The sequence below is a fragment of the Phasianus colchicus genome, chromosome 26, assembly GCF_987193195.1.
Source record: "Phasianus colchicus chromosome 26, bPhaCol1.hap1.1, whole genome shotgun sequence".
Lineage (NCBI taxonomy): Eukaryota > Metazoa > Chordata > Aves > Galliformes > Phasianidae > Phasianus > Phasianus colchicus.
In genome coordinates this window covers 45,388-116,402 of record NC_143461.1, presented here as the reverse complement: position 1 = coordinate 116,402, position 71,015 = coordinate 45,388, and the positions used below count along the sequence as shown (strand labels likewise).

The window sequence follows — 71,015 nt, the reverse complement described above, 5'->3', positions numbered from 1 at the left end:
TCTCCAAAATACACCACATTTACTCCTACATAGACCAGGTTTCTCCCAAAGATGGCATACATTCACCCAGAAATTCCTGCCTATTCTTCAAAATACGGCCTTTTTCCCAAAAAAAAACAGCTTTCTGACAAACACCTGTCATTTTCCAACCAAGTCTGCTACTATCTCCCAGAAACAGCCGGTTTCCGAGAAATACCTGACGTTTGCTCTCCCAAATACTACTTGACACTCCTCCAGAGGACATTGTCTCCCCTATTTACCACGTTTTCTCCTCAAGAGACCACTTGGCACATCAAAAAGACCACCGTTGCTCTCCAATACAAGACATTCTTTCCAACCGGTTCCCACTTTTCTCCCTCAACGATGTCATTTCCTCCCAGAAATGCCACTTTTCCCTTGGAAATTTCACCTTCTCTTCCAAAAAGAGGAGATTTGCTCCCAGAAATACCCCTTCTCTTACAACTGCCACACGCTTTCTCCCCAAAAAGCCTCCATGACAATGCCAAATGGGACACTTACAGCCAAGAAGAGGACACCTTCTCTCAGAAAGACCACTTTTCTCCCCAAGAGAGGAGATTTTCTCCCAATTGGATGACATTTGCTGTAAGAAAGACCTGTTTTCTTCCCTCAAGAGGACATTGTCTTTCCCACTGAGGACATTTTCTCCCAGAAGTGCCGCTACTCTGTGAAACACCTCCATTTCCTCCCAAATCTACTCCATGACACGCCTCAGGATGACACTTACTCCCCGATTTGGGGCATTTTCTCCCAGAAATACCACTTCTCTCCCAAAGGGATGGCCTTTTCCCTCTCTAGCATCTGTTTCTTCACCAATACCTGGCATTTTCTCCCAGAAACACCAGCTTTCTCACACATACATGACCTTCTCCCCCCCACATCAGATGTTCTCTCCCAGAAATATGGCATTTGATCACAGATATACTCTTTCCAGGGAATACCAGGTTTCATAAAAATACCTCATAATTTCTCCATGAAGTTCGTTAGCAAGATGACATTTTCACCCTAAATAGGAGATTTTCTCTCAGAAATGCATGCTTCCCCCTCACAGAACGGCATCTTCTCCCCAAATTAGGACATTATCTCCCCGAAATACAACATTTCTCCAATCCAATGACATTATCTCTACAGAGAGTTTGCAGTTGCTGCCCGTTAAATCGCTTTTCTCCCCGAATACCACTTTCAGACTTCAACAGCGATCTCGTCTTTCTCTCTCGGATGCCGAGAAAGACAGACATCAGCCGGATGCTTTTCATCAAGAAGCGGCTTCTTCTGCGCACATCGCAAAGGAGCGGTTCTGACTTCTCCTTGTGTCCATGCATTCTGCACTACGCTTCTCTCTCATTCTTATGTCTTTCCTCTTATTCCTAGGGACATTTCGTTTTTGTGTGTTTATCCGATGCTACACTTCAGCATTCTGTGACGAAAAGAGTAGAATGGAAAAGCCCCTCTAAACAGGCAGCTAGAAGTTCCAGGAGAGACACACGTTGTGCTTTCAGGGAGGACGTTACAGAAGGAGGAGAGCTGTGAATTTTTTCCAGCGGAGATAAAACCCCCTGTTTTCAGGCAACGCAGTATGCTGAATTCGCACGTTCTCTGCATCGCAATTTCGCTATTTCGCTCTCGTCGGTCGACAGCAGCAGTATCGCTGAACCAGTACGGAGAGTTTGCAGTTGATGGCCGAGAAATCGCTGTTCTCCCCGAATGCCGCTTTCTGCCTTCAGCAGCGGTCTCGTCTCTCTCGGGTGCCGAGAAAGGTGCGACTTCAGCCTGATGCTTTTCTTCAAGAAGCGGCTTCTTCTGCGCACATCGCAAAGGAGCGGTTCTGACTTCTCCTTGTGTCCATGCATTCTGCACTACGCTTCTCTCTCATTCTTATGTCTTTCCTCTTATTCCTAGGGACATTTCGTTTTTGTGTGTTTATCCGATGCTACACTTCAGCATTCTGTGACGAAAAGAGTAGAATGGAAAAGCCCCTCTAAACAGGCAGCTAGAAGTTCCAGGAGAGACACACGTTGTGCTTTCAGGGAGGACGTTACAGAAGGAGGAGAGCTGTGAATTTTTTCCTGCGGAGATAAAACCGCCTGTTTTTAGGCAACGCAGTATGCTGAATTCGCACGTTCTCTGCATCGCAATTTCGCTATTTCGCTCTCGTCGGTCGACAGCAGCAGTATCGCTGAACCAGTACGGAGAGTTTGCAGTTGATGGCCGAGAAATCGCTGTTCTCCCCGAATGCCGCTTTCTGCCTTCAGCAGCGGTCTCGTCTCTCTCGGGTGCCGAGAAAGGTGCGACTTCAGCCGGATGCTTTTCATCAAGAAGCGGCTTCTTCTGCGCACATCGCAAAGGAGCGGTTCTGACTTCTCCTTGTGTCCATGCATTCTGCACTACGCTTCTCTCTCATTCTTATGTCTTTCCTCTTATTCCTAGGGACATTTCGTTTTTGTGTGTTTATCCGATGCTACACTTCAGCATTCTGTGACGAAAAGAGTAGAATGGAAAAGCCCCTCTAAACAGGCAGCTAGAAGTTCCAGGAGAGACACACGTTGTGCTTTCAGGGAGGACGTTACAGAAGGAGGAGAGCTGTGAATTTTTTCCTGCGGAGATAAAACCCCCTGTTTTCAGGCAACGCAGTATGCTGAATTCGCACGTTCTCTGCATCGCAATTTCGCTATTTCGCTCTCGTCGGTCGACAGCAGCAGTATCGCTGAACCAGTACGGAGAGTTTGCAGTTGATGGCCGAGAAATCGCTGTTCTCCCCGAATGCCGCTTTCTGCCTTCAGCAGCGGTCTCGTCTCTCTCGGGTGCCGAGAAAGGTGCGACTTCAGCCGGATGCTTTTCATCAAGAAGCGGCTTCTTCTGCGCACATCGCAAAGGAGCGGTTCTGACTTCTCCTTGTGTCCATGCATTCTGCACTACGCTTCTCTCTCATTCTTATATCTTTCCCTTGATTCCTAGCGACATTTCGTTTTCCTCTGTTTTTCCGAAGCTACACTTCAGCATTCTGTGACGAACAGAGTAGAAGGGAAAAGCCCCTCTAAACAGGCAGCTAGAAGTTCCAGGAGAGACACACGTTGTGCTTTCAGGGAGGACGTTACAGAAGGACGAGAGCTGTGAATTTTTTCCTGCGGAGATAAAACCCCCTGTTTTCAGGCAACGCAGTATGCTGAATTCGCACGTTCTCTGCATCGCAATTTCGCTATTTCGCTCTCGTCGGTCGACAGCAGCAGTATCGCTGAACCAGTACGGAGATTTTGCAGTGCTGGCAGGGAAATCGCTGTTCTCCCCGAATGCCGCTTTCTGCCTTCAGCAGCGGTCTCGTCTCTCTCGGGTGCCGAGAAAGGTGCGACTTCAGCCGGATGCTTTTCATCAAGAAGCGGCTTCTTCTGCGCACATCGCAAAGGAGCGGTTCTGACTTCTCCTTGTGTCCATGCATTCTGCACTACGCTTCTCTCTCATTCTTATATCTTTCCCTTGATTCCTAGCGACATTTCGTTTTCCTCTGTTTTTCCGATGCTACACTTCAGCATTCTGTGACGAACAGAGTAGAAGGGAAAAGCCCCTCTAACAAGGGAGCTAGAAGTTCCAGGAGAGACACACGTTGTGCTTTCAGAGAGGACGTTACAGAAAGTTTAGAGATGTGGATTCTTTCCTCCGGAGAAAAAACCCTCTGTTTTCAGGCAATGCAGTATGCTGAATTCGCACGTTGTCGGCATCGCAATATCGCAAATTCGCTCTCGTGGGTCGACAGCGCCACTCTCTGTTAACCGCTTCGGAGATTTTGCAGTTGCTGGCAGGGAAATCGCTGTTCTCCCCGAATGCCGCTTTCTGCCTTCAGCAGCGGTCTCGTCTCTCTCGGGTGCCGAGAAAGGTGCGACTTCAGCCGGATGCTTTTCATCAAGAAGCGGCTTCTTCTGCGCACATCGCAAAGGAGCGGTTCTGACTTCTCCTTGTGTCCATGCATTCTACACTACGCTTCTCTCTCATTCTTAACCCTTGATTCCTAGCGACATTTCGTTTTTGTGTGTTTTTCCGATGCTACACTTCAGCATTCTGTGACGAACAGAGTAGAAGGGAAAAGCCCCTCTCCAATAGGGAGCTAGAAGTTCCAGGAGAGACACACGTTGTGCTTTCAGAGAGGACGTTACAGAAAGAGGAGAGCTGTGGATTCTTTCCTCCGGAGAAAAAACCTTGTTTTCAGGCAATGCAGTATGGTGAATTCGCACGTTGTCGGCATCGCAATATCGCAAATTCGCTCTCGTGGGTCGACAGCGCCACTCTCTGTTAACCGCTTCGGAGATTTTGCAGTGCTGGCAGGGAAATCGCGGTTATCCCCGAATGCCGCTTTCTGCCTTCAGCAGCGGTCTCGTCTCTCTCGGGTGCCGAGAAAGGTGCGACTTCAGCCGGATGCTTTTCATCAAGAAGCGGCTTCTTCTGCGCACATCGCAAAGGATCGGTTCTGACTTCTCCTTGTGTCCATGCATTCTGCACTACGCTTCTCTCTCATTTTTAACCCTTGATTCCTAGCGACATTTCGTTTTTCTTTGTTTTTCCGATGCTACTCTTCAGCATTCTATGTCGAACAGAGTAGAAGGGAAAAGCCCCTCTAAACAGGCAGCTAGAAGTTCCAGGAGAGACACACACTGTGCTTTCAGGGAGGACGTTAAAGAAAGAGGAGAGATGTGGATTCTTTCCTGCGGAGAAAAAAACCCTGTTTTCAGGCAACGCAGTATGCTGAATTCGCACGTTGTCGGCATAGCAATTTCGATATTTCGCTCTCGTCGGTCGACAGCAGCACTATCGCTGAACCAGTACGGAGAGTTTGCAGTTGATGGCCGAGAAATCGCGGTTCTACCCGAATGCCGCTTTCTGCCTTCAGCAGTGGTCTCGTCTCTCTCGGGTTCCGAGAAAGGGCGACTTCAGCCGGATGCTTTTCATCAAGAAGCGGCTTCTTCTGCGCACATCGCATAGGAGCGGTTCTGACTTCTCCTTGTGTCCATGCATTCTACCCCACGCTTCTCTCTCATTCTTAACCCTTGATTCCTAGGGACATTTCGTTCTTGTGTGTTTATCCGATGCTACACTTCAGCATTCTGTGACGAACAGAGTAGAATGGAAAAGCCCCTCTAAACAGGCAGCTAGAAGTTCCAGGAGAGACACACGTTGTGCTTTCAGAGAGGACGTTACAGAAAGTGGAGAGCCGTGGATTCTTTCTTGTGGAGAAAAAAACCCCTGTTTTCAGGCAGTGCATACTGCTGAATTCGCACGTTCTCGGCAGCGCAATTTCACTAATTCTACTCTTTTCGTCACAGAATGCTGAAGTGTAGCATCGGATAAACAGAGAAAAACAAAATGTCGCTTGGAATCAAGGGAAAGACACAAGAATGAGAGAGAAGCATAGTGCAGAATGCATGGACACAAGGAGAAGTCAGAACCGCGGTATTCGGGGAGAATCGCGATTTCTCGGCCAGCAACTGGAAACTCTCCGTACAGGTTCAGCGAAAGTGCTGCTTTCGACCCACGAGAGCGAAATTGCGAAATTGCGATGCCGACAACGTGCGAATTCACCAGTATACATTGCCTGAAAACAGAGGGTTTTTTCTTCGCGGGAAACAATCCACAGCTCTGCTCTTTCTGTAACGTCCTCCCTTAAAGCACAACGTGTGTCTCTCCTGGAACTTCTAGCTGCCTTACTAGAGGGGCTTTTCCCTTCTACTCTGTTGGTCACAGAATGCTGAAGTGTAGCATCGGAAAAACAGAGAAAAACGAAATGTGGCTAGGAATCAAGGGTTAAGAATGAACCCCTCCTATGCGATGTGCACAGAAGAAGCCGCTTCTTGATGAAAAGCATCCGGATTAAGTAGCACCTTTCTCGGCATCCGAGACAGACGAGACCGCTGCTGAAGGCAGAAAGCGGCATTCAGGGTGAAAAGCGGTTTAACGGGCAGCAACTGCAAACTCTCCGTAGAGATAATGTCATTGGATTGGAGAAATGTGGTATTTCGGGGAGATAATGTCCTAATTTGGGGAGAAGATGCCGTTCTGTGAGGGGGAAGCATGCATTTCTGAGAGAAAATCTCCTATTTAGGGTGAAAATGTCATCTTGCTAACGAACTTCATGGAGAAATTATGAGGTATTTTTATGAAACCTGGTATTCCCTGGAAAGAGTATATCTGTGATCAAATGCCATATTTCTGGGAGAGAACATCTGATGTGGGGGGGAGAAGGTCATGTATGTGTGAGAAAGCTGGTGTTTCTGGGAGAAAATGCCAGGTATTGGTGAGGAAACAGGTGCTAGAGAGGGAAAAGGCCATCCCTTTGGGAGAGAAGTGGTATTTCTGGGAGAACGTGCCCCAAATCGGGGAGTAAGTGCCATCCTGAGGCGTGTCATGGAGTAGATTTGGGAGGAAATGGAGGTGCTTCTAAGAGTAGCGGTACTTCTGGGAGAAAATGTCCTGAGTGGGAAAGACAATGTCCTCTTGAGGGAAGAAAACGGGTCTTTCTTACAGCAAATGTCATCCAATTGGGAGAAAATCTCCTCTCTTGGGGAGAAAAGTGGTCTTTCTGAGAGAAGGTGTCCTCTTCTTGGTTGCAAGTGTCCCATTTGGCATTGTCATGGAGGCTTTTTGGGGAGAAAGCGTGTGGCAGTTGTAAGAGAAGGGGTATTTCTGGGAGCAAATCTCCTCTTTTTGGAAGAGAAGGTGAAATTTCCAAGGGAAAAGTGGCATTTCTGGGAGGAAATGACATCGTTGAGGGAGAAAAGTGGGAACCGGTGGGAAAGAATGTCTTGTATTGGAGAGCAACGGTGGTCTTTTTGATGTGCCAAGTGGTCTCTTGAGGAGAAAACGTGGTAAATAGGGGAGACAATGTCCTCTGGAGGAGTGTCAAGTAGTATTTGGGAGAGCAAACGTCAGGTATTTCTCGGAAACCGGCTGTTTCTGGGAGATAGTAGCAGACTTGGTTGGAAAATGACAGGTGTTTGTCAGAAAGCTGTTTTTTTTTGGGAAAAAGGCCGTATTTTGAAGAATAGGCAGGAATTTCTGGGTGAATGTATGCCATCTTTGGGAGAAACCTGGTCTATGTAGGAGTAAATGTGGTGTATTTTGGAGAAACCTGGTGTATGTGGGAGAAAAGGCCATTGTGATGGGAGTAAGTGTGATCTTGAGGAGTGTCAAGTAGTATTCCTGGGATGAAATGGGAGGTATTTCTAAGAGAAGTGGTATTTCTGGGAGAAAATGTCTTGTTTTGGGGAGAAAATGTCCTATTTTGGGGGGCAGAAGCTGGTAGTTCTGTGACACTGCCATCTTGATGGGGGTAAGTGTGATCTTGAGGAGAGTAAAGCAGCGTTTTTGTTAGAGAATGGGGGCTATTTCTTGGAGTAGTGGCGTTTGTGGGGGAAAATGAGTTCTATTGGGGATAAAAATGGTCTAGGTGTGATAAAATGCCACATTTCTGGAAGAAACTGTCCTCTTGAGGAGTGTAATGTTGTAAATTCGGGAGGAAATTGAAATATTCATACGAGTCCTGGTATTTCTGAGAGAAAATGTCCTCTGTTTGGAGAAAATGTCATCTTGAGGATTGTATAAGAAGAAAGCTTCATATATTTAAGAGACAACTGGTATTTCTGGCAGAAACACATTTGGGAGATGAAACGGCCGTAGGATTGTTAGGAGTGTGAAGTCGCGTAATAGGGAGGAAATATGAAGTATTTGTACGAAAGCTGGCATTTCTGGGAGAAAAGATGGTATTTCCGGGGGAAAATGTCCTCTGTTTCGGGGAATGCTGGTTTGTCTGGAAGGAAATGTAATTTGGGAGGAAACTGTGATATGAAGTCTAGAAGAGTATGATGGTAAGTCTCAACCTGTGGAGTGTGAAGTACTACTTGTGGTAGAAAATGTCATCTGTTTGGGAGAATGGTGATATTTGTGGGAGAAAAGATCGTATTTTTGTTGGAAAAAGTCACCTTTGGCATTGTCATATAGTATTTTGTGGATGAAGCGTGAAGCATATCTAAGAAAAGCTGTTTTTCTGGTAGAAAACTTCATCTGTTTGGGGAGAAGGCTGTTTTTTCAGGGAGCAAGTCTCCTTCTTTGGGGAGGAAATGTCCTCTTTTGCATGGCCGAGTAGTACTTGTGGGAGGAAATGCCACGTATTTGGGAGAAGGGTGGTATTTGTGGGGGGAAATGGCATAGGTCTGGTAGAAAATGTATTCTTGAGGATTAAAACATGATAGTTGTGGTGGAATAGATCATGTGTTTGGGCAAAAAGCAGTATTTCTGGGAGCTAATCTCATTGGATTGGAGAAAGCTGGTATTTCTGGGAGCTAATGTGTTCTTTTTGGAAGAAGATGCCATCCTCTGGGTGAAAAACGGGAATTTCTGGGAGAAAATGTCATCGAAGGAGGAGAAAGCTGGAACTTCAGGGAGCAAATGAGATAAATGAGGGAGAAAAGTGGGAAACGGTGGGAAAGACTGTCTTGTAGAGGAGAGCAACTGCGGTATTTTTGGTGTGCCAAGTGGTCTCGGGGAGAAAATATGGTAAACACGGGAGAAAATGTCCACTGGAGGAGTGTCAAGTAGTATTTTGGAGAGAAAATGTCAGGTATTTCTCAGAAAAGTGCTTTTTCGGGGAGACTTGATCTCTGTGCTCAAATGACATATTTATGGGAGAAAATGTCTGATGTGGGGGGGAGAAGGTCATGTATCTGTGAGAAAGCTGGTATTTCTGGGAGAAAATGCCAGGTATTGGTGAGAAAACAGATGCTTGAGAGGGAAAAGGCCATATTTTTATTTTTTCTATATATATATAAATGTAAGAAAAGGCCATTTCTTTGGGATCTGGTAAGAAGTGTATATATAAAAAAAATAAAAATAGGTATGTTGCTTCCAGACAGTGTTCTTCTACTTTTGAATTAGTTTTGGCTCAAAAACTTCCTGAGTCATGTGGTTCTACTGCATATTTATTGAACTTTAAATGGCTCTTACATATTATTTCCCAGTTTACATTCTTAACCCCACAAAAGCCTTCAGTATTGATAGCATTTTAGTAATAAGCTTAACAGATTGTCATCCCTTTTCCATGCATAATCTCTGTTTTTCTTTGAATCTATCATAATTTGAAGCATAATATATCTTTGCTGAGACTGTGAAAAGTTGATCTCTCCATACTCCATGTCACATGCTGCAAGAGGTCACCCCATAGCCTTCTTTTAACCAGGCTGAACAAGTCCATGTCCCTTAGCCTGTCTTTGTAGGGGAGGTGCTCCATCCCTCTATCATCTCCGTGGCTCTCCTCTGGACCTTAACAACTCCCTTTCCTTCTTGTATTGGGGGCCCCAGACCTGAACATAATACTCCAGATAACGCTTAATGCTTGAATCTTTCTACAAATCTGCTCATTTATGATTAGCTGCTATGATTAGCTGTGTCAATGCACACAATGCACACAATGGTAAAATATTCTTACATTCTAAGAAAACATGTCTATTTAAAATTCAGAGTTTAGATAGAAATATAGTGTCTAACTTGTAGATGTCTGAACTGATGAACATTCCTCTGATTATTAATGCAGTAATGCAGCATCTCATTTGAGCCTAAAGAGTTCTGGTCACTCACTCAAATATTTCAAGCACTCGGATGTTTGATGTAGCTGTCAATAGGAATTGCAAAGTCAGAGCTCCACACAACAGATGGCCAGGGTAGCCCTATGGATTTAATTCTGCTTTCTGCAATATAGCTTCACAAGGCTGTGATTAGAATCAACCACTTACCTATTCTTATCATTTACTGCATTACTGCATTAGCAAATATGCAAGTCAGCCTTCAGCTTTTCAGTTTACAGATGATGCGCAATGAAAGCAGAGCGGATTTATTGATTAACTTGTTGGAATAAAAGATACTACAACGTTGCTTCCTTTTACAAGCACTTCTCAGATGTGATCAACCAGCTCCTAAACACATGCAGTGACTTAAGATGTCTTAAGACATCTTAAAGATGATTTAAGACATGTGAGACACAAAAGGATTTTTTTTTTTTTTTTTGAAGTAGAGCCAAAGAAATTGAGCTACAGTTGCAAAATAGACTTTTAAGTTGTAAAATAAATATTCAAACAATTTATTTAATACTGGCTACTTTATAAATATCTTACACTGAAACCTGACTTAGGTATATTTTGATTTAGAAATCAAATTTAATGTATGAAAAGTTAGTATAAAAGCATTTTATTTAAAGCATAGGTTGTGCTAGCAACGATTAAATGAGGGACAATAAGAATATAATATGTGGTTGTTCTGGATTCCCTGAACACAGTACTCCAGTAGCAGTCATAACCATTTTTTCTTTAACAATCTTTCTTTATTATTTGCTTTCATTTTTTTTTCTTGTTTTTTTTTTTTTCTTCTATTTTTCTGTTTATTGTTCATATATCCAGATTAAGTCTTTAAAATAATGTCCTTTGTGCTAGATTTTGAAATTATTAGTGGAGTACTAAGTGTTTTGAGTTGTGTTATTTGACTTTGGTGATTGTTTGCTATTCTAGACCAAATGGGTGTAGTTTTTGGTATGTTTGTTCCCAAGAGCTAGTATTCTGTCATCAAAATTACTAATTGTTATAAATTATGAAGTGGATATGAATTTGTATATGCACCATCTACTCTTTATGACCCTATGGTCCATTATACCTGAATTCAAATATAAAAATAACCATTATCAGAACATTTGATTAGACTTTTATACAAACTTGTCTAATCTAAGTACATATTGCTAGAAGATAAATGGATAGCGTTAGGACAGTATACATCTCATACTGAAGTGTTTTAGGAACCTAGGACAAATTATGTTTCTGAATTTAGGTATCTTTCACCAGCTGAGGCACACTCAGGCATTTTGTCTGTCCAGCAGTTGTTGTCTCATCTCATACCTCCTTCACATCTACAGAGCTATAGGGATGTCTTTGTTACTTAAGCATCTCTGGCACTAAGTACCCTAATTCAGCTTTTCTAACTAAACATAGTTTTTACCTCAGCTCAGAAATGCATCTCATTTCTGAAATGAAATGCATGCCATTTGCATTTCAGTTATATCTAACTAAAATGTGTATTATGTTGAATATGTGTTCAGAAACATGTAATGAATTCAGACTTCTGTGTCTCCTTTTCTCTCTATCTACTGTGTTTAGGACTGAACCTCTAATGGTAGATGCAGTATGTCAATGGTTTACAGGCCAGTTCAGCCTGGTTCCATGACTAATGGGTCAGGGGGACCCACAGACCCACAGCTTGGGAAAGGGGGAAGGGGTAAAGGGGTAGAGAGGGTAAAGGGTAGAGAGATGGGCCTAAAAATGAAACAACAATGATCTGAGGAGAAAAGTTGATTTACTAAATGAGATATTGAAATGCAAGATAACACAATATAATATAATATAATTGAAATGGAAGCTAAGAAATCAAATAAAATGAGAGTGACCAAAAAACAAAGGCCTTACTCTAACGCTGAAGGTGAGGTGGCTAGGGAGCACACACGCTGTAGAGATGAGCGGAAAGGAAAAAGGAGATGTCTCATGATTTGCAAACAGTTTTGTTTCCCCATCCAAACAGAAAATAAAAACGTAAAGTCCTCTGGGCTATATAGTTGTCTTCTGAGACAGCCATACCTAGAAATATCAACAATCCACAGAACTGGAGCATTAACTCTTTAACTCCCAGTGCACTACTTGATGTTAAGATGTGAAATACCAATTACAAAAATCCTGAAACTGTGATACAGTTGAAATGCCCCATCCCTTGCAGTGGTTGTATGATGTGACAACCTGTATCGGAATGTTTAATTTTGCAAGCTACAGCATCTGACTTACAGGGAGAGATTTCTTCTGCTTCTGATTGCTCAGAACAAACCCATCAGGGAGAGATACATTAATCTTCTGTGATGCAGACCCAAACACGAAAAGTTAGCTAGCCTATTTGCTGTCATTAAGGAAATAAATAAGATTGACTGTCCCATTGCATCCACAGGAGGGGACTTCAGCTCTTCTGTGAGATGCTCAGTAGTGCTCCTTCTCAATGTTTAACACCATCTGCCTCTCCAGTGTGGCATTAAACACAAATCACACCAGGACTACAGCAAGCTATTGGGAGAAAGACTCTACTGGGATTCCTGTTCTTCCTATAGCCCTCCTGGATGCCACAGGAGTGGCTGTTGTCTTATGTGTTGCCTCAAGTGTTCTAATTTCAGTAACAACAGTAACACTTGAGATAGACAAAGTAAACCTCTTAAAAAGCCCAGAGAAGTCATCTGCTGCTTGAGATAGCTTGCAAAAGAAAATTCAGTTGTCTATAAACATGTTCTTTGTCACTCTCTACATTTCTTGGACATGGAGGTTGCTAATGATTTTGCATACATCAATGCAAGTGCAATTCACCGTAGTTCTGACATACAGTCTAATTGGCTTTAATATATAATTTTATTTTTTGAATGCTAACGTTTATGTAATGACTTTCTAATTGATTTTTTCTTTATAAAGGACCATTGATTCATTCCCTTCAGTGAAACTCAGTTAACTTTCTAAGAGAATTTATGAAAAGAAGGATGTGCTACTGCTACTTTCTTTCTACCTTTCTTTCTCTCTTCTATAAAATGTGTTATTTATATTCATAAGCAAGCTTCTGCAAAGATAAACAAAGCTAAACAACTGTGCTTTATGTATGAGTATGAAATAGGTTCCTTATAAAAAATGTGTCTCTTCAAAGATGGATTGAGCTCTTGTGGCACTCTTCCTAAAAACTACGCATTCATCATGTCTTATGATATATTAGCATGACAGCTATTTAACATTTGTAACAAGTTATTCTAAGCAATCAGACTGAATTGTACACAGATTATACAAACTGATGTTATTTTACAAAAATAGAAATGATAAATTTTAAATGGAAGCATAAGCTATGGTGTTATCACATTGTTTATGTCATTGTGAATTAAGTTACAGCTGATTTTATATGAAGTACAAAGACTGTGAGGAAGTTTTCTGTTATTGTACAATATACAATCCCAGCTAGATAATAATAAGTAATGAGACTGATAATTGGAAACAAAAACAGAATAGAAACCCACACTGTTATTTAAGTCTGATTTTTTACACCAGTGACAGAGGAAGAAGATCTAATTAAAAAACTTCAAGTTTGGACAAGTCTGGAAAGAAAGAAGTATTCCAAATTCCAAAAAATATTGCAATATTATTCCTGAAGGATGCTTTCCCAGGATTTACTGGGATCTTTACTGGACAAAGTATTTCCCCTTCAGCTCAAACTAGCTGTGTGCTCTGGTGGCCAGGCAGGGTCCTGTCCACCTCTCCCCAGATGGCCACCTCTGTCTTGGCACCAAACTATCCATCCCATAAGTTTACCACTAGCTGGCGGAGTCCCAACTCCAGTACCACCTTGCAGGCTCACATGGCCATTCCTGGTAATTCTTTTCACAACAAAAGCTCCTGTGAGACCATCCTTCGCATCTCCATCCTTTTCCCTTGCCAAAATCTGTCATTTCTTCTTCCCCAAGTCCTCAGGAATAGGGGAAGGCAGAGACCAGCATTCTCTGAGCTGCTGTGCCAGGACAACAGAAGGAATCCAGCAGAAGGACCTGAGCTGACTGGGGCCCTGAGAACGTGTCAAACAAGTTACAGAAGTGGCTACTAATGTGGAGAAGATGACTTTGGTTCTGACATGAAGCAGCCTGAAGTTCAGCATGAAGGTCATCTTTTCAAGATGAGGCATATTGAACAATTGATTCAATAAATAAAAAATGAGTAATACTTAAGAAAACGAACTCACAAAAACAACAAAAACAACACATATTTCTCTCTCTATTTTTTCCCCCCTTTTGGACCTTGAGAATCTGCATGTGGATTCTTAAGTCCCTACCTGGTGTCCCTGGTATGAAAAAGACATTGCCACATGGAGCAAGAGCTCAGCCAGGGCTGGTGAGAGTCCAGGGCACCCAGCAGTCGCAGCAAAGGCTGAGGGAACTGCCTACAATCAGTATTAAAAAAAGTGAGTGTTACCTACAGATGCTTACTGGGATTGTGGAAGATCATGAAGCCTGGCTTTTCTCACAGGTGCTCAGTGACAGGAGCACAAGCGGCACCAGACACATGCTGCAGCATGGACATCTTCCAGCTGGGAGAAAAAGACTGTCCCCATGAGGATGCGCTCCCAGAAAGCATGGGGGTCTCTGTCTTCCCCATGATATCTAACCTTGACTCAATCTAGCTGAATGTAACTCCCCTCCTCTGAAGAAAAACTCTGGGCAACATGTTCCAGTACTCTGTAACCCTCATTGTGAAGAAGTTCTTTCGCTTATTGGTTCGGAACTTCCTATGCTCAACTTTATGGCCATTTCCCCTTGTTCTGTCCCCATGGACTGCTGAAAAGAGGTTGGCCATGTCCCTTTGACTCCCACACTTAAGATATTTATAGACATTAATAAGATCCCCTCTCAGTCTTCTTTTCTCAAGGCTGAAAAGATTCAGGTTACCTATCCTTTCCTCACAGGGGAGACTCTCCAGGTCACTTGTGGTCCTCTGCTGGACTATCTCCAGGAGATCCCTGCATTTTTTGTACTGGGAAGCCCAGACCTGGATAGAGTACTCCAGGTGAGGCCTGACCAGAGCAGAGCAGAGGGGGAAGATCACCTCCCTGGACCTTCTGGCCATGCTCTTTTCAATGAACTCACTGGCCTTCTTGGTCATCAGAGCAGTATGTTGATAATATATTGTTTATGTGCTTAAATTTTCATAATGATATTTTGGTGCCCGTGATTAATAACAACAACAAAATACTCTACATGTGTGGAATATGGTAGCCCAGCGAGAGGCCCTTTGATACATTTTACGTTTTTGAAAGATAGATGCTTTTAAAGGATAGATTCATGGTTAATGCTTTTTAGTCATACAGAATTAGTATATGCATTAGTGCCAATACAGCAGCATAAGGCTCACATAATATGTTAAGAAAAGAATGCTGAAAGTGAAGATCCTCACTCTAAAAATGTTTTAATCTAAAAAGTATGTCAGATGAAATAGAGTTAATGTAAGTGAAAAAAGTGAGAAAAATTTCACCTAAGATTGCCAGCAATCAGTACAGAACCTTTATATTTTTAATCCCAGTGAAATGTTTTGTAAGAAGTGTGCAGAGTTGATCGTGTAGAAGCCATTGGCAATTTTGAAATATGTGTGAATGGTAAATTTCCTATGAATATTGTTGGCTTGATTTCAGATACATTCACAAGCATTTCTCTGGAAAGTACACTGCTATTCTGTCCAATGTAAATTCACTGACACCTGCTCTTAGCAGGAATTTTTTAGTAATTCAAGGCAGTAACGTTTATCAAAGTAGCTAAATTAGCTGTTATGAAATCACTGTTGAGTTTTTGTGAATGAGCACCTCTATGCACTATTCTACTTCTATTCTAGCACTTTTCAGACACTAACATAGGTAATAGACTAATGAGGCAGGGGAACCTGCGAATCCAAGCCCTGGGAAAAGGAAAAGGGGAAAAGGTAGGGAGATGGGTCTAAAAACAGCACAGTGGCAATGATCTGAGGAGAAACAAACTAATTTACTAAATAAGATATCAGAATGCAAGATAACATACTATAATGCAATATAATATAACGTAATTAGAATTGAAGCTAATAACTAAAGTGAGAGTGTCTGAAAAATAGAAGCCTTACTCTAATTAAGCTGAGGTGATATGGCTGGGAGCAGAGATGAGCCAGAAAATCAAAAAAGGGAAGTCAAGAGATCTACGAATGGTTTTTATCTTTCCCACTGAGCAGAAATGGTAACAGAACAGTGAGCAGTCCTCTGGGGGATATAGTTCTTCTTCTCTTCTAAAACAGGTACCCCGAAGTATCTACTATGCATGGAACAGGAGCATTAATGCTTTAACATGTACTACATGATGTTATGATGTGGAATACTGAGAACAAAAATCTAAAACCATGACATATAGTTACACTTCCGTCACCAGAAAAAAGAGGAAATAGGGAAGTTCTGGAGTCTGAGTCTAATTCAAAATTGTTTGTAATTAATTAAATGAATTATTTTGGAATTCAAAAAGGAATCTCTTTTACAGATTTTGTTCACTGACCAAAATTTACAAAATTCTTCAAGTAGACACAAGTATAGGGCAAAAAATATCTGAACAAGCCTACCCAAGTCTAATAAGGTAATAAGACTGTGGGTGGTGACTTATTTTCCTTTGAGATTTGGAATTGGGGTCACTTTTGTCACCAGATTTTTTAACACCTTCTTCGAGATATTCTGATTTATTGTTCTTCAGAGGAAAACTGCTTAAATGTGGCATCACAGAAATATATTGGATTAAGGGCTAATACATTTTCCTAGCCAGATGAAAGTGGTGTTGTATTTTTAACATGTCAATAGTGCTTATCCATATCTCAGGAAATCCAACAGTGGAGAATTCAGGTTTAAAGTAATTAGATTGATATTTCTTATTTAAATGCATATATTTATTTTCAATATTGTCAGTTACTTTTTTCCTATCTTACCACATTTTTGTCTCTCTTCCTCTTTTCCTGTCTCTCTCGTGCACTAAGTAAATATATAAACAAATATATAAACATATATGTATACACTTATATACTGTCTCTTTCCTATTAATGGTAGTTAGTTTAGTGACTAAGGATGAAAAATATTATATATTTACGCTTCAATTATAGGAACAATATGTTTTACTGTCTAAGTACCATTTCTTGTCATGGTTATTATCGTGATATTAAATAGGTGAGAGTCATTGTAGAAGGAACATTAGTCATTACCATCTTTCTATACATAATGACTCTTAAACATAATTGCTATGTAATCTTTAGGTGAATTATTATATTGAATTATTATATAGGCCAGTGCACATGCTGGTAGCTTAGCTAGGAATAAAAGAAAGCTACTCAATCAAAGATTAGTCCTGTTTCTTTTTTAATTGAATGATTTCAAAGCATAATATTCAGGGCCGTGTTTTAGAAATATGTGATACTTTTACTTGACTCTGTTAAAGTGTGTGATATTAATTTAAGTAAATTGATAATGAAAAGAACATAACTGCATGACTGAAAGACTGATCCAGGTATGAAAAGGATACTTGTATTTCATGAGCTACATATTGAGAACCCACAAACCCACAAAAATCTAGTCAAAGTCTTGATTAGATGTGAGTCTCATGCTTGACAGTCAAGGTAACTTATGCTGATGTTACAAAGAGATACCAGCTGATCTTAGGGGAAAGGTGATATGTTCTACATAGGGGACTTTACAAACAGCAGAAAATTAAATTCTTTCCTTTGACCTCCTTCATAGGATGCGAAGTCAATGCTGTGGAAGTCATGATAGGTTGAGGTGATCCATGAAAATATCTACATATTAATATATATCTGTACATATATATATAGGCAATTGGAAAGAGCCTGAAAACCTTCCAATGATGTGACATGTCTATTTTGGTGATACTAAGCTGCTATTACATCAATTGTGTTCAAAAATAACATGAAATAAAAATGCTCTGTAGGTGCCTTTTACTCCAGTAGAATGTCGAGTAACAATGTCATAGAGAGACATGAGGAAACTTGCACTACAGAATCTATCCCCTCAGTCTTCTTAATCTCTTTTACTTCCACAGGAAGAATTTTGTGGAGCCTACGACTGTTTCAAGTAGAGAAAGAAAGTATTACCTTTTTCTGATCTAACTTGCCACTCCCAGGGCAGTCCATCCCAGTGCTTGACCAATCTTTTGGAAAAAAAGCTTTTCCTAACATCCAACCTGAACTCCTCTGCCACAGCTTGTAGCCATTCCCTCTAGTCCTATTGCTAGTTACAAAGGAGAAGAGGCTGACGCTCACCTTGCCACAACTTTCTTTCAGGTAGTTGTAGAGAGCAATAAGGTCATGCCTGAGCCTCCTCTTTTGCAGACTAAACAATCCCAGTTCCGTCAGCTGCTCCTCATAAGACTTGTGCTCCAGACCCCTCACCAGTTTAATTGCCCTTCTCTGGACAAACTCCAGGCTTTCAATGTCTTTCTTCTAGTCAGGGGCTAAAAACTGAACACAGTACTTGTGATGCAGCCTCTCTATAACTTAGTACAGAGGGATGATCATTTCCCTGCTCCTGCTGGCAGCACTATTTCTGGTACAAGCTAGTATGCCATTGGCCTTCTTGGCTACCTGGGCATACTGCTGGTTCATGTCTAGATAAACCTCTATTATAGTTTGCATGTAACTAAATAGCAAGCATTACTTTCAGAGTGACCTATGAATTAGTGATTGGTGCATGGGTTTCCATACTTTTGGTTTGCCTGGTATGTTCTGAGAAAAGAGGAATTTTTGTGGGCTACATGTACGTAGGTTACTGCAAGTAATGTCTCCATGGAAACTACAACAGATACAAAGAGCATAATAACACTATTTGATAGAGCAAATTCTCAGCCTCATAATACTATTTTTTCAAGAAAATCACCACCACTAGCTGTGTATTTTCACCAGGGATGAACAAGAAACCACAGGCCATTCTTGTAAAAACCTGCACCAGAGGAGGAGACTAGCTGTCACAATTGCTGAAATCTACCACCTACCAACTCGTATTCACATCCACTGTTGGTGTTCATCAGTGTTGAGTCATCACCAGTGAATGTCAATGAGAGCCAATTTTCCACCTGGAGGAATTGAATTATCCACCTTTGCTTCTTATGCACTTCTGTGTCAGAGGTTATTTTGTCAGACCACCATCCTGCTTCCATCTGTCACACACAAAATGTGATGGAATATGGTCAGGAAGTTTCAGCCTCTACTACCACACTTTCAACATCTGTCTCTGTCACCATGGGCCAACACAATAAAGCAGGAGGCATTATTTTTGGAGCATCTCTTGTAAAATATATAATATAGTTTATGTATGTAAGTAACAAAACATTTCAATTTTTAATTTTTAAAAAGGGGGCGGGGGGGTGGGGAACCATAAAACTAGTAAGATATTTGATTTCATTTCTGTGAAATCAATGCACAAGTCTGTTTTTATAGTAGTGGTTGCAATTCCTAGTGAGTTCTCAAGGTGTTAGTGGGAGAGTTTTGATGAAATTTCATTCATTCTGTGCTTCATCCTTGATAACTGTTGTTCACAAATTTATGTACAATCAGAGAGCAATGACATGAATAAGATGGGGTGGTGAAGCAAGGAATGTTTGTCTCTGCTAAGAGAGGTCTCACAGAAGTCTGATGAAGAGACAGGATCAATGTTTGAGTTAAATATGTGATTGTAACTCTACACATTACATTTAAAAATTTGCAGGTAATTTATTTATGGGAACTGAAAATAGGGTCATGAGTACACAAAAGAAAGAAAAGAAAAGAAAAGAAAAGAAAAGAAAAGAAAAGAAAAGAAAAGAAAAGAAAAGAAAAGAAAAGAAAAGAAAAGAAAAGAAAAGAAAAGAAAAGAAAAGAAAAGAAAAGAAAAGAAAAGAAAAGAAAAGAAAAGAAAAGAAAAGAAAAGAAAAGAAAAGAAAAGAAGAGAAGAGAAAAGAAGAGAAAAGAAGAGAAAAGAAGAGAAAAGAAAAGAAAAGAAAAGAAGAGAAAAGAAAAGAAAAGAAAAGAAAAGAAAAGAAAAGAAAAGAAAAGAAAAGAAAAGAAAAGAAAAGAAAAGAAAAGAAAAGAAAAGAAAAGAAAAGAAAAGAAAAGAAAAGAAAAGAAAAGAAAAGAAAAGAAAAGAAAAGAAAAGAAAAGAAAAGAAAAGAAAAGAAAAGAAAAGAAAGAAAAGAAGAGAAAAGAAAAGAAAGAAAAGAAAAGAAAAGAAAAGAAAAGAAAAGAAAAGAAAAGAAAAGAAAAGAAAAGAAAAGAAAAGAAAAGAAAAGAAAAGAAAAGAAAAGAAAAGAAAAGAAAAGAAAAGAAAAGAAAAGAAAAGAAAAGAAAAGAAAAGAAAAGAAAAGAAAAGAAAAGAAAAGAAAAAAAGATTCTTTTCATCAGTCTTGAAATATAGTCTCAAATTCCTTTATCAAAACAGAAAGCATGGCTGCATGTTTTTCACTGTTTGCAGTACTGTTTTTGGCTAAAGTATCAAATAGTATAAAATTATTTGCCATAACCTGACTTACCTGTACACTGAGCTCCTGGTTTCAGTCACCATGATGTTAGTGGCAGATCTATGTGTGGTTGTTTCTAGGTGAGCACCTAGGGCCAGACCAGGCAGGTAGGTTAAGAAGACTAATCACCATGGTGGTGAGGGGCAGAGGCTGGGCCTCTTGACAGGCTGCGCCAGATTGCATGTTGTCCACAGTCCATGGGTTGGACATGCCTGGTCTAGCTGGAAAAATCCTGAAGGACAGAAACATAATGTGTTGGTGCGTATATCAGAAAACTCACTTTGCTTAATGGTGAAAGGATGTATGGACAGGCACTTAATAAACATAACTGCCAGCCTTGATCTCAACTGACTGTTGTTTAGTTAATGAATAGAAGATGTGTTGTGGATTTTGTGACTGGACAATGAAATAGAATGAAACATTGGTTCTGTTTGTACATACTTTCAGTAAAGAATAAACATCATGAAGCTTGCTTTTCTCTGACACTCAGATAACTTTTCTATCACTGCAAAAATGTTCCTGGAAATTATAGAATGTGAAAAGAAGCCTACATTGATGCTGTACATAAGCAGTCTCTTGATAGCAGTTGAGGACTCAGAACTCGTAAAAATTGACTCAGCAGATCATTTTGGTATCCCCTAAATTCCCAGACATTTAGGCATGGTTGTAGACATTTCTTTAGGCGCTTCACTGAATCTGGATGAAAAATAATATTTCAAGAATTACTTCAAAGTAAGCATTTTTTAAAATGCATGTCTGACATATGTTGCCAAAAACAAAGGCAACTTTTTTAACATAATAGCGGATAATGTTGACTACCTAAATTTGAACTGAAATATATATAATTTATTAATCATTTATATGTAATATTAATCATGTACAAAATGCTATAATGGAATTTTTTAAGATTCTGCTGCACTAACTGCACAATGGAATGTTTTTGTTTGTGTGTTTTTGAGAAGGTCTGAAAGATTTAAGTTACTTTCCACCATGATAACAAAAACTAGTTAGGATTTTTAGAAAGTTACAAGCAGTCACACAAGAAAATAGGCACACAATAGAAGCAGGCAAAAATAAGGAAGATGTAATTGAAGAATTTATGATAAATTTTATTTTTTATTTAATTCAGAACATGAAATGAATTATACTAATATGTTGTGCCAATAACAGTGGACGCTTCCGTAGAATATAAGTGGGGAAGACTCTTTTCTTTAAAAAGACCAACATTTTAAAGAATTATTTTTAAAGAATTTAAATTATTAGTTGTGAATAGAGAGGAGGAAATACTCATAGAAATAATAGCTAGGGCACTAGTTACTGGTCACAGGTTAAGTGGCTTTTAAAGGGTTTTATTAAACAAATCTATAAAATTTTAAAGATCTATATGTTTGCAGTCTTTTACTGAACTGTTTTTAAAAGAGAAGATTCAAAACTCACTAGAAGTATGCCTGTTCATTGAAACGAAATTCTGTAGCTATTACTTCTGGGCCGTGCATCCAAAAAAAGTTGTGAAAAATTCTGTCTCATTCTTAAAAAAATGAAAATAAGAATATATCAAATTTTGTAGTATATTATGCAGCTTTTACATGAATATTGGATTAACTTTAAAAGATAATCATTGCATCCCTCAGTTTTCCTCCCTGATTTTGAATAAAACCAAACCAAGATAAAAGCTTGGTCCAAATGATAGAATTTTTTCTTCTCAAGACCAGTTGAAGCTAAATTTTATCAAACATTTCTATATATACAACTGAACAAGGCAAGGAAAAATATTTTAAAACTCCTACACAATTTTTTTAGTTTCATGTCTTAGTGATTACAGTCTTCACAGATGCATATATTTGATTTTAGGAGGCATAATATGAGTAATTAATGATAACTCAGAAGTTGTCAACTAGTTAAGAAAATGCATAGGAAAGCAAATACATTTAAGAAAAGTCAGAATAAAATTAGTACTGTGGCAGTATTTGTTTTCCTGATGCTGCTTTTTTACATCCTATGAATTAAACTTATGCCCTTCCTCGTTCCTACTTTTTATAGGAATAATCCTTGGTCAATAGAAAATATATTTGCAATGCATACTGCACTTGCACAGGTTTTTATTCTGTTCAGATACAATCTGCATACAACGTATCTGTTTTTTCCAATAGCTACTGGAATATATAATCGCTCATAAACAATGTTACGTTTTTTTTTTTTTCTTCTTCATTAGGGGCTGATGTTATCAATTTTGATGGCCACGTAGTGCTACCATACAGATTCAGGAACAAGAAAATGAAAACATTGAAAGATGTCATCTCTCTGAAATTTAAGACCTCTGAAAGTGAAGGTGTAATTTTCCATGGAGAAGGACAACAAGGAGACTATATCACCTTGGAACTCAAGAAAGCCAAACTTTTTCTAAATTTAAATTTAGGTAATTTTTTTTTTCTTTTTTTTTTTTGGTATGCTTTTGTGTCCTTTTTAACACTTGTTCTGGTTTCAGCTGAAATAAAGATGTCCTGGCTTTTGCTTAGTCATGGGAGCATGCCCATGGCCAAGCCAGGACAGGCCACTTAGTGGGAAAAAGAAGTCACCACTATACGCATGACTGCAAGGGGAGGGTGGAGCCAGGACAGGTGGCCAGAATTAGGCCAAGGGTTATTCTATAAAATATGACATGCAGAAGGTCATGACTACTACCCTCTGCTGATCTTCCACAGATGGGGAGGAAACTGCATCCCATAGTCTGAGGGGAATGAAGAAAGTCTTCAAGGCCTTGGGACAGTTGGTGAAAGGGTCTGGGGCACAAGTTATTTTCTCTTCCCTCCCTTCGTTTTCAGGTGATGACATGGGATGGAATAGAAGGATCCAGTCCATAAATGCCTGGCTACAAGACTGATGCTATAGGCAGGGCTTTGAGTTCTTTGATCATGGCTGGTTTTATAAGACACCAGACCTGACAGTAATACATGGAAAAGGTTTATTTCACAGTAGCAAAAGGGTTCTGGAACAGGAATTAGCAGGGCTCATCCAAAGACCTGTAAACTAAGTTTGAAGGGGGATGGGGATGTAGATTGACTTGGACTGGTGGAGAAGTGCTCTAGTATTGATGAAGGCCAGGACATGGGACAGACACCCCTTGAGGGTTGCTGGGCATTGGTTGGTATGGGGTAAGAACTTGCATTGCTGGCAGGCCACAGGTCAGCAGGGAGTTGTATTTATTGCTGTGGATTGGTCAGTAGGTAGAGAGTAATTGCACCGTGGCTGTATAAAGTATGCATTTATATATTTATAGTTGCATTTCTTCCCATTTTCCTCTTCTTTCTTAGTGTATAGTTTTTATCTCAACCTGCAATTCCTGTTTTGTTTTTTTTTTTTTTCCCCAATTCTCTCCCTCATTCCATCTGGGATGGAAAGGGGGAGTCTGGAGAGAGTGAATGGCTGTGTGATGTTTAGCTACGTGACAAGTTAAACCGCAATTCTCAAAAGAACTTATATCCTTCTTTTTCTTCAGATATGGCAGGCCACATAATTTAATTTTGTGAAAATATTCATCATTCCTTTTATGTTGTTCTTTTTTACTTCCTGTCCTATGTCCCCCCACTTTGTGTGAGATAACATGAAAGTAAAATCAAAATGAAGATCAACAATATATTATTATTAGAAACTTGTTGGAAAGGATTGGTAGGGGATTGGGAGAACTGTATTTGCCTCAGCTATAATTTCATCTTCAGAAACTTGCAAAATTGTTGAGATTGGAAGGACTTCTAGAGGTCATCTCGTCCATCCCCCAGCTCAAGCAGAATCAGCTAGAGCAGGTTGCCCATAAGTACATCCAGAGCTTCAAGTATCCAGAGCTTCGAATATCTTCAAGAGTGGAAATTGTCATTATCTCATTTTAAGAACACAATCAAGTGGCTGTGTGAAAGAAAGATGCTGTTTTTAATGCTAGGGGAATAAGGATCACTCTTAAAAATCTGCAGCAAAAAAAGATTACTGCATGGGAAGCTACAGGCCACATGAGGTTCAGTAACCTTCCTACAAAGAAACAGAGCTTGAAGATAGGCAGGGAGAAGGTCCTGTTTGTTTTTTTTTAAGCTATACTATGAAGCACTGGACCCACTGAAGCTGGTGAAAATTCTCAGAAGGATCAATAACCTTCAGCAAAAAAGCAGTAAAGATCATTTGTAGGAAAATACTGTATTAAGCCATGGCAGTGTGATTTGCTAGAATGTGTTGTCAACTTGCACATCTTTACTGATTTTCAGTCATGCTCCAGGAACGCATTGTCTTCTCATGTATTTAAAACATAGAAGAATACACTGAGTTATTGGGCAGTGCAGCGATTTTTTAAACTTCTTGGTGAATTTGTCATTTGCTGCTTCACTTGAGATATATACTACCTACCTTTCTGGCTTATTTATGTCAGCCAGACTGCAGTGAAATATGATCTCTGATGAGCACAGCTACCCAGGCAAAAGTTTCCAGAAAGCACAGCAGTAAGCTGCAAAACTGTATTTACGTTAACTTTAATTGCCTCCCAGAAAAATTGCAGAATCACAGATGGCCAGGGTTGGAAGGGACCTCAAGGATCATGAATCTCCAACCCCCCTGCCATGTGCACAGCCACCAACCTCCACATTTAATGCTAGACCAGGCTGCCCAGGGCCCCATCCAATCTGGCCTTGAACACCTCCAGGGATGGGGCATCCACAACCTCTCTTGGCAGCTGTTCCAGCACCTCACCATTCTCTCTGTAAAGAACTTCCCCCTGACATCCAACCTAAATCTTCCCTCTCTCAACTTAAACCCATTTTCCCTTGTCCTGCTGTTGTCTACTCTTTCAAAGAAATGACTCCCCTCCAGTTTGTAGGCTCCCTTTAGGTACTGAAAGGCTGCAGTGAGGTCACCCTGCAGCCTTCTTTTCTCCAGACTGAAGAAGCCCAGCTCCCTCAGACTATCTTGGTAGGGAAGGTGCTCCAGTCCCATGATCATCTCTGTGGTCGTCCTCTGGACCCTCTCCATCAGTTCTGTCTTTCTTGTACTGGAGGCTCCAGATCTGGACACAGTACTCCAGATGGGTACTCCCACAAGAGCAGAGTGGAGAGGGACAATCACCTCCCTGTCCCTGCTGACCACCCCTTTTCTGATGGAGCCCTGTATACCATTTGCTTTCTGAGCTGCAAGAGCACTGCTGGCTCATGTTAAGTTTATCATCCATCAGGACGCCCAGGTCCTTCTCTGCAGGGCTGCTCTCAAGGACTGCTCCTTTTACCTCATCTAGTGAAATGTGTCCCTACCCAGGGTGACACTTAGTAGAATGAAAAGGCTCTCACTGTGAGGGTGCTCAAACGTGGAACAGGTGACAGAGATACAGAGGATCTCAATCCTCCCCAGATTAACCAGATATAAGTAAGCTTCACTGAATCTAACCTAAAGAACCAACAACCAATGCTTGCAAGTTGTATTCCGTTCAGAGGCTTTCCTCAGAAAACGAGTCAAAGAAGAGAAGCTATGAAGCAGCGGTGAAGGGACAGCTGTCCCACTTACCCCATTAGTCCAGTGGACAGTTCAATGGTACAATTTTCTGCATCTATACAAGGCATAGAAAAAAATATAAGAAGTACCCAAGCAAAAGGGGTGCGTTGAGATCCTCTGGTACCATGGCAACACTGATGTCACCAAAAACAACACAACTAACTCAGTTTTCTTTAGTTCAGTAACAGTCTGTATGATTGTTTGCAATTTAGTCTTCATAGGAAACAGAATCACCGCTTTTCTCTCTACCTGAAGAGAATGTACACAGGGGTAAAATGATGGGGGGACAGACACACTTATACATGCATCACTAAGCAAGAGCATCCGTAAATAAAAGCATGCTACATAAATGCCAGCTGTGGCTAAACAAATAGAATCATAGAATCACTCAGGTTGGAAAAGACATTCAAGATCATTGAGTCCAACGACCTAACCTTACTACCCTAACAAGCCTCTGCTAAATCATCTATCTGAGCAGCACATCCAAATGGTTTTTAAACACATCCAGGGATGCGATCTTTTAGGTAACAAAGAACTTTTTTATAGCTATAGTTTTATAAAGTTATTCTCTCAAGTTGTTCAATATACTTAGAACCAAAAGGGCAACTATGTACCATGAGAAATAAAGAAAACAAGGAGAGAGAAAACGAAGGAAGAAAGGAAGTAAGAACATGTTTATATTGAACGAATTAAAAATCCACTACTTCAAGTTTCTGAAAAAGAAAAATAGAGATGTTACCATGCAAGGAATTAAGCAATAATTCTTTTTCCAGCAACCAATACAGAAATATGAAGTTCTGTTTGGAAAAATAAATGCTGAAAACAATTAATAATGTAAAAAAAATATTTATTTTCAGAACTTGCTAATTACATACATTCTTCTAAAAGTTTGAGGTTCCTTTATTAAAATAATTTTCTAATCTAGAAGTTATATAAGCACTTATGTGAAAAGGAAAGATTTATAGATTTCTCATGCAAAGGCTGCTCTGAAAGCAATGCCTTCTATTTTATTTTGTTGGCCCATGATATCAGAGGTAGACATCAGTAGTATAACAGTAGAGCGTTATAGTAGAACGTTCCCACCAATATCCCACTAGATTTTGTTGCCATGATGGCAGCATAGTGGCAGTCTGTGAAAATTATATCTGACACAGAAGTGCACATGAAACAAAGATATAACTGAATTCCTCCATGTGGAAAAAACAGCATCCATTGACATTCTTCAATACTTGATGAACATTCACAGAGATTTAACAGTCAGTGTTAGCATAGTGTGTTAGGTGGTGTGTTTCAGCAGTGGTGACAGTAATAGTGGATCAAATCTGCTGCTCCAGGCTTTTTTTTTTCTTTTTTTTTTAAACAATACGCGCAGCATACAAGCCCTTCTTCAATCACCACCAAAAATGCATAGCTAGTCATGGTGACTACATTGAAAAATAATCTTCTGTAGCTTAGAACTTATTCTATTTAAATGGAAACTATTATATAAGATTATGATGATACAATTTGATAAATGGGAAGCATTACTTTCAGAGCAAAGAAAATATTTAAGGGAATGTATTTAAATCTTATTTAATTTATTGTGACTTTCTAAAAGATAAACAAAGTCCAAGTGTCCCATAAAAAAAAAATTAGTATTTCTAAATCAATTTTTCTGAAGGAGGGCCACAAAGATGATCAGAGGGATGGAACACGTCCCCTGTGAGGACAGGCTGAGGGAGTTGGGCTTGTTCAGCCTGGAGAAAAGAAGGCTGCAGGGTGACCTCTTAGCAGCATTCCGGTACCTAAAGAGAGTCTACAAAGAGGAGGGAGTCAACTCTTTGAAAGGGTAGATAATGGCAGGACGAGGGGAAATGGTTTGAAGTTGAGGGAGGGAAGATTTAAGTTGGATGTCAGGGGGAAGTTCTTTACAGAGAGAGTGGTGAGGTGTTGGAACAGCTGCCTAGAGGGGTTGTGGATGCCTCATCTCTGAATGTGTTCAAGGCCAGATTTTATGAGGCCCTGGGTAGCCTGGTCTAGCATTAAATGGGGAGGTTGGTGGCCCTGCATGTGCAGGGAGGTTGGCGATCCACAATCCTTGAGGTCCCTTCCAACCCTGGCCATTCAGTGATTCTGTTATAACATCTGTACATTCATTGATTATACAGTATTCCATCAAAAAACCTTAAAAAATCTTTTAAAAATGAACTAGCAATACATACTCTTCTAAAGGAAATGCTGAATGATTTAAAAAAGTGTTCAAGTGTAATTGAAAAATGTTTGAGTATGCAACTGAACATTTTGGTGGGATATGTATGCATGTAAAATAGATCTTTTTTAAATCTGACTTTGATTATGCATCCACTGATGCATAACAAATGTACTTGTATGGGATACACATTGCTGTTGCAGATCACAAACCTGTGGTGCCTGAGAATATCCACCAGTAACTTCACTACAGCTAGACATTTAAAAATAATGGACTGCTCAATTTGCTGTGGTTTCAAGAAGTTGATACAAAAATAAAACATTTTTTGTATCAGACTAAATATATGTTAAAAGAATGAAAAATATATGTTAAATTTTAATATTTCATTTAAAAATTGTACCATTCTTAGGTGCCGAGTTGATGACAGGGCCTGCTGGGCTGCTGTGTGTGTCTGGGGTGCCCTGTGCTGGACAGCCAGAACCAAAATAGACCCATACCTATTACTGTTAACCACTAGAGATAAGAAATTAGCTGAAGTCTGTTCTCACTTACTTTCATACCAGAATAACAAACACTTGCAAAGAAACAATCACAACTATTTCTTCCTGGGGAGTAGGTAAACAACCCACACTTTAAATACTTACAAAAAAAAAAAAAAAAAAAAAAGTTATTTTTGATCCTAAATCTGCAAAACTCTACTGTTTGAGGAGTACCATGGAGCAAATGAGGAAAATCACCACTTTTTATGATCTTCAAGATAAGAAGTCCCCTCTATGTGAAAACAAATAAGAAAAATAAAAGAAAAAAAAAACCAAACATGCTAGAGAGTACATTAGAAAAGAATTAAGCTTTCAAACAGAGTATGTTTTCAAAGAGATCTTCAAATGCTTTCACAGTTCATTTCCCTCACTCTCCATTGTTTTAATACAAGTACTGAGACATGCACCTGTAATATCAGAAAAAGTAAATACCAAGCTATGCTTGCAGATGTTGAACTGTGACTATGCTGGCTGAAGATCAATTACATAGAAATTGTAGAAATATCCAGAATAAAAATATCTAAAGAGAAACAGAGAAAAAGAGGGTTGGATGCTTCGAATAACTCTTAAGTGTTCTATTCACTGTCACAAACAAAGCTACTAAGTTTACAGTGACTGCTGATAATTTTCTCAAATCTGTGATTCTTTTTTTCTCCAAAATGAAAAACAATTTTAATTACAATGATTTAATACAGTTGCTACAAATATGAGAACATGATTAGACAAAACATATGCTTCAAAATGTTTCTTCCTATCTATCATTTAATATTTTTATGCAGTTCCATCACTTCTATGGTCATAGAAGTCCATCTTTTCATTAAGACAGTTTAGTGAACATTATTATTATGAGTAATAAAATATTATGAGAGGTTGGAAAAGAACCATTTACATGGATTATGAGACCACATAAGTATCTTCACAATTTAGGTGGAAAAAAAAAGTGTAAAAGAATAAATATGTATTCATATGTTTACATACATATGGACATATAGTTCATTCAGCATAGGGAGTTCCAGTGGCCATCAAGACACTTCATCAGTTTTTTGATCGTGAAGGTTTGTTTGTTTGTGAGCATAGGCTGATGAAACAAAATGTCCAGTATATCTATCTAGTGGCACTGGACAAAAGAAAATTGGTTAGGTTCCACACAAGTTAAATAGTGGCTTTCTTATCTACTTTAAATATTCCCTGTGATATTTTGATGTAATATATAGTTTTGGAGAGAATGGAGTTTCTGTGAAGTACATATGGCAACCATAGGAGAGAGTGATGGAGATATGAATAGTTGGTAGCAATAGCATGACAATGGCAAAGGAAATTACAAGTATCACAGAAATTTTTCTAATGATGAATACAGCTGATGAATGTGGAATTAATAGTGAAGAGGAACAATGGTTTCACTTAAAGTCACTACAGGCAAATAGGATTAACTTGTCAAAATCTGTTCAAGCTCTAATTTTTAGCACTTCAATATTTTCAAAACAGTTATTGTAAATATTCCTTTCAAATACTTATGGCTTAAGCCTTAACAGCATCTCCAAGTCTAATTTTTTTTTCTCTTGTAAATATTCACATGACCAAGATTTTGTTCACTGTACTATCTAAGGAGTAAATAATCTCCATAAAAAAAAATGTTCATTTCTTCATAAAATGATAAGGTCTGACTTGTTTATTTTTCTACTTTTCTCTCCTTCCTTAAAAAGAAATCAGACATACATCAGAATACTCTAACAGTAACATTTGACATAGCAAGATAGAACTAGTCCATGAGCAAAGGTATCAGTGACTCCATTCCACTCATGCCATAAGATTTCAGCACCCAGAAGTCCTCAGAAGATTATCTTAAAAAGTGCTGTCAAAGACTGTTCAATAGGAATGCTACTGGTTTTTTTGTTGTTGTTTGTTTGTTTGTTTGTTTGTTTGTTTTGTATGCATTAATCTGCTGCAGTATTGTGATTGAAGGAACTATTCGTATGGCAATGATTCTGCAGGAGCTTATTATGAACTTCAAAAATCAGTGATAAAATACAATATATATTGTAGTTGTCATAGGCTCCAGATGCCTTGAATTTGCTGATTGTCTAAAAAATTCATAAATGGGAACATGACGAGAGACATCTATCTATCATGTCTCTTTACTCTCTGTCTCAAAAAGAGCTTGAATATAAATATTCCATCAGCTTTGCATTAATGAATTCAGTGGATACTTTGCCTTCTGTAACATTACTTTCTTTCCTATGACTTGCTTTTTGATAAATTTTTCCTATGGTTTGCTTTCTGATAAATTATGTCACTGCAAATGTAAAGATCCTTTCTCCTCTTTTGAGTGTATTAAATATATTATATGTACCTGAAACTCTACAAAGGGGATGGGGGGCAAAATGCCTCCTATACTGTCAGAAAAGAGCAAGTCTGACACTGCCTTATGACACTAAATATGGACAAGTCTCTGGAGCTGGACAACATGTATCTCAGAGTCCTGAACTAACTGACTGATGTGGTTGCCAAGCTACTCTAAATCATTTCTGAATATTCATGGCTGTCAGGTGAAGGTCCTGGCAAGTGGAAAAAGGAATCATCACTCCCATTTTTAATAAAGGGAGAAAGGAAAATCTGGGAGACTATCGACCAGTGAGCCTTACCTGTGCCAGGGAAGATCACAGAGCAGAACCTCCATGAATCTACTCTAAGGCATGTGCAAGAAAGGGGAGGGGGGTGATTCAAGAATGCCAACACAGCTTCATCAAGGATAGACTATGCCTGACCATAGAAGTGCTCAGGTTGGAAAAGACCTCAGAGACCATCAAGTCCAACCACAACCTAACCAAACTTACCCTAATTCTAACAACCCTCTGCTAAATAATGTCTCTGAGCACAGTAAACAAATGGTTTTTAAACACATTCAGGAAAGGTGACTCAACCCTGCCTCTGGGGAGCCTATTCCAGTGCTTAACAACCCTTTCTGTAAAGAAGCTTTTCCTGATATCCAGCTTAAACTTACTCTGGCACAACTTGAGATCATTTTCCGTCATCCTGTCACCAGTGAGAAGAAACCAACCCTGCACTTGCTGTAAGCACCTGTCAGGTACTGGAAGAGAGTAATAAGGTCTCTCTTCAGACTCCTTTTCCCCAGACTAAACAGCCCAATTCCTTCAGTCGCTCCTCATACGGCATATTTTCCAAGCCCTTCACAAGCCTTGCAGCCCTTCTTTGGACCTGCTCGCACCCCATGTCCTTTCTGTATTGAGGTGCCCAAAACTGAACACAGTACTCGAGGTGAGGCCTCACCAGTGCTGAGTACAGGGGCCAAATTACTTCCCTAGTCCTGCTCACCACACCATTCCTGATCCAAGCCAGGATGCCACTGGCCTTCTTGGCCACCTGGGCACACTGCTGGCTCGTATTCAGCTGACTGTCCATCAATATACCAGGGTCCCTTTCTGACAGGCAACTTTTCAGCCACTTCTTCCCAAGCCTATAGGGTTGCCTGGGGTTGTTGTGACCAAAATGCAGTACCTGACACTTGACACTATTGAATCTCACACGGTTCACCTTGGCCCATCAATCCAGTCTATCCAGGACCTTCTGTAGCACCTTTCTCCCCTCTGGCAGATCAACACTCCCTCTCAATTTGGTGTAGACTGCAAACTTACTGAGGGTGCACTCAATCCCCTCATCAAGATTGTTAATAAAGATGTTAAATAGAAGCGGCCCCTGTACTGAACCCTGGGGAACACTGCTCATGACCAGCCGCCAACTACATTCAACTCCATTGATCACAATTCTTTGGGCTTGGCCATCCAGCCAGTGTTTCACCCAGCAGAGCATACATCCATTCAAGCTATGGGCAGCCACCTTCTCCATGAGAATGTTGTGAGGGACAGTGTCAAAGTCTTTACTGAAGTCCGGGTAGATCACATCGACAGCCTTACCTTCATCCACTAAATGGCTCACCTTGTCATAGAATGAAATCAGGTTCGCCAAACATGATCTACCATTTGTAAACCCATACTTACTAGGCCTGATCCCTTGGTTGACTTTTAATTGGTCCATTATGTCTCCTGAGATTATCTGTTCCATAATCTTCCCTGGTACTGAGGCGAGACTGATAGACCTGGAGCTACCAGGATCATCTTTCCGTCCTTTTTGAAGATGGGTGTCACATTTGCCAGTCTCCAGTCCACTGTGACATCCCCGGTTAGCCAGGACTGCTGAAGGATGATGAAGAGTGGCTTGGAAACCACATCCACTAACTCCTTCAGCACTCTAGATGCAATCCATCTGACTCCATGGACTTTTGAGCATTCAGCTTCTGGAGCAAGTCCAAAACCATCTCATCATGGATTATGCAGGGCCTATTCTGTTCCCCATCCCTATCTACCAGTGCAGGAGGCTGTGTTCCCAGGGAGTAACAAGTCTTACTATTAAAGACTGAGGCAAAGAAAGCACTTAATACCTCAGCTTTATCCTGATCCTTGGTCACCATGTTGCCCTCGGTGTCCAACAAGTCATGGAGGTTCCCTCTAGCCCTCCTCTTGCTGTTGATATATTTATAGAAATATTTATTGTTGTCTTTTATCTTAATGACCAAGCTCAGTTCTAATTGGGCTTTGGTTTTTCTAATTTTCTCTCTGCACAGCTTCACTACATATCTGTAATCGCCTGGAACAGCTTGAAAAGCGGGCTCATGTAAAATCAAATGAGATTCATCAAACCAAAATGTAAGGTGTTGCCACTTGGGTTGGAGCAATCTCAGATATGTGAACAGACTGGGAGAAGTACTCAACGAGAGCAGCTCTGTCAAGTAGAACTTGGGGGTCCTAGTGGATAAAGAGCTGGATGTGAGCCAGCATTGTGCACTTGCAATTTGGAAGGCCAACAGTATACTGGACTGCCTCAAAAGAAGGGCAGCTAACTGGGTAACGGGAAGAAGTTGTCCCCCTCAGTTCTGTTTTTGTGAAGTCACACCTGAAATACTGTGCCCAGGTCTTAGGCCCTGAAGACAATAAAGATGTGGAGCTGTTGGAATCAGTCCAGAGGGCAGCCACAAAGATGATCAGAGGGCTGGAGCACCTCTCCCGTGAGGTTCAGGAAGTTGGGCTTGTTTATACTGGAGAGGAGGATTGTTTTTCTGGGGAGACCTCATTGTGACCTTCCAATACTTCAGAGGAGTTTATGAACTGGCAGAAAACCAACTTTTTTCATGGTCTATTAGTGAGAACGGGCAAGAATGGTTTTAAATTAAAAGAAAGGAGATTTAGGTTAGATGATAGGAGGAAATTTTTTATTCACTGTGGTAAAGGACTGGAAAAGGTTGCCCAGAGAAGATGCAGATGCTTTTTCCCTAGAGGCATTCAGTGCCAGTCTGGATCAGGCCCTGGGCAACCTGATCTAGTGGTTGATAACTATGTTCATGCGAGGGCATTGGAACTACATGATATTTAAAATCCCTTCCAACATAAGTCATTCTATGATTTTAAAATGAAAGCTACAACTCCCGTTGACTACAGTATATTTTTTTTTAATGTTAAATATTTTGTTTGCTTCTCTTCCCACACAGTTAAAATCTTTTCTAAATTTGACATCAGCACTTATTCACAGAGAGAAATGTAAAGAACATTTTCAATCTTACTGTAGAGGGAGCCTTTAATTTATTTATTTATTTATTTATTTATTTATTTATTTTTGTGACTTCGAAGAGATCTATTAGAAAGTAACGTCACAGATCTCATCTGCAGTTTCAAACATAGAAAAATCTCAAAGCAAGAAGGCAAGCAAATAATTAAATGAATAAGAGCACCTTGAAAGGAAATATTTTGTAATTTTACAAAATTCTCTAGGGAATAGATGTCATCTCTAATTCTCTTTTAAAGTTGAACCTTTTTTTTAATTCACATTGCTGTGTAAGGAAGAATGTGGTTTCCATTTCTGACACACAAAAAATAATGTGTATTTTATCAGCATACTCAAGAAAAATAAGAACAAATCAATATGGCAATTAATGACCACGTATTTCAATATGTGGTTTAATGAGAGTTCTTAATACTCTGAGACTAATAACCAGATTGCTGTATTGTGCAATGAAATATTTTTTTAAGCACTAAGTTTATGACTTTCCAATTAAACCTTTACTATGAGAAAATGTGCAAGTTCTACATCTGAAATATGTTCTCAAATATTCTCTAAATAAAAGACTGCATTCAATATAAACCTACAAACTAGAAGAAGAATATATGATTGTAAGGTATTAAGCAACCTTTTGCTTTAGGTAATGTTTCAAAAATTTTCACAAATTGGATTAGATGCCCATGTTTTAATCAGGCTAAAAAAATTGCTACTTATCTATACAGTCAGTTTCTTCACTGACAGCAGGATTAATCTGCAAATCTCACTGGTTAATGACAATGCTTCAATATACAATACTAATTATAGGGCTAAAAACTTTGCTCCTGCTGAATTCCGTATCTATGGAACAATGTAACTTTACATAAGTTGCTCCAAATAATGCATTTGAAAACAAGTTTGGAACTCTCAAACATTATTCTGTTTTTCCAAGAAGTCATAAGACAGTGAACTTTTCTTCTCAACTGCGCTGCTGCTGTCTACTGGTTTCAGCATACTGACTCAAGGACAGCCTGATTCCTGCTTCTAAAATCTACACAGTATTTTAGGAGAGGTTTTTTTTGTTTCTTTGTTTTGTTTGTTTGGGAGGAGAAAGAAAAAAAAAGTTCCTATAGACATATAAATGTAAAACATTATTATTAATGTCATTAACAAAATACTGAAATAACTTATAATACTAGCAGTTCAATGCTTCTCTTCGAGGAAAACAAAAGGTTAGGTTTCTTACTTCAGTTGTCTGTGAAGACAAATTTTATCAGTATTTTTTTAGTTGATTCATTATTTCCTTGATAGATGTGTTTTATTTTTCTCCAGAAATATGCAGTCTTTCAAGCAGACAACTTTTCATCCAGTGACAGAAATAATTTTGTTAGCCAACTATGCTTTTCCTCACATTTAGTTTCAGACTCCAAATTCATCTTGTAACGTGCTTACAGTGCATTAGATATCAATTTAATTAAAAAAAAAAAAAAAAAAAGGAAACAAAACAAAAACCTAAAACCTTTTGCTTGTAAATATTTTTGGCTAAAAAACAAAAAAACAAAAAAACAAAAAAAAAAACCTACAACTTAAAAATATTTTCTTTTTTTTGTTGTTGTTTAAAAAAGTGTTGGATTAAAAAAAAAAAAAGTTGGTTTCTGTCTCCATATACTTGTATTTGTATTCAAAGTAGACATACTTAAATGTAAAAAAATGTAATCATGATGTGAAATCAACCATGTTATAGTGTTGGCTACACTTAAAACAGCATATAAAATATTTTAGTAGAGTGAAAGCACATAGCCAAGTAAAAGCAACAGAAATCACAAGATATTTTTGCTAGTTAATTAACATAATTGCTAGTTACCATGACAAAGTGTTTCAATAGGTCTTAAATCACTTGATGTCAATGGAAGAGTCTTCAAGATAGGTGCTTCTTAACTTGTTCTAACATTTTTTTTTTTTTTTTTTTAAGATAAATCTCAAGTATTTATTTCCCCTAAAACACCTACAAGAATACTGTACTAAATTTGCATAGAAATAGGACATCAGACATTTACAGTTTGCAGGCATGTGGACTTCACGTAAGCACCCACAGGATCAAATTCAAGGAATGGTATTTAGAAACTACACTTGCTTTTCTTAAAACTTGATCTGTTGTGCTCTTAACCACTTGCACCATTGCTCATCTCGTTTTTTTTTTTTTTTTTTTTAGAAGAGATTCTAAAGTTATACTCAAATATTAAAGGAAAAATCTCCGAAAAACATGTCATATTTAGACAAGATGAGCTTCTTCAATTGAATTTTTACTTGTTTTATTTTTATCTTTGTCATCAGGCAATGAATTATGTCTTGTTTCCCTCTCAAGACCCAGCATGAAATGTATCTGAATGCTATCTTTTCCTCAACTGGTCTATTCAAGTCTTCTGCAAAAACAATTTTGAAGATCAAAAGTAGTGATTTCAAAGCACTCTTACTAATTCTAATGCTGTATTTCCTATAGAAGAGCTAACTAGAAACTCAGAATAAAGGATACAGTAAATATTAAATTAAGCTCCAGTTATTACAATTAGTAATCCTGGAATATCTTCATGCATTTTAGCAAAAAGCACTTGAGATTCAGATTTAATCTGAAATTCAAAGACAGTTTCTATTTAGATTTTTTTTTTTTTTTTAAAGGAATATAATGGAAAAACTTACAGTAGGAGCAGCCGTAGACCTCAATTCTTAACCCAATTTGGCCTTCTCCATTCCAATCTAAAGGAACTATACGTACATAGCGAGCAATGACTGGGTGTTGCAAATCATGTCGGACCACACTATCAGAGTTTGTGTTTCCAGGAAATGCCTAAGGGAAAGAATAAGAAAATTATTTTATTATTTCTATCTCATACACTGTAAAGATTCTGTTATGAAGGAAAATTTTAGGTAGTGAAGACCTCGGAGTGACTAGTTAGCACTTAAGTTTGGTTAAAATGTTTTCTTTGATACTGAGCAAATGAACAGTGGTTTTAAAAAGTTTTGTAGTGCTCACAACACAAACACTGTAGCACTGGAACCTCCTGCTTTCTCCACAATAGATACAGTAAATTCAGATAAGAGCTGCTGCTAGATAAGAAAGTATTTTGCATCACTGATCCATTGCTCAGTTACTAAAACATTTATAAAGATGTCCAAAAGGGTTGTTCTGTGACAAGATACCCATCCTCTAACAGATTACAAACAGCAGTCACTGTCTTGTAAACAGAAACACTGATATATCCTATTTCCTACAGCAGACCCTCCAATTTCTCAAATTTCCAGGAATACAAAGATCTTTCTTTATTTTTTATGTACTACCTTCTGGAAAATGAGCACACAGTTTCTCTCCTAACCATAGTTACCTCCCACAGCAAAATCAGCTCTTTTTTGACTTTGGAAGTCAAAAAAGTACAAAACACAGTACTCTGTCATGGTTTTATAATTTTGTTATCGGTATTCCACACCAAACATCATGTAAAGCACGGGTAATTAAAGAGTTAATACTCCAGTTCCGTGGACTGACAACTTTCTGGATGCCTGGTTCTCAGAAGAAAGGAAGAACTACACATCCCAGGGGACTTCATGTTCAGAGAGGAAGATAAGCCATGGGAGGGAGTCATGGGATCTTGCTCTCTGGCTCTCTTGCTCACTGCCTAGCAGTGTGTGGGTCTGCTCCCCAACCGTGTGCCTTCAGTTCAAAGTAGGCCTTTTAGTTTCGGACACTCTCTCTCTCTTATTTGATTTATTAGCCTCAATTTCAATTATATTATATTATATTGTGTTATCTTGCATTCCGATATCATGTTTAGTAAAATTAAGTTTTCCTCCTTAGATTGTTGCTGCTGTTCTGGTTTCTGGGCCCAGCTCCCATCTCCCTTCCCTTCCCCCTTTTCCGTCCTGTTTTTGGGCCAGGGGGCCTATGGGCTTGCTGTCCCCTGTCGAGGGCACACGTTGATCTAGATAACTCCGTGACAGACACTCAAGTAAAATTTAAAAATGACTGAAGTAAATTCAGTGCTTCTTTTGTAATTTTGTACCTCTTGGTAAAAGATTTCATAGTACTCTGCTTAAAAGTAAATGATATCTATCTGTTAACATAACAGATTTTATTGTCTTTTCATCTCATGCACAAACCATTCGTTTTCTAATGGTAAATGTTAAAGATTGCCATTTAGTTATTTTCAGCATTTTCAGAGAAACATCATAAGTCTTCATGAGTAATTTTCAATAAAACGAGTATCTTGGAGCAGTAAACAAAGAAAGGTGATCTTTGCCACACAAATAAACCCATATAGAATCCTATAATACATTCAAGTACTGGAAATAAAAAGAAATGAAGAAACAACTAGGCTGTAAATATATCTACTGCAAAATATAGTCATCAAAATTTTGTACAGCCAAAAATTTAGGTTGACACTTTGCATATAGATACAGCACTAGATATTTCAGATGTGTATCCATCTTGTATACTGCACAGTAGATCTAGGTGTAGGTAAAGATTCACAGAACCCTTTCCTTGATGAGCTAAAAAAAAATAATGCATGTAATATTTTTTATAAGGTTGGTTGTTTGTACTGCTGCAATTATTGTGCTAAATAATGATGAAGACACTCGTGGCTTCATAGTAAAACTTGTTAGGTACAAAAATTAATGCCTGTGAAGCACTTCCATATTTGAGTGCTAAGCATTTATGAGAAATACAATAGTTCTGTATTCTGAGCTGAATAGCAGACAGACAACAACAAAAAGCACAGGCTGAACAAGAACTAAACAATCTATTGAATAACTGCCTACCATCGCAGATTTAATGCTGTTATGTCCTTGTTAGCAATGCCTCTGTACCATCAAAAACTATGGCAGAAAGTCACAGAGATTCAAAGGACCGCTTTGCAACAAGCTCCTCGTATACTGCATGAACATTCTTTCATCCCTGCAGCACTCTCAGCTAAATCAGGATCGCCCCACAGAAATAATTCATTTTCACTGCTAACAGTCTTGCGAATTGGCCTACCACAGCTAGTACCATTTTCAAGACCTGCTGCTTTGTGCTGCCAATCAAGTTTCTTAGCTCCTCTCCCCCCTGCCCCAATGGCAGTCACACTTCATGATCTCTGCTTTCCATGCTGGAGCTGCAGCCAGTTGGACTTAGATTTCTCAAGTCCCTTTCAGTCTCAGGAGGGAATAAAACAGCCAGAATGGAATGGATGCAATGCGGCTCTCTCTAGGACACCTGCTGCCTCAGAAGAGTTCACATCTACTGGACAGCTACAGAGCTCCTACAAAAGCATCACACACAAACAAGGAAGGAAAGAAAAACCCAGGACACTGTGCAGGGGTCCTACCTCTCACTAGGTGATACCTGTTCCGTGTACAGAGGATGGACATAAACTGCACCTCATCTGTTCCCCACTTCTTCTCCCCCGCTTCGTACAGGCACTTCAAGACATTAGGGGTGACAAAGTAAGGCTCATGGAGAAGACTGGGCGTACAGGAGATCTTAAATCCCTTGCAGCTAGAGCACTGCTGGCGCGTACTTGTCTAGATCACGGATATTTTCCAACAAGCACCTACCAGGCACAGCAACCCACAGCCAAAATCTCATTGCCCCTGCCAAGTAGCCAGCCTGTCGAGAGACCTCTCATTAGAGACTTGCAAACAAGGCTAAAAGCATTATTTCCATTTCACAGGCTGGCTTCTCTTCACCATGCATCACCTGCTCAAGAATAGATTGGGAAGCACGTTACTACGCACCTGAGCATCTTGCTGAGCATGGGCATCATCCACATACATTCCTTCATCTCTGTTTCCCTGCAAAGACACGAGGATAGAAGACTCAGTTCACCAGAGCATCTACTGGAAGCAACTCCTGAGAATTCCCCGTTCATGAAAAGCTGCTGGGGATGGATAATGGAGTCCTTCAAAGGGAACACTAGCTTACAAATGAAATGCAGCTCAGATGTACTTTGGGCTTCCTTCTGAAACGAGCAGCAACCCACTTTACTGGGACATTTAAAGAAGAGCCCACAGCACTCGTGCACACCCAGAGTCAGAGTTCCCTCCCCGGAGAGGCTGGGTTTGAGGAGCAGGTCATGGGACACACAGGGTGAGAAAAAGCCAGCCTGGAGCTCCTCACCACTGAGTGCAGAGCTGTGCCCACAGCTCTGAACATTCACCCCCTTCTCCCCTCAGCTTGGCTCACCGTTGCGAGGGACACGAGGACCCTTCGAAACATGGGAGATGTGTCAGATACGATGCCATCCTCAAGGGAGCAGCCATATTCCAGCAAGAACACACACACAGCACCCGTTAGGAGCAGGGCCACCACCTGGGTGCTGCCCACAACATTTGCCAGCTGTAACCTAGCTAAGTACAGAACTGTGCCCAGGCCTCCCAGCAGCACTGCAGCACTCCAGCCATCATCATTAGTGCTACAGCCTCCAATTAAGAAGCGCAGACAGAAGGAAACTGACAAGAGAGCCTTTCGCACTCCTTACGAAGCTTGTAGTTCTCATTAATGCGACAAATCTCTCCATTGGTGCGAGAAGCCAGAATTTCCATTGGGCAACCTTCATCTGCTCCTGCTCCCTAGGGAATCACCAAGGCAAGACTTAAGATACCAGCACCTGCTTGTGACGTGCAACCAGGTTTCTTTAAGAGAGAGAAGACATGCATAACAAAGCAGTAAGTCCTTGGCCAGAACTTAAGCAATACAAAAGGAAGATTTCCAAACCTTCACAGCCCTCCTTAGTTTGTGCACGTCATACATGGTGGTGGGAGTCATCACCCCAATGATCACCCTCTCAAAATTCCCACTCAGCTCCAACTTCAAGTCATCAATCAAATCCTAGAAGGCAAAGAGGAGAAAGGAGTTGGCAGAAGGGACGGCCTTTGAGGACAGAGGAACTGAGCTGTTCAGCACTCCTCTTCAGGCTCCAACCCTCCTTGCATCAACAACTGCTCTGAACTGAACAAGAACAAAACAACCTTGGTCAGGTGAAGTCTCTGCCGACCTTTCTCTTGTAGAGATTGGGTCGTTTTTCACTTTGCGCCCAAGTGACACAACCACGTTCATGCATCTCTGCAGACCACCCACCCTGCCAGTAGTGCTCTTAGAGGTGATCAGAACTTGCTGACACTGGGAAACATTTAGTTTGGTCAAGACGTCAGTGATGGCATCTTCATCCGTGCCTGCAAGAAACAAATGGAAGCTAGTCAGGATGCTTGCACAAGGATCAGAAGTGCCCTCTGGTCTTGTGCCACCTCCAGTCCCTCACACAGCCGGCTCTCAACAGCTCCAGGACTACATCGATGCACACAAAGCTGCCAGGACCCACGCCACCAGAGCAGCTGCATTTTGGGACACGAAGGGCAGTTCTGTTTCCACTTTCCAACAATTTTTAGGGCAGCTGTGCAGCAGAGCAGTGCAAGCAGCTATGCTTCCCTCTATCAAACCACCAGAGCAGCCATTCGCAGTGCTGGGGAAAAAATAAAAGTTGACCATGGAGGGAGATCAACTTAGCAAAGCCCTTCATGGCCTTCCTGAGAGCCTGCGCTTCTTGCTCAGCGCTGAAACTTGAGACCCCCTCGATTGTTGCCTAAGGCCACAAGAAAAGGATTTAGCAAAGGCAGACCGACGCACGCAGAGTTGAACTGGAAAAAAAAAAGAAGACAAACATAAAAGATGTGAACACAGAGATAGTAAAACTCCACCCACACAACTGATGCTTCTCTCTCACTTCTGTCTCACACGGCAGCCTGTTCTAGTGGGACTTCCCAAGCATATCAGAAAGAAGCCACGGGGGCACAACTGCATGGAGAACATATCTCCATACTGCTGCCCACGGAGTACCTGGTTTCCAGTGAAACAAAAGCTGGACCACCCGGCATCTGTGTTCAGGCCCACCAGGCCTTCTTCCTAGCAGTTCTCCACGTCAATCATAAAGCAATGCGCTCCCATCATAGCCCTAGTCCTGACTTCTCTTGTAGCAGGTAAGGACCAGTATTCTGCACCATTCCTTTTGCTCTGCTCGGCACTGGGGAGGCTGCAGCTGGAGAACAGCGTCCAGCTCTGGGCTCCCAGTACAGGAGACAGCTGGACATGCTGGAAAGAGTCCAACGCAGGGCTACCAAGATGGTGAAGGGACTGGAACACCTCTGCCATGACAAGAGGCTGAGAGAGAGGGGGCTGCTCAGCCTGGAGAAGGGGAGCTCAGGGGGATCCCACCCACGGCTGTAGAAGTTCTGCACAGAAGTTTGTCCTGATATCCAACCTAAACTTACCCCATGCCTGTGTGTCCTGCGGAACCCCACAGATGTGACAGTGGGCTGCTTCTCAAAGGAAACCAGTGCCCGGCGTCGGGAGCGGTGGAGGAAGCAGCTGATCCTGCCAATAACGCTGCCATCGCGCGTCCCTCCCCGGGACTCCCACACCTTCCTCTCCCCAGCCCGGCTCGGCTCCTCGCAGGCTGCAGACACTGCTGAGGCACTCGCGCTCCAGGCCGTCATCTTCTTCCCGTGCCGCCGGACCGCTCTCTGCAGGGCTGCGCTGAGCTCCTGCTGCTGCACCAGAACCGCAGCTCCCGTGCTGACGGACGGCGGAGCTTCGTGCCGGCACCCACAGCACGCGGCCCCCGGGCTGCTGGCGGCACGGCAGGATGCTCCCGTCCCCGCCTCCCTCCCACCGCCCCTCGGCTCCGGCATCCTCCCGTTATCCGCCTGAGGAAACGAAGGCCCCGCACAGGGCTCTGGACGGGCTGACCGACGGCTGATGCCAACGGAACGACGTTCAACACCGCCACGCGCCGGTCCCGCACTTCGGTCACGACGACCCGAGGCATCTCTGCAGGCCAGGGGCAGAGCGGCTGGAAGGCCGCGCGGAGGAAAAGGATCCGGGGGCGCGGGCCCCGGGGCCCCGGAAGCGGAGCGGGCGCGCGGAGCGGGGCAGCGCCGCGGGCAGCCGGGCCGGGGCCACGCGGGACGCGCGCGGTGATGACGCAATGACGGCGCGACCGCGGGCGCAAACGACCCCGCCGGGAGCGCCCGCCCCGTTCCGCGGGCCGACCAATAGGAGAGCGGGAGAGGCGGGGCCGAGCGCGGGCTCTCCGCCAATGGCGGCCGCGGGATTCCGTGCCGGGAAAGCGGCGCTCCGCCGCCCCGCGTCCCCGCCGCCGCCCGCCCCGCGCCTCGGGGCCCCGTCCGTCCCGCGTCAGAACGGAGCCGTCCTCCGGAGTCGGCGTCGCGGCGGGGCGCCGCCGGCTGAGAACCGGCGGCTGACTGCGAGCGGCGGGACGCCCGGTGTCCGGGAGCGGCTCCTGGCCGAGCCGGGCAGCCCCGAAAGAGAGGGACCGACCCCGCCGATCGAGACGCGTTCGAGCCCGGCAGAGTCGGGCGGCCGCCTTCGGTTCCGGCTCGGCTCGGCTCGAACGGTCAGCAGCGCCGTGCTGAGCCGCTGCCCCGCAGGCGGAGGACTCGACTGCCGTTTTCTGTATTCACGTCTGTCCGAGAAGAAAGCTGGCGGCGCTGGCGCTGACCAGGGAGAGGGAGGCCGGGGGCCGGAAAGCTCTCGGGCCGCGGCTCCAGGGCAGGCAGAGGAAGTCACGGCGCCGGTGACATCAGCCGGGCTGCTGGGACCTGCGTGCTGTCACGCTGCGTTTCCGTGACGACGGCGGGCTCTCCCCGAGGAGCCGAGGGCAGCTTTGCTGCTGAGTTCGTTACCCGACGAAGCCCGACGCGGGGGGGCTGGGCAGACAGTCTTGCCAAAGAGGCCCGTGCTACAGCAAGATTGACAGCACGACGCCTTTTGTTCCCCTTGAGCCCTGGCCAGGCTTCGGGGCGAAAACCAAGAGGAGAAAGAGGGCAGTGGCTGTTCCCCCGGACTGCTCCGTACATTGGTTTACTGTGTGCTAGAAAGGCTGGAGCTGCTTGCAGCGGCTCTGGATGCCTCACTCGTGGGATGGATGCATTGCTGTGCAACTTCCCCATGGCTGGGAGAGGTTCTTCAGATCCTCCCTGCAAACGGGGCTCCCCAGTGACTGCGGATCTGGCTGATGGTAAAGTGCTGGGGCTATTGGTCGTGGATCTTTCTTCACCACTGTGTTCACGTGGCAATGAGTAGGCCCACTGCCTTGCTTATTCCCTTTACTGCTAAGCTTCTCTTTTGGCTATAGACGCTGCCAATATTACTGTTGGTTTTATTTTGTCATAGGCAGTAAAATAAGCCTATCCCAAAGACGTTGGTGTCTTTGTTGCAGCTGTTGAGCCCACCGATTGGCACAACAGCATTAACACATGATGGGCACGTAACTTGGACATCAGGAACGTGACTTCAAAGGCTTCAAAGCATCGGGAATGTCTCCTTTGGAGAGAGACTGAGAGGTTTGGGCTTGTTGAGCCCGGAGAACAGGAGGCTCATGGGAGACCGTGTGGCTGCCTTTCAGTACACGGGGCCTCACAGATCACCCTTGCTGAGGGTGAGCACTATTCCCTCATTGAGGACATTGATGAAGATGTTGAACAAGACCGGACCCAGCACCGACCCCTGAGGAACACCGCTGGTTACAGGTCTCCAACCGGACTCTGCACCGCCAACGACGACCCTCTGCGCTCTGCCAGTCAGCCAGTTCTCAACCCACCTCACTGTCCACTCATCTGTCCACACTTCCTCAGCTTTGTCATAAGGATGTTGTGGGAGACGGTATCAAACGCCTTGCTGAAAGCAAGGTAGACTACATGCACTACATCCACCCAGCCAGTGACACCATCGTAGAAGGCTACCAGGTTGGTCAAGCATGCCCTCCCCCTGGTGAACCCTTGCTGATTACTCCTGATAACCTCCTTTTCTTCCAGTTGTCTGGAGATGGCATCCAGCACAAGCTGTTCCATCACCTTTCCAGGGACAGAGGTGTGCCCAGGTGGCCAAGAGGGCCAACAGCATCTTGCATTAGAAATAGCGTGGCCAGCAGGAGCAGGGAGGGAATCATCCCCCTGTACTCAGCCCTGGTGAGGCCACGCATTGAGCACTGTGTTCAGTTTTGGGCCGCTCACTACAAAAAAAGACATTGAGGCCCTGGAACGTGTCCAGAGAAGGGCAACAAAGCTGGTATGGGGTCTGGAACACAGGCCTTACGAGGAGCGGCTGAAGGAGTTGGGGTTGTTCAGTCTGGAGAAGAGGAGGCTCAGAGGAGACCTCATTGCAATCTACAACTTCCTGAATGGAGGCTGTGATGAGGAGGGGTTTGGCCTCGTCTCCCAGGCAACAAACAGGACCCGAGGAAATGGCCATAAGTTGTACCAGAGGAGGTTTAGGTTAGACATAAGGAAGAACTTGTTCTCTCAGAGAGCAGCCAGGCCCTGGAATGGCTGCCCAGGGAGGTGGTGGAGTCGCCGTCCCTGGCAGTGTTCAAGAGGCATCTGGATTAGGAGTTACAGGATATGGTTTAGTGCTTGTGGTAGCAGTGGTGATGGAAGGATGGTTTTTTCTCCTTTCCTTTTTCTTCTTTTCTTCCCTTCCTTTCCTTTTTTTCCTTTTTTCATTTTGTTTTCTGTTTTCCATCTTTTCTTTCCCTCTCCCCTTTTCTTTCCCTCTCCCCTTTTCTTTCCCTCTCCCCTTTTCTTTCCCTCTCCCCTTTTCTTTCCCTCTCCCCTTTTCTTTCCCTCTCCCCTTTTCTTTCCCTCTCCCCTTTTCTTTCCGTCTCTTTTCATCTCTTCCCCTTTCTTTCCTTTTTTCATTTCTTTTGATTCATTTTGTTTAGTACTTTCTTACTTTTCATCTTTTAGATTCCTTTCTAAAAGAAAAGATAGAATGGGAGACAATAATTAAAGAAACAAAACCTGCTTTGAAAGCCATGGGGCCGGATGGATTGAACCTTGGGGTGCTGAGGGGGTTGGCAGATGTGGCTGCCAAGCCGCTCTCCATCATCCTTCAGCAGTCCTGGCTAATTGGGGATGTGTCCTGGCTGTCCCTGAACGTGTTTAAAGAGCTCTGGATGTGGTGCTCAGGGACATGATTGAGTGGTGGGTTGTTAAGAGTTAGGGGAGTATGGTCAGGTTGCGGTTGGACTCGATGATCTTTCAGGTCTTTTCCAACCTGATCCATTCTATGATTCTATGGATTTAACAGCAGCGTTCTTGTGGGAGCTGCATTGAAACTTGCAGTGTCTCTGGGTCCCCAGAATTACTTTCTCCAAGCTGATTCGTAGGTGCTGGCACTTCTTTAAAGCAAGAGCAGCTGCTGATGGGAGGAAGGTAGTTCAGGCTCATGAGCTCTGCAGCATCTCCCAGGATGGTACCAGAGGAGGCAGGAATGATATTGCAGAAGATGAGAAGCTCCCCAGCTGGAAGCCAGAAACCCTGCGGGAGAGTCGGAGCACGTGTGGATGCCCAGGAGGTAATGCAGCCCCAGTATTTGAGAAGCGCGTGGCCATGGAGCTGCGGCCCAAGAACAGAGCTATTCCGCCTTTGCAGAATAGCTGGCATCCCAAGAAGGACTCGTCTGTCCTTGTAAAAAGCAGGGGGAGGGCACGTCCAAATGCTTGCTGGTTGCTTGGGAGCTCAAATCCTCCAAGCTGGAGGCAGCCTGGGGGTAACATCTCCTTGGTCCGATTGTGCAGCACCTGAGCAAGAACTGGCTGCATGAGGGTCATCTTAATTTCTCTGTTCTTTTACTTAAATAAACCCATTGGGAGACCGTGGTGTTGGTTTCCTAAAATTTGGATCTGGGAGGTGAGCACGCCCTTTGCTTATGATGGAAGCACAGAAGTGATGCGGGCACTCGCTGAGGTCACAGTCATCGCCGAGGTGGGAGCGTTTGTGGCACAGCCGGTGAGCAGAGCTGGTGCTCTGGTGAGTGTGCTGCACGCAGAGACTGAGCTGTGAGCTTTCCTTGAGAGATCACCCTGCGAGAGCCCGTCGGAAGCACCGCTGTGGCGTGTGCGTGAGCTGGGCACAGCTCAGGCTGAGCAGGCCGAGCAGGTGAGCTGGGTTTGGTGCTGGGTGGTTGCCGGGAGGTGTCTCAGCAGGAAAGCTGGGCTGGGGTGGGCACGCTGCATCAGCCCTCGTCCCGGCTGGCGGTGAGACAGAGGGAGTTTTCTTCAGGACAGCAACACCAGCCATGTGCTTCAAGGCGCGTAACTATTGAGGAGATGGAGAACGCTTGCTGTCAGAAATCATGGCAGCTGTACAGGAGCTGGGTGTATTTTGGGGACAGTCCTTGTAACCAGCTGGTTTCGAGACATTGCCCTGCCCGAGAGTCTAAACTGCACAGCAGAAGAATGCTGGGAAAATGCTTCTTCCACACTGTTTTTCACTTGCAGGTTCTTTCCTTAGGGTTCCTTTTTCCTTTCCAAAAGGAGATTTTGGGGATCGAGGCACTTGAAGAGAGAGTGAAGCCAGCTCTTTCCAACAGTGCGGGCAGTCCCTGTGGAGAGGACCCCGGGAACTTGAGCTTCCCCTGAGACGTTCCCCAGCATGTCTCAGCAGGGAGACGGACGCAGTTGCCATCTCTGCTTTGCGCGTGGAAAGGTATGGCTGGGTTTCTTTCGCTTGGGTTTCTCCTTTCTCTGGTTTTGGAGGGGAAGGGGTGGAGCAGGGGGAGCCCTGCTGGTCCTTTGTTAGCTCAGTAAGCGGCTGGGTTGTGCACTTGCAGCAACAGGACAGCATTGCCAGGCTCCTTAACCTGCTGGGGCAGGGTGGGATCAGAGAGCGGGCACTGCCCTCCTGCCAGCTGCGCCTGGTTATGGTTTGCCAGCTGCCCTGGGTTTCTGCTGAGAAGTTTGTTCTAGCTGCCTGCAGTAGTAAAGGGTGGGGAAGAAATAGTGGTGAAGAGCTAAGGCTGTGTACGGTAATTTTGCATGGGTTGAACTGTGGCACCTGAAGTCACTGTTTCCCTCGGAATAATGCTGGTGTTTGCAGGTGTGTTGGTTTAACCCCCCGAAGTGATGTCTGAGAGCGCCCGTCTTCTCCACCTGAACGATGAGAAAGCTGGATATGCCCAGAAATTGCAGCGCGTGCAGATGTTGTGAATGCGCTCCCAAATGTTTCCGTTAGTGATAACTAACGTCTCAGCACTCTGATACCCACCTCTGGCACCATCTGGAATGCTGCATCTCTTTGCAAACGTTGGGTGGCTGTTTCCATGGCCCTTCCTTTATTTCTCTCCTCAGAAGCAGTGCGGCGCAGTTCCCTGTGCTAGGGAGCAGCACCCAGCAGGCTGCCAGAGATCCAACAGCGCCTTGCAGCGCACAGAGGGACGCGATGGGGACGGACCATCCTTAGCACCACGCAAAAGTGAGTCTCTGCAGTCCTCTGTCATGAAGTATGGAAGAATGCATTTTAAGTATTACTTCTGAGCGGTGCAGCACTGCAGGGATGTCCGGTAACCATGGTGGAAGCATTAGAGAGGCCGACAGCAACAGATGGCAGCAGTGAGACAGAAGTGTGTGTGTAAGTGGTGGTGCTCAGAGCTGAGTGCATTCCCTGTAGGGACAAAAAATCCGTGCCTCGACTTTTGCAGCTGATAGCGTTTTGTGTGCTGACGCAGCTTTGCTCTGCAGCATGCAGAGCTGTCAGGCAGACTGGGGTTCCTCTGCTGCCACCTGAGCGGGAATGAGAGCAGTAGTGCTTTGTGCAAGCACACTGCAGTTTAAAGATCAGTTTCTGTTCTGGCTGTAGAAGAGTGTCTTTTGGTTTTTGTGGTGGACGTGGGCTAACAGGACAGTGCTGCTCCTGGTGTCTGTGAAATCAACACACAATCTGTTGTTGTAGGGACGGAGCCTGCGCGTCCATGGAATGGTGCTGGGCTTGGGGGGAAACGGAAAGCCTCCCCAGGTAAGAAGCTCTTGTGAGCTGTGGTGTGGGTACCTGCCTCTAAATAGGGCTGCATGAAGGGCTGTGTGGGATGGAGGAGAAAAGAAGGGGCACTGCAGATCTGTGCTGACTGCAGAAATGGCACAGCGTTGTAGCAGCAGAAAGGCCAATTGAAGAAACTACGCTTGAGGAGCAGAAGTTTGTGGTTGGCTGTGCTAAAATGCTCCTCCAAAGAGATGCTCTTCATGTCTTTCTTGTTTCCTTTCTGACAGAAGCTGATGCAAGCAGGCTTGCAGTGAAGCGCAGCCTTGCAGGAAGCCAGGGGAGGAGCATGGAGTGTGGCACAGCCCCCAAGAGAGGTACAGACACACAGCAGCATCTGGGTTTGGTGCACTGTCTTTCTAGTTAGGCTTTCTGTCTGTCCTTTCCTGGGACTGCTGTCGTTGCGTGTTGCTTGAGATCTTAATCCCTGGGGATTACAGTTGCCTTTCCTGTCCCAATTGGAAATGGCCCACAGTTCAGCCAAGATCCCAAGGTCCATTGCTGTGAACACTCGAGAGTTCCTAGCATTGTGGCCCATTTTGCAGACCGAAGGCAGTGTGTGACTCTCTTTTAATCTTGCTGCTTCCCCTTGCTTGATTTGAACAGGGAGAGGTGCTGAGCCAAACGGCAAGATGTACGCGAAAGCTCCTCTCCAGGCTCCAGGAGGGCTTCCTGGAACAGCAGGTCCCAGCAGAGGGGAAAGACCTTCCCCTGCAGTTGACAACCACTCCCTCTCCAAGACCATGGCTGCAAGAAAGCGCAAGGGAGTGGAGGAAGAGGAGCAAAAAGCAGAGCTGTGGCCTGCCAAGAAACAAGTGAAGGTGGAGCGCGATGGGGAGAAGGCTCAGAGCCCACATCAGAGCAGAGGCGGTGTGCCAGCTCCAGCAACACACCCTGGGCCTGCCCCAGCGCCGACTGAGCGGTTCCGGACCTCAAAGCGAAGAGGTAGGAAGGTGCTGCAGCTGCCCTGGTGAGGTGCTTCCCTTATCAGGTGCATGGAGTTTGCTTAGGATTTGCTTTGCTTTCTCCTTCTCTCTGCGGAGAGGGGAAAAGAGTAGAAGGCTGCCGAGTCCAATGGCAAGGAAGTGCCAGAAAGTGTAACCCTCTCTTTTCCCATGAAATCCATGACAGCCTTCTGCTTGTCCCACTGGAAATACCCTTCCCTGAGAGGCTTCCTAGCCTGTTTTCATGTACCCATGTTTCCGCGGTTTTGCTGTTGACAAACTGAATTTCTCTCCTCTTTCTCTATAGCAAGACGACAACGACAAAAAGAGAGGAGAGCAGAAATGAAGAAGGCTGCTCTGAGAGCTGCCGCTGCACGTGCAGAGGTGAGTCCTCGGTGAGCACAGACACGGCTCTTGTTGTTCTCTGTCTGTCAGACGTGAAGGGGATTGTAGAATGCTGGGGGAAGCGGTGTCCTACTTTGACGCTCGCTTTCTTTCTTTCCAGTCCTCCACAATGAACAGCCTTGTGGAGATGATGGAGAAGCTGCAGCTGAAGGACTGAGTGGAGGAGCATCAGAAGGCAGCGGCTTCGTGGCAGCAGCCCAACTTGGCACTCTGGTTGCAGTCCATCAATAAACAATTAGAGCTTTGTATTCACAAAGAGCGCACGGCCTGATTTGTCCAGTGGCACTCAGTGAGCTGCTGCACCACCTCCTCATTATTCCACTCGCGGCGCTGGGTCAGAACTCCCACATCTCCATCAGGGGATGCTGCAGGTTATAGAAGCAATGGATGCACCAGTCCTTGGCCCTGCCCATAAACGCACTGCCTGCAAAGCACGTGCACAGAACTGCGAGTAGCACGGCCTGAGCACAGGCGCGCTGAGTTAGAGAACAGCTGTCTCGAGCTGTCTGAGTTTCTCGGGGCAGCACTGAGCAGAAGTGAGCGTGTGCCCCTCACCCTGCAGGCGTCTCTGTTGGGGGAAGAGAGGCTCCGCCGGCTGCCTGATCCCGGAAGGCAGAGGTGTTCTCCTGACTTCTCTGCAGTGCTACCTTGCCTCATTGTCCCCCCTCTCTTCAGCCGTTTTGATGCTACTTTTCATTCTTTGGGCAGAGCTTGAGTCACTCTCATCATCGCACAGCTTTGTACTGAGCGGTGTGGAATTTTCTGGCTTTGCTCTTAAAAGCCTAGGCTGAAAACTGCAGCGTGCATGCTTAGTTTACATGGGGACATGGGGGGGGGACATCCCCTAACCCCCATTATCGAAAAATAAACCTTAATTGCAAAAGTGAGGGGTGTCAACCCCCGACCCATGGGAGCAAAGTGGTCCGTGGGGGTGACACTGTGGGGGTGTCCCCATCTCCAGTACGTGACACCACCAGGGTGCCATGAAGGTGTCCCCAACTTTGGTGGTGTGACAGCACGATGCTGTGTCCCCACTTCTCCAGGAAGTCCTCCAGCTGGTTACAGTGTCCCCAGCTTCGGCTCAACGTCCCCAGGGGGTCCTTTTGTCCCCTCTGCATGACGGTGACACCCAATGCTGGCTGCCGAACGCGACACCCGATGACGATGACACCGCGTCACGGCTGTGCCACACTGGTGTCACACAGTCCCCTCTGGTGGTGGCACGGAGTTCACCACCGTGCGTGTCCCCATCCTCATGTCAGACGATGGTGACAGCGCCAGAGGACTCCAGTGTCACCAGGTCCAGCTCTAGGCGGGCCTGGAGGGGTGACAAAGAACAGTGAGAGGCTCAGTGACAGCATGGTGACAACGCAGAGCTGCCTGTGCCTGCCCCCATGCGGTGGTCAGAGTACAGGGAATGGTGTCACCCGATAGATGGTGGCACACAAGTGATGGTGACACCAGATGACGGTAACAACAGTGACAGCCAGGGATGGGGACACTGCGTCACGGCTGTTCCACATCGAGGTCACCCTGTGTCACGGTGTCACCTGAAGACAGTGACACTCAACGACTCCCAGTGGCATCCAGTGAAGGGAAGCACCAACAATGGTGACACCACCGACCCCATGTCACACCCACAGCAGACCCCACATGTCCCCCGACTATCCCCAGCTCCCCTCCCTGTACACTCCTTGTCACCTCTTCAATGAGGATGGCACCGCTCTGCAGTTGTGCCAGTCCTCTTCTTGGTTGCAAGTGTCCCATTTGGTTTTGTCATCCAGTATTTTTGGGAGAAAACGTGTGGTAGTTCTAAGAGAAGGGGTATTTCTGGGAGAAAATATCCTCTTTTTGGAAGAGAAGGTGAAATTTACCACTGAAATGTGGTATTTCTGGGAGAAAATGACATACTTGAGGGAGAGAACTCGGAAATGGTGGGAGAGAATGTCTTCTATTCGAGAGCAACTGTGGTATTTTTGGTGTGACGACTGGTCCTTTGGGGAGAAAATACGGTAAATATGGGAGAAAATGTCCTCTTGAGGAGTGTCAAGTAGTACTTTTGAGAGAAAATGTCAGGTATTTCTCAGAAAACTGCTGTTTCTGGGAGATAGTAGCATCCTTGGTTGGAAAATGACAGGTGTTTGTGAGAAAGCTGGTATTTTGGGAAAAAAGGCCGTATTTTTAAGACGAAGCCGGTATTTCTGGGGGAATATGTCCTGTCTTTGGGAGAAAAGTGGTCTATCTTGGAGAAAATGTCATGTATTTGGGAGAAAACTGGTCTATCTGGAAGAAACTGCCATTTTTCTGGGAGTAAGTGTGATCCTGAGGAGCGTCAAGTAGTATTCTTGGGATGAAACGTGAGGTATTTCTAAGCGTAGTGGTATTTCTGGGAGAAAATGTCTTGTTTTGGGGGGAAAAGATCACATGTATGTGAGAAAGCTGGTATTTCTGGGAGTAAACGCCATATTTTTAGGAAAAAATGGGTATTTCCCGGATAATCGGTCACATAGTTAGGAGAAAAGTGGTCTATCTGGGAGAAAATGTCCTTGTTTTTTGGTGGAAGAGATCATGTGTAGGGGACTAAAATAGTGTTCCCGGATGAAAATGTCACGTATCTGTGAGAAAAGTGGTATCTGTGGGTCACAGTGCTGTTCCCCAGGGGTCGGTGCTGGGGCCTGTCCTCCTCAAGATCTTTCTTGATGAGCTGAGGGCACTGAGCGCACCCTCAGGAAGTTTGCGGATGACACCAGGCTGGCTGGAAGTGTGGATCTGCCTGGGGGTAGCGAGGCCCCACAGAGGGATCTGGACAGGCTGGAGAGCTGGGCTGAAGCCAATGGGATGAGTTCCAACAAGGCCAAAGGCCAGGTCCACGTTCTGTGGGAACGTTTGTGGAAAAGTGACTTTAGGTAGCTTAAATCTCTGCCTTCTGACACAAGAGCAAAATGGAGCCAGGAATGTATTCTTACTTCCATAATAAGAGTGTCAGAAGGAAACACCCTGAGACTTCTTGTAGGGGTGTCCATTTGCTGTTTCCCAAAAACCAGTCGGGGGAAAGGCACAAGAGGGGTGTGCCCTGCCAGCTCCAGGTCTTAAGACCTTAGAAACCCGGTCTCTTTCAAAAGTTGAGGGAGTTTCCATTCTTAGAGCTCAGCCTTGAAGCCTTGCTGGTTCAATTCCTCTCAATGATGCATCTAAAAGATGCAGTGCAGGTGGGCAAAGGTCCAGGTGGGCCAGCGGGTGAGTTTTACCACAGCCCGACACAGATGGATAAGCTGCTTCATTAACAAGTCCAGCTTTTACTGCGGGGCTGGCAGCATCTGTGCTGTTGTTCCATCTGCAGTCAGGAATGTCACACTGCCTTTTTTTCAACCCACATTTACTCTTTCACAAAAGAGCATCAACTTCTGATACTCGTTCTGCAAACTGGGGAAGAGTAACCCGCAGAATGCTAACTGCTGCAGAGGATAGGTTGGAAGACAGCCGCTCCACGCGCCCATCGTGCCACAGCAGCTCCTTGCTGGATGTGCCTGGCATAACTGGTTGGCTCGTGACAGCAATCCCTCACAGTGGGGAGAAAAGCAGCACTTGCACAGCTTGTTTTAAGAGCGCTAACCAAGCTCAGCTAAAATGCTCAAGGGAGACTGTCTTCAAGCACGGTCACAGGATGCGTTTGTTATACTGAGGACTAAAGGAGATCACTTCAGATTGACATCAGGGAGGAGACGGGGTAAAACTCCCCGCTGGCCCACACTTCAGGATCTGTGGCATGTTTTTCTGCACAGCTGCCGTTTCTAAATTTGGAAAGAGACAGTAAAACATACCTGGAAAGAGTTGAGAAGTCAGGGTCTCCGTAGCTACAGAGAGATGTTGGATGCTTCTTTCTGTGGGAACGTTTGTGGAAAAGTGACTTTAGGTAGCTTAAATCTCTGCCTTCTGACACAAGAGCAAAATGGAGCCAGGAATGTATTCTTACTTCCATAATAAGAGTTTCAGAAGGAAACACCCTGAGACTTCTTGTAGGGGTGTCCATTTGCTGTCTCCCAAAAACCAGTCGGGGGAAAGGCACAAGAGGGGTGTGCCCTGCCAGCTCCAGGTCTTAAGACCTTAGGAACCCAGTCTCTTTCAAAAGTTGAGGGAGTTTCCATTCTTAGAGCTCAGCCCTGAAGCCCTTGCTGGTTCAATTCCTCTCAATGATACATCTAAAAGATGCAGTGCAGGTGGGCAAAGGCTCCACAGCTGTACAGCATCCACGGGACAGCTCTTATTAAGCTGGCAGGTGTAACTGCTTCCCGAGGAGCTGTGCAGCCATAAAGGCATTCCAAAGCACCTCTTGCTCTTACATGAACGCATCATTGGCTTCATCTCACTGCCGTGCTTAATTCCCAGTGCTGACAGGTCTGTCCGGCAGCTCTGCCTAGAGAACCAGCATATGTTTCAGGCACGTGTCCTGAACGAGTCACTTCGTTTCAGCGAGTTTAGCATCAGTGAGAGCTCCCTGCCCCAGCAAGTCTACCGAGCACCTGTGTTCTCCTACATCCCCGCACCACGCCGTGCTGCTCAGCAAGTCCAGCGCAGCTCTGCAGGACCCGGGGGACTACAGAACACGTGCCAGCGGTGAGCTGAGCTCGTTCTTCAGGTCCTGCTCCGGGCTGTGCCCTTCTCACATCCCACGCACCGAGCCCGGCCGGGCCACCGCTCGGTTCTTCCTTGGAGGAGAAAGTGGCCAGAGATGCCGCCGCAGGAGCCGTGAGAAAACCGGGCAGAGATGCGCGCTCGGCTTTCAAGAAGCGCCAGCAGCTCGGAATCGGCCTGGAGAAAGCGATTCTGGGGAAGCCGGAGACGCGGCACGTCTCAGCGCGGCTCCCGCAGGAGCGGTACCGTTCGACGGCGTCGCCACGGCGACGGCGCCTCAGCGCCTCAGCGCCTCAGCGCCGGTCCGTCGCTACGGCGCCGCGCCGTCCCCGCCGAGTGACGTCATCACGCCGCGACCCGAGGAGGCGGCCGTGCGGAAGCGGTGCGGGGCGCCTCGGGGCTCCGGGCGCCGCCTCGGCTCCTACAGGTGGGTGTTCGGGGGGCGCCGGGGCGGGGGCCGGGGTGAAGGCGGCGGGGGGGCTGCGTGCCGCTCTGTCTCGGCCCCGCGGGGTCTCCGTGGTGCTCGGGGCTTCCCTCGGCGGGGGCGGCTGCCCTGCGTCTCGCCGCCTCCCCCACCCCGTGTCTTTCGCTGCCCTCCCCCCCTCTCCCCCTGCCGCTGATCGCCCGCACCCCCCAGTCCCTCTGTGTGCCCCCCGGGGTTACACCCTCCCCCCGGTCTCCCTCCCCTCCAGTCCCCCCGTTCTGATCGCCGTAGTCCTCTTCCACCCCTCCCCTCTGTGCCTCCCCCATTCTGATCCCCAGGGTCCCCCCCCCGATCCCTCATCCCTCCCCAGTCCCCCGTTCTGATCCCTGGTGTCCCCCCACCCCCCCACCGCTCTCCCCATTCTGTCCCCTAGAGTCCCCCCCTTTCCCAGTCTCCTCTATCTGACCCCCGAACCCCCTCTCCTCCCCCCGAGTGCCCCCACTCCAATTCCCCCATTCTGATCCCCAGAGTCTCCTACCACCCCCCATTCCCCTCTATTTGACCCCCAGGGTCCCGTGTCCTCCCTTCTCCTCCCACCTCCTGGCCCCTTTTTTCTGACCCCTAGAGGTCCCTGTAACCCCCTGTGCGCTCCTCCCTGACCCCTGGAGTCAGTTCCTCATTTTGACCTCCAATTTCCCTCAGCCAGACCCCATAGAAGCCTCGCACAACCCCTGGCTCTTCCCTCCCACCCCTCCCTCCACCCCCAGATGCTCTTCCTGCCTTGTAGAAACTCTGTTCACCCCTTTCCCCCACACAAGCCACTAAGTTTCCCCCCAGACTCTTTTTCCACCCCATAGACATCCCACTCTTCTCCCCCACAATACTTCCCTAAGGTGTCCCCCAGACTCCCCTTCCACCCCATAGAAGCCCCCCACAACCCTCCAGATTTCCTCTGCCACCCCTTCTCCATTCCTAGACCCCTTTTCCTCCCAGCAGAGACCCAACTCACCCTTTTTTCCCCCACACAACCCCCCCTCCACTCCCAGACCCCCCTTTCTGCCCTACAGAAGCCCCCTTTCCACCCCTCAAGTTCCCCTCCACAATGTACCCCTCCATCCCCAGGCCCCCTTTTCACTCACAGAAGCCTCGTTCTGCTCTTTTCCCCCTCACAACCCCCTCTCTCCATCCTCAGAGCCCCTTTCCACGCCACAGAAGCCCTCCACAATCCCTCAGTTTCCCCTTCCAACCTTTCTCCACCTCCAGACCCTCTTTCCACCTCACAGAAGCCCCACTCACACCTTTCCGCCCATAGATTCCCCACGAGCCCCCCCCTATATACCCCTGGAGGCATGCAGAAGAATCTGGAGATGTTGTAGAGGGGTTTGGGGCATCCAGTTGGTCCCCAGGTGGATCCAAGGTGTCCTTGGATTCATACAGAAGGATCTGGAGATGTCCCAGAGGGATCCTGGGGTGTCCAGGGGGTCCCAAGAATGGTCCTGGGGGTCCCTGGAAGGATCTGGAAGCTCCCAGGATGGGTCCAGGAGCTCCGAGGAGCCACTGGGATGATTTGGAGATGTCCCAGTAGAGTCTGGTAGGGTCCAGAGAGTTCTCATGTGGGTCTGAGTGGTCCTGGAGTCATCCCGTCATCAGAGACATCTCTGGGGATGTCCCAGAGAGGACTTGGAGGGTGCAGGGGGTTTTCAAATTGATCCAGGGGGTCCTTGGATTCATCCAGAAGGGTCTGCAGACGTCCCAGAATGATCCTGTGGAATGTGGGGGGGTCCTCAGGTGGGTTCAGAGGGTCCTATTGTCTTCTGGAAGGGTCTGGAGATGTCCCATGGGTGTCTTGGGGTCTCCAGGCGTTCCTGGAGTCCTCCAGAGGTCTCTAATGGGGATTTTGAGGACAACCTCACATAGTGACACATTCTCGCTCTTCTTTGTCCCCGTGGGATCGCCCCCAATAATGTCTGTTTCCATTAAAATCAATACTATGTCACTTTTCTTGTATATTTTTTGCCACTTCCTTTCAGAAATGGATGGTTCCCACCAATCCCTGTGCAAAGCCCCACGGAAACAGTCCCCCCAGGGCCACCGGGTGACACCGGACAACCACTTGTCCCCAAAGTTCTCACTGTCACCGTAACCGTGGAACCTGGGGCCGTACCAACGTACCTTGAGAGCCCCATCCGCGTCCTACAGCTCCATTAGGGAGGCAATGTTGGTTATGGCCGCATGAACAGGCGGCGTGACCTTATTTAACTCTCTGTAATCCACTGTCATTCTCCACGTGCCATCCGACTTTCGCACTGGCCGTGTGGGGGAATTATATGGGCTGTGTGCAGGTCTTACAATGCCCACTTTTTCTAATTCCTGCACCGTTCCCCATATTTCATCTTGCCCACCCGGAGTCTGTACTGCCTTACATCAGTAATCCGGCGCGGTTTCGGCAGGCAAATAGGCCCATGTTTCACATGGCCTCTTAATATTGCCTGCACTGCCCGGGTACGGATACATCTCTGTCCAAGTCTGAACTCTCCCACAGTTGTCTGGAGAGCCAGACCCCATAGAATATCTATGCCCAAGATGTATTCCTGCACTGGGGCAATACACACCTTACACTCCCGGGGTGGGAGACGCCCCACCCTCAGATTCAACCATGTTTGGGTGACAGGAATAGTCTGTCCCCCAAAGCCACCAATCATCACTCTGTCTCCACCAAATTTGGTTGGATCTTTGTAGATAATTGATGTTTCTGCTCCAGTGTCCACCAATGCCATAACTCTCTGAATGTTTTTTCGGGACCAATAAATCCTTAATTCTACACAGGGCCTCTGGTCCTATCTGGAGGCCCTAGGGGGACTAACATCCCTCGTCACGCCATGAATTGAGCTATGGCCAATTCTTTTGCTTCCAGTGCCTCAGGCATTGTAGCCCGAGACACCTGAGGCGGCTTTTTTTTTCTATTAGCAACAATGAAATCTTCTAAGTTCCATGTTGTTGTTGGCATTCTCTCTGTAACCCTTACCCTTGGTTTCTTAGGGTAGGTCTGAAATTTTTGGTTGTCCTTTAGCTGTCTCCAAAGCTGGAGAAGAACATGGTTGGGCTGGCGGTCAATCTTAGCAAATTGGACCCCAGCCCGAATTAAATCATTAAACATAGTGAGCCCCATCGAGAGCCCCATCAGCGTCCCACAGCTCCTGGACGCTGTCACCCTGGCTGTCCGTGACTGTCCCAAGCTGTCCCCCCTGCCATGGTGGCACAACTGCAGCACGGTGACATCCTCATTGAAGAGGTGACGAGGAGGAGTACAGGGAGGGGGGCTGGGGACAGTCGGGGGACACGTGGGGTCTGGTGCAGGTGTGACATGGGGTCGGTGGTGTCACCATTGTTGGGTGCCACCTTCACTGGATGCCATTGGGTGTCACTGAATGTCACTGTCTTCAGGTGACGCCGTGACACAGGGTAACCTCGATGTGGAACAGCCGTGACGCAGTGTCCCCATCCCTGGCTGTCACTGTTGTTACCGTCATCTGGTGTCACCATCACTTGTGTGCCACCATCTATCGGGTGACACCATTCCCTGTACTCTGACCATCACATGGGGGCAGGCACAGGCGGCACTACGTTGTCACCGTGCTGTCACTGAGCCTCTCACTGTTGTTTGTCACCCCTCCAGACCTGCCTACCGCAGGACCCGGTGACACCGGAAACCTCTGGTGCTGTCACCATCGTCTGTCATGAGGACGGGGACATGCACGGTGGTGAACTCTGTGCCACCACCAGAGGGGACTGTGTGACACCAGCGTGGCACAGCCGTGATGCGGTGTCATCACCGTTGGGCGTCACTCCTGGCAGCTGGCGCCGGGTGTCACCGTCATGCAGAGGGGACAAAAAAAACCCTGGGGACATTGAGCCGAAGCTGGGGACACCGTGACCACCTGGAGGACTTCCCAGGGAAGTGGGAACACCACATGACAATGTCACACCACCAAAATTGGGGACATCCCTGTGTCACACCCCAAAGCTTGGGACACCTTCATGGCACCCTGGTGGTGTCATATCCTAGAGTTGTGAACACCCCCCAGAGTTTGGGACAGCCCTCTGGAGACGCCATCTGTGCCCTCCCCCACAGAAAACATTGTTCCCATGGGGCGGGGTTGACACCCCTCACTTTTCTAATTAAGGTTTATTTTTGATAATGGAGGTTGGGGGATGTCCTCCCCATGTAAGTGATAAAGGGCAGAGGAGCGGCTGTGGGGCTCCATGTATCACACTGGGGATGAACTCTGGGGACAGAGGTGACTGCAGCATCCTGGCCCCATCGCCCCTATGGCCCCATAACCACTACAGCTCCATCTCGTAGCCATCCCTCGTCCGTATCCCACAACGTTATCCCATCCCATATCCATCATATCCACCCCACAGCCATCTCAAACCCATCCCATATCCATACCCCCACATCCTATCCCCATCCCTAACCCTATATCCATAGCCATTCCGAATCCTTATCCCCACATGCATCCCATGTCCATTCCATCTACTTATCCCATGCCACTATCATCCCAATCCCATCCCGTGTCCATATTTCATCCCCAATCCATCCCACCTTCTTCAGTGTTGGTCCCATGTCCATCCCAAGCCCATCCCATATATATTCCATTTTCCTATCTCCCATTCCATATCCACCCCATATCCATATCCCCACACCCCAACCCTACATTTCACATCCCAATGCACATCCAACATCCCAACCCCAGCTCCCAAGCCCAGTTCCAAACCTCATATCCCAACCCCACATCCAAGCCCCACCTCCCACCTGTAAATCCCATTCCCATCTCGCACCCCCTATAGCAGTAGGGCGCACCCCGAGGCCCCACCCACGGCCCGCCCCCTGCCGCGCTCCTCCCACCAACAGCGCAGCGCAACGCCGCACCGCCCGCGGGCTCTCATTGGGCAGGTGCCGGACCGTCCCAGCCCCGGGCTGTCATTGGTCAGGTGCCGGTCCGTCCCGCCCCCGGGCTCTCGTTGGACACGTGCCGATCCGTTCCGCCCCCGGGCTCTCGTTGGTCAGCGGCAGCAGCGCCGGCTCCGATTGGCTGAGGCGCGGAGCGCGGGAACGGCCGTTGGCAGCCGGCCTAGAGCTCTTCTCCACTCAGGCGGCGGCGCTCCCGCAGCCCTGGCCGCCCCGCACCGCCGCTGCGCGCCGGAGCTGTCCGGGCAGCACCTAGACGGAACCGCGGCACGACGGGAGCGGTGCTGAGCACAGCAGAGTCGGAGCCGGGAGGGACGGAGAGCGGCGCCGGGACAGGGGAGGAAGCCTGGTGGGGTGAGGGGCTGGGAAGGCGGGGGGGGGATAGGGAGGCAGGCGGGGCTGCAGCGGCTGTGGTATCGGGGTACATGGGGCGATAGGGGTGGGTACAAAGGGATTTAGGGCAGCAGAGGGCTGTGAGGGGGAAACGGGGGGACACGGTGCTATAGGGAGCACTGGGGGCCGGGAGGGGCTGGGGAGAGCTACGGGGAGGGATATAGGGGGCTGGGGGAGGACCTAAGAAACTGTGGCTCTATGAGTGGCTGTAGGGGGAATGGAGGTGGGATAGAAGGGGATGTGGGGCTACAGGGGGCAGTGGGAGGGCCGTAGGCGTGGTATAGAGAAACAGGCATGACAGGGGTCTGTGGGTGGGATTGGGGGGGAAGTAGAGAGGTGTAAGGTTATAAAAGGCTGCAAAGAGACAATAGGGGGCTTGCGGGAGCACAGGGAAATAGAGGGTAATGTGGGGTGACACCGGGCACTAGACGGGAATGTGAGAGAGAAGACCCAGTAGGAGGCACAGATAGAGGCAAGCTGAGGGGGATAAAGAGGGAGAATCTCAACGGGAGGAGGTGTGGGTAGCTCCAGGCCACCTTGCTGTCTCCCCAAGAGATGCGGGCTGTGGGCTAGGCTGCGGGCAGGAGTGCTGGCCAGAAGCAAGCATCTGTGTGGAGAAAGGCAAAGGGCGGAGGAGGTTGAAGGGGAGCTACCGGGCATGGGCTTGCTCAGCAAGGGGAGCAGAAGCCTGAAGTGGACGAGAAGGGAATAGAGAAGGGCATGCAGAAGGAGAGAAGCTGCGAGCAGAGTTAAGAGGCACTTGTCAGAGCAGCAAGCAGAGCAGGCAAGTGTTGAGATTGGGAGTGAGTAGCAGGAAAAGGCAAGAGCACCAAGAAAAAGGAGGCGAGGGGCAAGCAGCTCAGGTAGGGAAAAGGAAGGGCATGCAGCTCAGCTAGGGAAGGGAGGGGACAGCAGCTCAGGTAGGGAAAAGGAAGGGCATGCAGCTCAGGAAGGGAAAAGGAAGGGCATGCAGCTCAGGAAGGGAAAAGGAAGGGCATGCAGCTCAGGTAGGGAAAAGGAAGGGCATGCAGCTCAGCTAGGGAAAAGGAAGGGCATGCAGCTCAGCTAGGGAAAAGGAAGGGCATGCAGCTCAGCTAGGGAAAAGGAAGGGCATGCAGCTCAGCTAGGGAAAAGGAAGGGCATGCAGCTCAGCTAGGGAAAAGGAAGGGCATGCAGCTCAGCTAGGGAAAAGGAAGGGCATGCAGCTCAGCTAGGGAAAAGGAAGGGCATGCAGCTCAGCTAGGGAAAAGGAAGGGCATGCAGCTCAGCTAGGGAAAAGGAAGGGCATGCAGCTCAGCTAGGGAAAAGGAAGGGCATGCAGCTCAGGTAGGGAAAAGGAAGGGCATGCAGCTCAGGTAGGGAAAAGGAAGGGCATGCAGCTCAGGTAGGGAAAAGGAAGGGCATGCAGCTCAGGTAGGTAAGTGAGGGGACAACCAGTAAGGAAGCCAAGTGAGCATACATCTGCTCAAGTACGTAGCGAGGGGCAAGGAGCTCAGCTAGGTAAGTTAGGGGGAAGCAGCTCAGGTAGGGAATGAGAGGGGCCAGCAGCTCAGCTAGGAAAGCGAGGGGCAAGCAGGTCAGCTAGGTAATTTTTGGAACAAGCAGCTCAGGTAGGTAAAGGAAGGGACAGCAGCGCAGGTAAGAAGAGCAGGCAAGGGAATGGTAGGATAGGGCAAGGGGGGAGGTGAGGGTGAAAAGAAAGAATGGGGAGGGTAGGGAGGGCTTAAAGGGGGTTTCAGGAGTACCTATGATTATTAAAAAAAAAAAAAAGAAAAATGAAAAACAAGAAAAAAAAGTGAAAGAAAAAAGAGAAAGGGAAAAAAAAGAGTAATAAAGGAAAAAAATAAAAAAGGAAAAAAGAAAAAAAAATGGAAAACAAAAAGAGAAAACCAAGATGAAAAAGAAAAAATGAAAATAGAAAAAAATGAGAAAAGAGAGAGAAAAATGAAATAAAAAAGAAAAGTGCAATGAAAAAAAAAGAAAAAAAGAATAAAAAAAAAAAAAAGAGTGAAAATGAAAAAAGAAAACCAAGATGAAAATGAGAAAAAATAGATGAAAACAAAAAAAAAAAAGGAAAAGAGAAAAAAAAAAAAAGAACAAGTGCAATGAAATGAAAAAAGAAACGAAAGCATAAAAAAAGAAGAAAAAGAAAAAAGCCCAAAAAGGTCAGAAAAAAAAGAAATGAGAAAAGAAGAAAAAAGCCAAGTAAACAGTCAAGAATAACAGCTGAGAAAAGACTGGATGGCCAAAATGTAGAGAAAGCAAAGCAGAGCACAGCAAGGGAAAGCAAGGCGAGAGTAGCAGCAAAAGGCAGGAGAATGAAGAAGGAGGGAGTGAAGAGCAGGAAAGGTGAGTTTGCCATAAGGCAAGGGGGAAGGGGAGGGGAAAGGGAGAAAAGGGGGGGTACGGGAGGGGAGGGGAAGGGAAGGAGGGGGGGAGAGGAGAGAGGGGAGGGGAAGAAGGGAAAAATGGGAGGGAGGGGGGAGGGGAGGGTTGAAGGGAAAATAGAGAAAGAAGAGGCAAAGAAGAGACTCAGAAGTAAAAAGCGGTGCACGTAAATGTAGAGGAAGCAAGTATGGAAGCTAAGGGTAGCAGGGCAAAGGAAAGCAAAGGAAGGCAGTGAATGAGAGAAAGCAATCTTGCAGGAATGGTGGAGTGTGGGAAGAGCTGAGCCCCGGCCTGGCACAGGAGCTGCACGGCAGGAGAAGAAGCTGAGCCCAAAGGTAAGAGGAGCTCCTTGGGGTTTTTTGTGGGCTTGAAGCAAAGCTGAGAAGCCGTGCCCGGGAGGAGGTGTGGGTAGCTCCAGGCCACCTTGCTGTCTCCCTAAGAGATGCGGGCTGTGGGCTAGGCAGCGGGCAGGAGTGCTGGCCAGAAGCAAGCATCTGTGTGGAGAAAGGCAAAGGGCGGAGGAGGTTGAAGGGGAGCTACCGGGCATGGGCTTGCTCAGCAAGGGGAGCAGAAGCCTGAAGTGGACGAGAAGGGAATAGAGAAGGGCATGCAGAAGGAGAGAAGCTGCGAGCAGAGTTAAGAGGCACTTGTCAGAGCAGCAAGCAGAGCAGGCAAGTGTTGAGATTGGGAGTGAGTAGCAGGAAAAGGCAAGAGCACCAAGAAAAAGGAGGCGAGGGGCAAGCAGCTCAGGTAGGGAAAAGGAAGGGCATGCAGCTCAGCTAGGGAAGGGAGGGGACAGCAGCTCAGGTAGGGAAAAGGAAGGGCATGCAGCTCAGGAAGGGAAAAGGAAGGGCATGCAGCTCAGGAAGGGAAAAGGAAGGGCATGCAGCTCAGGTAGGGAAAAGGAAGGGCATGCAGCTCAGCTAGGGAAAAGGAAGGGCATGCAGCTCAGCTAGGGAAAAGGAAGGGCATGCAGCTCAGCTAGGGAAAAGGAAGGGCATGCAGCTCAGCTAGGGAAAAGGAAGGGCATGCAGCTCAGCTAGGGAAAAGGAAGGGCATGCAGCTCAGCTAGGGAAAAGGAAGGGCATGCAGCTCAGCTAGGGAAAAGGAAGGGCATGCAGCTCAGCTAGGGAAAAGGAAGGGCATGCAGCTCAGCTAGGGAAAAGGAAGGGCATGCAGCTCAGCTAGGGAAAAGGAAGGGCATGCAGCTCAGGTAGGGAAAAGGAAGGGCATGCAGCTCAGGTAGGGAAAAGGAAGGGCATGCAGCTCAGGTAGGGAAAAGGAAGGGCATGCAGCTCAGGTAGGTAAGTGAGGGGACAACCAGTAAGGAAGCCAAGTGAGCATACATCTGCTCAAGTACGTAGCGAGGGGCAAGGAGCTCAGCTAGGTAAGTTAGGGGGAAGCAGCTCAGGTAGGGAATGAGAGGGGCCAGCAGCTCAGCTAGGAAAGCGAGGGGCAAGCAGGTCAGCTAGGTAATTTTTGGAACAAGCAGCTCAGGTAGGTAAAGGAAGGGACAGCAGCGCAGGTAAGAAGAGCAGGCAAGGGAATGGTAGGATAGGGCAAGGGGGGAGGTGAGGGTGAAAAGAAAGAATGGGGAGGGTAGGGAGGGCTTAAAGGGGGTTTCAGGAGTACCTATGATTATTAAAAAAAAAAAAAAAGAAAAATGAAAAACAAGAAAAAAAAGTGAAAGAAAAAAGAGAAAGGGAAAAAAAAGAGTAATAAAGGAAAAAAATAAAAAAGGAAAAAAGAAAAAAAAATGGAAAACAAAAAGAGAAAACCAAGATGAAAAAGAAAAAATGAAAATAGAAAAAAATGAGAAAAGAGAGAGAAAAATGAAATAAAAAAGAAAAGTGCAATGAAAAAAAAAGAAAAAAAGAATAAAAAAAAAAAAAAGAGTGAAAATGAAAAAAGAAAACCAAGATGAAAATGAGAAAAAATAGATGAAAACAAAAAAAAAAAGGAAAAGAGAAAAAAAAAAAAGAACAAGTGCAATGAAATGAAAAAAGAAACGAAAGCATAAAAAAAGAAGAAAAAGAAAAAAGCCCAAAAAGGTCAGAAAAAAAAGAAATGAGAAAAGAAGAAAAAAGCCAAGTAAACAGTCAAGAATAACAGCTGAGAAAAGACTGGATGGCCAAAATGTAGAGAAAGCAAAGCAGAGCACAGCAAGGGAAAGCAAGGCGAGAGTAGCAGCAAAAGGCAGGAGAATGAAGAAGGAGGGAGTGAAGAGCAGGAAAGGTGAGTTTGCCATAAGGCAAGGGGGAAGGGGAGGGGAAAGGGAGAAAAGGGGGGGTACGGGAGGGGAGGGGAAGGGAAGGAGGGGGGGAGAGGAGAGAGGGGAGGGGAAGAAGGGAAAAATGGGAGGGAGGGGGGAGGGGAGGGTTGAAGGGAAAATAGAGAAAGAAGAGGCAAAGAAGAGACTCAGAAGTAAAAAGCGGTGCACGTAAATGTAGAGGAAGCAAGTATGGAAGCTAAGGGTAGCAGGGCAAAGGAAAGCAAAGGAAGGCAGTGAATGAGAGAAAGCAATCTTGCAGGAATGGTGGAGTGTGGGAAGAGCTGAGCCCCGGCCTGGCACAGGAGCTGCACGGCAGGAGAAGAAGCTGAGCCCAAAGGTAAGAGGAGCTCCTTGGGGTTTTTTGTGGGCTTGAAGCAAAGCTGAGAAGCCGTGCCCGGGAGGAGGTGTGGGTAGCTCCAGGCCACCTTGCTGTCTCCCTAAGAGATGCGGGCTGTGGGCTAGGCAGCGGGCAGGAGTGCTGGCCAGAAGCAAGCATCTGTGTGGAGAAAGGCAAAGGGCGGAGGAGGTTGAAGGGGAGCTACTGGGCATGGGCTTGCTCAGCAAGGGGAGCAGAAGCCTGAAGTGGACGAGAAGGGAATAGAGAAGGGCATGCAGAAGGAGAGAAGCTGCGAGCAGAGTTAAGAGGCACTTGTCAGAGCAGCAAGCAGAGCAGGCAAGTGTTGAGATTGGGAGTGAGTAGCAGGAAAAGGCAAGAGCAGCCAGGCCCTGGAATGGCTGCCCAGGGAGGTGGTGGAGTCGCCGTCCCTGGCAGTGTTCAAGAGGCATCTGGATTAGGAGTTACAGGATATGGTTTAGAGCTTGTGGTAGCAGTGGTGATGGAAGGATTGTTTTTTCTCCTTTCCTTTTTCTTCTTTTCTTCCCTTCCTTTCCTTTTTTTCCTTTTTTCATTTTGTTTTCTGTTTTCCATCTTTTCTTTCCCTCTCCCCTTTTCTTTCCCTCTCCCCTTTTCTTTCCCTCTCCCCTTTTCTTTCCCTCTCCCCTTTTCTTTCCCTCTCCCCTTTTCTTTCCCTCTCCCCTTTTCTTTCCCTCTCCCCTTTTCTTTCCCTCTCCCCTTTTCTTTCCCTCTCCCCTTTTCTTTCCGTCTCTTTTCATCTCTTCCCCTTTCTTTCCTTTTTTCATTTCTTTTGATTCATTTTGTTTAGTACTTTCTTACTTTTCATCTTTTAGATTCCTTTCTAAAAGAAAAGATAGAATGGGAGACAATAATTAAAGAAACAAAACCTGCTTTGAAAGCCATGGGGCCGGATGGATTGAACCTTGGGGTGCTGAGGGGGTTGGCAGATGTGGCTGCCAAGCCGCTCTCCATCATCCTTCAGCAGTCCTGGCTAATTGGGGATGTGTCCTGGCTGTCCCTGAACGTGTTTAAAGAGCTCTGGATGTGGTGCTCAGGGACATGATTGAGTGGTGGGTTGTTAAGAGTTAGGGGAGTATGGTCAGGTTGCGGTTGGACTCGATGATCTTTCAGGTCTTTTCCAACCTGATCCATTCTATGATTCTATGGATTTAACAGCAGCGTTCTTGTGGGAGCTGCATTGAAACTTGCAGTGTCTCTGGGTCCCCAGAATTACTTTCTCCAAGCTGATTCGTAGGTGCTGGCACTTCTTTAAAGCAAGAGCAGCTGCTGATGGGAGGAAGGTAGTTCAGGCTCATGAGCTCTGCAGCATCTCCCAGGATGGTACCAGAGGAGGCAGGAATGATATTGCAGAAGATGAGAAGCTCCCCAGCTGGAAGCCAGAAACCCTGCGGGAGAGTCGGAGCACGTGTGGATGCCCAGGAGGTAATGCAGCCCCAGTATTTGAGAAGCGCGTGGCCATGGAGCTGCGGCCCAAGAACAGAGCTATTCCGCCTTTGCAGAATAGCTGGCATCCCAAGAAGGACTCGTCTGTCCTTGTAAAAAGCAGGGGGAGGGCACGTCCAAATGCTTGCTGGTTGCTTGGGAGCTCAAATCCTCCAAGCTGGAGGCAGCCTGGGGGTAACATCTCCTTGGTCCGATTGTGCAGCACCTGAGCAAGAACTGGCTGCATGAGGGTCATCTTAATTTCTCTGTTCTTTTACTTAAATAAACCCATTGGGAGACCGTGGTGTTGGTTTCCTAAAATTTGGATCTGGGAGGTGAGCACGCCCTTTGCTTATGATGGAAGCACAGAAGTGATGCGGGCACTCGCTGAGGTCACAGTCATCGCCGAGGTGGGAGCGTTTGTGGCACAGCCGGTGAGCAGAGCTGGTGCTCTGGTGAGTGTGCTGCACGCAGAGACTGAGCTGTGAGCTTTCCTTGAGAGATCACCCTGCGAGAGCCCGTCGGAAGCACCGCTGTGGCGTGTGCGTGAGCTGGGCACAGCTCAGGCTGAGCAGGCCGTGCAGGTGAGCTGGGTTTGGTGCTGGGTGGTTGCCGGGAGGTGTCTCAGCAGGAAAGCTGGGCTGGGGTGGGCACGCTGCATCAGCCCTCGTCCCGGCTGGCGGTGAGACAGAGGGAGTTTTCTTCAGGACAGCAACACCAGCCATGTGCTTCAAGGCGCGTAACTATTGAGGAGATGGAGAACGCTTGCTGTCAGAAATCATGGCAGCTGTACAGGAGCTGGGTGTATTTTGGGGACAGTCCTTGTAACCAGCTGGTTTCGAGACATTGCCCTGCCCGAGAGTCTAAACTGCACAGCAGAAGAATGCTGGGAAAATGCTTCTTCCACACTGTTTTTCACTTGCAGGTTCTTTCCTTAGGGTTCCTTTTTCCTTTCCAAAAGGAGATTTTGGGGATCGAGGCACTTGAAGAGAGAGTGAAGCCAGCTCTTTCCAACAGTGCGGGCAGTCCCTGTGGAGAGGACCCCGGGAACTTGAGCTTCCCCTGAGACGTTCCCCAGCATGTCTCAGCAGGGAGACGGACGCAGTTGCCATCTCTGCTTTGCGCGTGGAAAGGTATGGCTGGGTTTCTTTCGCTTGGGTTTCTCCTTTCTCTGGTTTTGGAGGGGAAGGGGTGGAGCAGGGGGAGCCCTGCTGGTCCTTTGTTAGCTCAGTAAGCGGCTGGGTTGTGCACTTGCAGCAACAGGACAGCATTGCCAGGCTCCTTAACCTGCTGGGGCAGGGTGGGATCAGAGAGCGGGCACTGCCCTCCTGCCAGCTGCGCCTGGTTATGGTTTGCCAGCTGCCCTGGGTTTCTGCTGAGAAGTTTGTTCTAGCTGCCTGCAGTAGTAAAGGGTGGGGAAGAAATAGTGGTGAAGAGCTAAGGCTGTGTACGGTAATTTTGCATGGGTTGAACTGTGGCACCTGAAGTCACTGTTTCCCTCGGAATAATGCTGGTGTTTGCAGGTGTGTTGGTTTAACCCCCCGAAGTGATGTCTGAGAGCGCCCGTCTTCTCCACCTGAACGATGAGAAAGCTGGATATGCCCAGAAATTGCAGCGCGTGCAGATGTTGTGAATGCGCTCCCAAATGTTTCCGTTAGTGATAACTAACGTCTCAGCACTCTGATACCCACCTCTGGCACCATCTGGAATGCTGCATCTCTTTGCAAACGTTGGGTGGCTGTTTCCATGGCCCTTCCTTTATTTCTCTCCTCAGAAGCAGTGCGGCGCAGTTCCCTGTGCTAGGGAGCAGCACCCAGCAGGCTGCCAGAGATCCAACAGCGCCTTGCAGCGCACAGAGGGACGCGATGGGGACGGACCATCCTTAGCACCACGCAAAAGTGAGTCTCTGCAGTCCTCTGTCATGAAGTATGGAAGAATGCATTTTAAGTATTACTTCTGAGCGGTGCAGCACTGCAGGGATGTCCGGTAACCATGGTGGAAGCATTAGAGAGGCCGACAGCAACAGATGGCAGCAGTGAGACAGAAGTGTGTAAGTGGTGGTGCTCAGAGCTGAGTGCATTCCCTGTAGGGACAAAAAATCCGTGCCTCGACTTTTGCAGCTGATAGCGTTTTGTGTGCTGACGCAGCTTTGCTCTGCAGCATGCAGAGCTGTCAGGCAGACTGGGGTTCCTCTGCTGCCACCTGAGCGGGAATGAGAGCAGTAGTGCTTTGTGCAAGCGCACTGCAGTTTAAAGATCAGTTTCTGTTCTGGCTGTAGAAGAGTGTCTTTTGGTTTTTGTGGTGGACGTGGGCTAACAGGACAGTGCTGCTCCTGGTGTCTGTGAAATCAACACACAATCTGTTGTTGTAGGGACGGAGCCTGCGCGTCCATGGAATGGTGCTGGGCTTGGGGGGAAACGGAAAGCCTCCCCAGGTAAGAAGCTCTTGTGAGCTGTGGTGTGGGTACCTGCCTCTAAATAGGGCTGCATGAAGGGCTGTGTGGGATGGAGGAGAAAAGAAGGGGCACTGCAGATCTGTGCTGACTGCAGAAATGGCACAGCGTTGTAGCAGCAGAAAGGCCAATTGAAGAACTATGCTTGAGGAGCAGAAGTTTGTGGTTGGCTGTGCTAAAATGCTCCTCCAAAGAGATGCTCTTCATGTCTTTCTTGTTTCCTTTCTGACAGAAGCTGATGCAAGCAGGCTTGCAGTGAAGCGCAGCCTTGCAGGAAGCCAGGGGAGGAGCATGGAGTGTGGCACAGCCCCCAAGAGAGGTACAGACACACAGCAGCATCTGGGTTTGGTGCACTGTCTTTCTAGTTAGGCTTTCTGTCTGTCCTTTCCTGGGACTGCTGTCGTTGCGTGTTGCTTGAGATCTTAATCCCTGGGGATTACAGTTGCCTTTCCTGTCCCAATTGGAAATGGCCCACAGTTCAGCCAAGATCCCAAGGTCCATTGCTGTGAACACTCGAGAGTTCCTAGCATTGTGGCCCATTTTGCAGACCGAAGGCAGTGTGTGACTCTCTTTTAATCTTGCTGCTTCCCCTTGCTTGATTTGAACAGGGAGAGGTGCTGAGCCAAACGGCAAGATGTACGCGAAAGCTCCTCTCCAGGCTCCAGGAGGGCTTCCTGGAACAGCAGGTCCCAGCAGAGGGGAAAGACCTTCCCCTGCAGTTGACAACCACTCCCTCTCCAAGACCATGGCTGCAAGAAAGCGCAAGGGAGTGGAGGAAGAGGAGCAAAAAGCAGAGCTGTGGCCTGCCAAGAAACAAGTGAAGGTGGAGCGCGATGGGGAGAAGGCTCAGAGCCCACATCAGAGCAGAGGCGGTGTGCCAGCTCCAGCAACACACCCTGGGCCTGCCCCAGCGCCGACTGAGCGGTTCCGGACCTCAAAGCGAAGAGGTAGGAAGGTGCTGCAGCTGCCCTGGTGAGGTGCTTCCCTTATCAGGTGCATGGAGTTTGCTTAGGATTTGCTTTGCTTTCTCCTTCTCTCTGCGGAGAGGGGAAAAGAGTAGAAGGCTGCCGAGTCCAATGGCAAGGAAGTGCCAGAAAGTGTAACCCTCTCTTTTCCCATGAAATCCATGACAGCCTTCTGCTTGTCCCACTGGAAATACCCTTCCCTGAGAGGCTTCCTAGCCTGTTTTCATGTACCCATGTTTCCGCGGTTTTGCTGTTGACAAACTGAATTTCTCTCCTCTTTCTCTATAGCAAGACGACAACGACAAAAAGAGAGGAGAGCAGAAATGAAGAAGGCTGCTCTGAGAGCTGCCGCTGCACATGCAGAGGTGAGTCCTCGGTGAGCACAGACACGGCTCTTGTTGTTCTCTGTCTGTCAGACGTGAAGGGGATTGTAGAATGCTGGGGGAAGCGGTGTCCTACTTTGACGCTCGCTTTCTTTCTTTCCAGTCCTCCACAATGAACAGCCTTGTGG

At 45.8% G+C, this 71,015-nt stretch overlaps 1 protein-coding gene and 1 pseudogene across 7 annotated transcripts; one reads left to right on the top strand and one right to left on the bottom strand.

Moving 5' to 3' along the window:
- Positions 1-22,978: 22,978 nt before the first annotated feature.
- On the bottom strand, positions 22,979-42,972 carry LOC149914832 (uncharacterized). 7 transcript variants are annotated; one of them, XM_090125067.1, is made up of 5 exons: positions 42,296-42,972; positions 41,109-42,185; positions 39,767-40,859; positions 36,695-36,842; positions 22,979-24,046 (listed from the first exon to the last, which is right to left on the bottom strand). In XM_090125067.1, the coding sequence occupies exons 1-2, from the start codon at positions 42,713-42,715 to the stop codon at positions 41,931-41,933; spliced, it is 675 nt and encodes a 224-aa protein (XP_089981193.1). In that variant the 5' UTR covers positions 42,716-42,972; the 3' UTR covers positions 22,979-24,046; positions 36,695-36,842; positions 39,767-40,859; positions 41,109-41,930. The 7 variants fall into 7 exon arrangements, with proteins under 7 accessions (XP_089981193.1, XP_089981195.1, XP_089981194.1 ...); XM_090125069.1 differs by lacking the exon at positions 22,979-24,046 and having other exon boundaries at positions 36,195-36,842; positions 39,767-39,823; positions 40,510-40,859; XM_090125068.1 differs by lacking the exon at positions 22,979-24,046 and having other exon boundaries at positions 36,195-36,842; positions 39,767-40,600; positions 40,746-40,859.
- A 10,681-nt stretch (positions 42,973-53,653) lies between these two features.
- On the top strand, positions 53,654-60,302 carry LOC149914831 (uncharacterized; annotated as a pseudogene).
- The last annotated feature ends 10,713 nt before the right edge of the window (positions 60,303-71,015 follow it).

Excerpts from the sequence above, each read along its gene's own strand:
- LOC149914832 (XM_090125067.1), bottom strand. The coding sequence starts at position 42,715 with ATGCCGGAGCCGAGGGGCGGTGGGAGGGAGGCGGGGACGGGAGCATCC. Across the intron at positions 42,186-42,295 it reads GCAGGACACACAGGCATGGG|CCTCTTGTCATGGCAGAGGT; the intron begins GTAAGTTTAGGT and ends CCTCTCTCTCAG.